The sequence below is a fragment of the Tenrec ecaudatus genome, chromosome 7 (genome assembly GCF_050624435.1).
Source record: "Tenrec ecaudatus isolate mTenEca1 chromosome 7, mTenEca1.hap1, whole genome shotgun sequence".
In the NCBI taxonomy this organism is placed as follows: Eukaryota; Metazoa; Chordata; class Mammalia; order Afrosoricida; family Tenrecidae; genus Tenrec; species Tenrec ecaudatus.
In genome coordinates, this window is record NC_134536.1 from 118,948,809 (window position 1) to 119,020,897 (window position 72,089).

Here is a 72,089-nt window from a genome sequence, read left to right on the forward strand (position 1 = left end):
AGTTCAAAGCCACCAGCTTTTCCATGGGAAAAATATGAGGTTTTCTAGTCCAGTAAAGAGTGAATATCTCAGAAATTCACAAGGGGCGTTCTATCTTATCCTATATGGTGGCTTTAGATTGGAATCAGCTCAATGACTCTGTGTGTGTGTGTGTGTGTGTGTGTGTGTGTGTGAGAGAGAGAGAGAGAGAGAGAGAGAGAGAGAGATTGTTCCAAGGAGCTCTGGTGGTGTTTAGGTTACAAGTTGGGCTTGACACAAGGCCAGTTTGAAACCACCAGCTGTTACAAGGGAGAAAGAGGAGACTGTGTGTCCCGATGTGTTAGTCTGGGGTACATTACAGAAACAAATCCATAGAAATTCATGTATAAGAAAGAGTTTTATATAAAGGTTAAGTGCACATCAAGAAAACATCCCAACCCAGTGCTGTCCAAACCCACAAGTCCGACATTAGCCCATATGTCCAACACCAATCCACAAAGTCCTCCTTCATCTCACAAAACACACACTATGACGCTGACTGCAGGAGGAAAGCTGAGTCAGTGAATGTGTAAGCATCTTGGCCCTGGCAGGGGACTCCACATGGCTGCTCCAGCACCCAGGGTTGCATCAGGGTAGGTCCATGTGGCTTCTCCTCAGGGATGTCTTGCAGGAAGTGAGCCTTGCCAGCTGAAGCAGGGAACTGGCTAAGGCAGCTGCACCCTGGTCCGACCATCAGAAAACAAGAGACCCAAGAACTTGAGAACTTGAAAGGCGAGGCTCACTGGGCCATTTTATGCCTCCACCCTTCAATTAACCCCACATGTGTTTATCGGCCAGGTTGGCACAATAAACTAACGACCTCACCCTGTAAAGATTTATAGTCTTAGAAACTCACAAGGGCAGTTCCAACCTATCCTACAGGGTTGCTATGAGTCAGAATTGACTCGATGGCAGTGAATTTCATTTTCTGTTTGAATGAATTTAGGGACTGGGATGTTGGTTCAGGTTTAATGTTGTGGGTTGATCCAGGGTGACCCATGATCCAATGAAGCATATCATCTCCAGCTGCCCTCTCTTGAGGGACTTTTACATCATCTTAAAATTGCCACTTTAATTCTTTGGCCACCCCTTACTGTAAACTCCTAGAGAGCAAGATTTGATTTTTAGGAATGGCTGTGCGTGCTTTCTTTGTCATACCCATGAGCCAGCACATGAGTTGTGCTAAATATGTGCGTGTGTTGAGAGAATCAACAACTACATGTGAATGCTTCGCCTATTCAGCCTCCAGGTAACCCAGGAGGTCATGATTGTTTACCCCAGAACTGTTTCTTCTGGAAATGGAGTAGAACCCAGAATGACCCTGCTCATTGCTTTCCCTTCTCTTTCTCTCCTCTCCAATGAGAAAAAGTGCTTCTCAGATGCCATTTCTTGTTCTCCTTGTCTCCATCCCAGAAAAGGTTCTGGTCCGGTCCATTTCCAGATTAAACAGTGCTGAGGTAAATAATCATACACTACTGAGTGAACTGGATTCTCAATATGCTAAGCATTCACATTTTGGCTTAGTGGATTATAAGTTGGGCTACAAACCACAAGGTTAGTAGTCTGAAACCACCAGTCACGGCAGGAGCAAGACAAGGCTTTCTTCTCCCATTAAGAGTTCTAGTCTGGGAGACCCACAGGGACAAATCCACCTTGTCCTCTAGGGCTGTTAGGAATCAGCTGTGAGTTTGTTTTTGTTTGAGCAGGGTAAGCTACAGCAATGGAGTACTCTGTCTTTCAAGTGTTGAAGTGAGTTGAAGTAAACGGAATGGCTTGTGCCATTCAGAAGGGACATTCTAGAGTCTAGACCCAAGTAAAATTCTTCTCTACCTTCATCCTTCCTCCCAATTGAATTCAATGTCTTGGGTTACTCTTCCTACCAGTCTGACTTCCTTGGAGCCTGAAGATACCCTGGGAGCTGCCAAGAGCTGCTCTAAGTGTGGTGGTGGCTATTGGATGCCACTCACTGAAAGTAGCACTGCCCTGTAGGATTTGGTTGGCTGAATCCTTACAGGAACACATCGCTAGATCTTTCTCCTACAGTGACCTTTTGGGGTGTGGGGTGGGGTTCTTTTGTAGACAGTGCACGATTAATCATTGCAGTACCTTATTAAGTACTTCTCCCAAGATGTTCTTTTGCGCCTCCGAGATGGGCCTAAAAACCTGGGGTGTTGGCCACAGCCTGTAAGTGCTGGCAATGCCAACTGCAAGTTCCATCAGGAAGCTTGCAAGGTGAGTGGCCCCTGTGATACGAGGAAAGGCCAAGGCCTGACTAACTCAACTAGAAGCCATACACAAGATGGAAAACACTGGAGACCAATTGCTGTCTGGTGGATTCCAACGCCTGAAAACTGTGTGCTCTATGGGGTTTTCAACGACTATTTTTTCAGAAGTAGATCATCAAACCTCCTCTGGGCCACCCTGGGTAGGCCTAACACCTCAGGCATTTGGTTAGCAGCTGGGCGGGCATGCTACACCAGTTGCACTCCCCAGGAATTCCCAGAACGCCCCATGAAAACGAGTTTGTGGAAAAATGAAATGAAAAGGTAATGGAGCTTTTCCATAAGCTTTTTGAAGCCCCCATATCTAATGTTCAAAAGACAAAAAAAAACCCATGTAGCCCATATAGCAGACAGAAAGATTCAGTCTCAGGTTCTGTGGTTTTCATCACACAGATGTTAAATACACATTACAAAAGCAAAGGAAATAAATGCTGTACCCTAACACACACCCCTCATCATTTCTTCTTTATAATCCTCGGTGATTTTCAAAAGGGACTTAATGAAATAAATACCTAAATGAATGGCTGTTGTCTTGTTGCTCAGTGTTTAAGTATCATGTAACCAACTGTAATTACTTTTAGATTATTACAGGACAGAAGTATAATGAAGTTACTTATGGCAATTGTGCTGGTGAAGTGCTGGGTGTTGGGTAAGTAAGTAGTGCCTGAGCTTTGGCTTGTGTAACAAGTTAGCACCTTTATCTGCCTTTCGAACTAGATGTAAAGGAGGTACCTTGCTTGGGGCAACCACAACCTTGGTCAGCATTACTCTCACGTTGGCAGGAAGGGCAGGAGTGCGCAGCAGGAAGGGCAGACCGAGCACGCTCAGCCTTCAGGGTCCTGAGGTCTCACTGGGGGTGCTGACTTGTAATAGGCAGTGTGCTCCCTTCTCTTAGCAGCTGCTAAAAGGCAGGACTGGCTGCTTCACCCTGGCTCTTTGGGTCTCCCTTCCCCCCACTCTTCTCTTGAATGGCACATTCACGTCTCCTGTCCTCTCCATTAAATCAGACATGAAGAGAACAGTGGCAGTGGATCCAGCTTTATTGAGAGTGAGCCCAGCGAACTCTGCAGTGGGCTGCATGGAGCCTGACTGCCTTCTCTGTCTCCTCCTCTTCCGTGAATCCAATTAGCCCTGACCCAGCTACTTTCCCGACAAAGGGGTCAGCCATCGCTTAGGTCCAAAGGAAAGCACCTCACTGGGACACTGCAGGCACCCTAGAGAAGGTTTCATCTGAGGCCAAAGGGACATGTGGCTGTTGTTTATTATTCAACAGACAATAATGCATTATTCATCTTTCATCTATTCAGAAGCTACTTACTGAAAACCTGCTAAGTACAAAGAGCCCTTTGCTGAGAGATGGACATCCAAAGGCAAACAAGGTGCCATTCTCACCCTCCTGATAAAGAGAGACTTATTCTAACAGATCCCTATATTGCAGAGCGAGTGCTAAGGGCTGTGAGGGAGGTACCCTGGGTGTGATGGAAGAATGAAAGAGGAGTACCTAGCTCTTTTGTGTTGAGGTTGTCAAGAAATAGGGTAATATTGGAGGTGAGCCACATAGGCAGAATTTAATAAGCATTCCAGGTAGAGAGACCAGCAGATGTTGACATCACAGCATCAGGGAACTTTCAGGAATGGCAGTGGCCGGCACGTAGGACAGATATAGGTGGAGCCACATCCCTTAAAATTGAGCTGCCATAGAGCTGATTCCATATGTGTGTCACCCCATGTGTAGCCAGAGAAGAACTATGCTCCACACAGTTTTCATTGGCTGCTTTTGGGGGAGTAGATTGCCAGGCCTTTCCTCTGAGGCACCTCAGGTTGGACTCAAACCATCATCAACCTCTCCATTAGCAGCTGAGCACATTAACAACCATTGGTCCCACCCAGGGTTTCTGCCACCTTTCTCACATCCCTTGGCTCAAGTGCCTGTGGCCACTGTAACGAATTACGACAAACTAGGTGGCTTAAGATATCAGAAATGTATTTTCCCACAGTTCTGGAAGCCACAAGGACAAAACCAAGGCAGACGTAGCCACATTCCTGAGACGCGCACAGAGAATCAGCCCTGGCCTCTTCCAGGGGTAGGCAGCATTCCTTGGCCGGTGGCATCATCCCTGCAATGTCTGTCTCCAACTTCACACAACCTTTTATTCTTCATTCTGTGTAGTTGTCCTCTGGTATACTATCATGAAGGATCCCTGTTGGAGTAGTGCTTGGGCATTGGGCTGCCAAGCTCAAGGTCTGCAGTTCAAAACCACCAGTAGCTCCTTTGGAGAAAGACAGGGCTTTCTACTCTCATAAACAGTTACAGTCTTAGAAACACACAGGGCAGTTCTCTCCTGTTCAATCCTGGTGGCACAATGGGTTATGTGTTGTACTGCAAGGTCAGCATACAAGGTCAACACTTCAAACCTACCAGCTACTCCATAGCACAATGATGAGGCTAACTGCTCTCATAAAGATTGACCGTCTCAGAATCCCAAAGAGGCAGCTGTCTTCTGCTCCACAGGTTTTCTTTTTTTTTTTTTCCATTTCTGAATCCAACTGGAATTTTATTTGACACAGAACACGATATGGTTGCATGAGCACGACAAACTGAAGACAAGGCAGCGAAGACATGGTTCTATCTAATTATAATTAAGTAACAGGAGGGCGAGGCAGCAAATGAATAACCAAACATTTAAGCTTGATAGAAGAATTCATTTTTTCTAATGCCCATACTTTTGGAATTCCCACTCTCTGTGTCCAGTGGACAAACCTGCCGTGTTTTGAGCCAGCGAGAGATGCAGTGGAAATGAAAAGCATGGTTACAGACTCCCCAGGCAACGGTACACTCTTCCGACGTGGCAGATGCCTGGTTAGCTTGACATTCTATGCAGAGATCCATAATGTGGTTCCTGCAGATGGCACAGTTATCAACCACAATATCCCAAGCCCAGAGGGCTACTGCATTCCACTTTTTCACTTCAAAGCGCTTCTTGCCCGCGCCGCTGTTGGTGCCGCTCGGGGTATCCACATCCATCGCTGCCGCCATTTTGGAAACACACGGTCCGCCGTCTGGCTGCTGCTCCACAGGTTTTCTATGAGTCAGAATTGACTCGTGGTAGTGGATGGTGGGGCACTGTTTCGAGGACTCATATAATTGGATTTAAGGTCATCTGGATCATTCAGGATGATATCTTCATTTCCAGATCCTTAACTTTTTGTCTGCAAAAATCCTCTTCCATATTAGGTCATATTCACAGATTCTACAAATTAACACAGCCATTTCGACACACCATACGCCTCAACATGAAAGAAAGATGGTAGAGTTCATAACCAATTTTACTGTTCGTCATCGGATATAAAGAGTGTAAAAACAGTCCTCTGATTTGCTTTGGCATGTTCTGACTCTTAAAATCTTCAGGAATTGATATTCATCTCTATCTAATTCACTCCACCAGTGAATTAATGGAAGGAGTCTCTGATTAGCTCATAGCCTCAGTAATAAATCTCACAGTGACCTCGAGGTCAGGAGAATCAGCGCTCTTCTTGGGGTGCTGTTTATATCCTTGGTTCTTTCCCACGTACTCTTTAATGCCCCCTATGCCCTGCTCAGCCCAGCGACCCTCTCTCCTTTGACTCAGCCCATGCTGGCTTGTCAGTCACTCGATCCACTTCTGAAGCTGTTCTGAGTCAGGGGCTTCAAGTCAATGGGTAGGTGGGGATACAGCCTGTGAACTGGGGTCAAATACCTAAAAAGATCATTCATCTGCTGACGTAGCACTTGTGAATTGTCACATTAAATGAAAGTCTGGAAATGTCTCTGCCCTTAACAGCATTTCCAGCTTCCTTATACGTAGTTCTCTCTATTGGCTGGAGAGAAGCTGTCAGGAAGAAAACTCCATCCCGCCACACTGGGTGAATGGAGACTGGATAGCTATGTGGGGGCCCACATTATGAAGGTCTTCCCAGGTGTTAGACAGAAACTTGAGAATACAATGATTTTCTACCAGAGTTAGGGGCATGGCACACCCTTTTCATGTCAATCACGGGTGTCTGGGCACTGTTTTGATGGGAGTATGTCATAACCCTGAAGTATATTGAGATTGAGACGGATGGATGGATGGATGGATGGATAGATAGATATTTAGATGCCATCAAGCTGGCTCTGGCATATGGCATGGCTCTGCATCATAATTATGCTTGCTGGTATGTTTGAGTCTATGGTTGGAGTGATTGTGATTTTATGGATCAGAACATACTACTGGAGCCCAAAATGTATCCCTCCCCCTCTTTGGCCTATGCTTCACCAAACCTCCTCCAGCGATGGATCATGCCTGAGGACAAGTCTAAAGCAAGCATATAGGACAATGTTCTCTCGTGATTCATAGAGTTTTCATTGGCTAATTTTCAGAAGCGCATCATCGGGCTGATCTTCCTAGTCTGTTCTTAGTCCGGAGGTTCCCCTGAGATCTGTCCGCTCTGGCTAACCCAGCCGGCATTAGAAATACAGGTGGCAGAAGCTGCAGCTGCACGGCAACACAAGCCACCAGAGGATGACCAACTAAAAGATGAGTGATGGTGGGGTTGCTTCCGGAGATTTTTTAAAAAGCTATACGCAAGGAAACATATGATGAAAAGTTTGGGTTTTGGGAGCTTTTGCTGCAGCGGTGTGGGAAAAGGACTTGAAAAAAGCAGGGGCGGAGGCAGGAGAGAGTGGACAAGGAGGTCAGGTCTGCAGGTGGGAGCCACGGAGAGCCTGTGAAGGAAGAGCCGGTGTCAGGTTCAAAACTACTGAAAGGGGAAATCAGTAGCATTGCGTGGCTGATGGGAAGCTGAGGGTGTGATCCTTGTGCTGCGCACAGTTCTTATTCTCATTGTGTTGGAATGACAGTGACCGCTCGGTTGTCAACGGCGCCCAGCTCTAACTTTCCACTACTGGAACAGCAAACGTTAGAAAAACACCTGCTCGGTATTTGAGAGTTGAGCTGAAAACCCGACTTGAAAAAACCTGCTCAGCTGAGAGTAAGTATGTCGTTCATCGCGTCTCACCTCCGACACAGCTTCAGTCTAAGCGCAGCTCTCGATCAGACACCATAGTGCTTGTGTTAGTGCGTGAAATCACTCGCCATCACGCTGAATTTTGCACTTTATTTTTTCCATAAATATCATAATTTATTGTGTTGTGTTTTTGTATCGAATGTACTGTATTTGCTCTCTTTTAGATGTTTGGCGGGGGTGGGTATTTCTAAAACCTGGTGCCTGGGGGGTAGGGATATATAAGTGTAGTTTCTGGAAGTCAGAGCCAATGATTTAGTTTCCCACTAGTCCTTATGGGGCAGAAACATTCAGCGCTGACCTTGCAGTGTTCAAACACGACTATGGAATGAATTGCGTTGGACAACCAAGGTGTCGCTGTATTTCCTTACAGTTCACTCTGTACCATCGGAAGCCACAGCCTCTTGCTGCCAGCCCAGACCATTGTGCCTGATATACATAGAAGGTCTTTGAGAAAGCTTGTGTGAATGGAAAAACAATAGGGTGAACGAATGAGGAAGAAAGAGAGCAACTCACTCATGGATGGCGTAAGGGGCAGGCTAATTGGAGGAGCTACCGACTACGGGAGGAAGTACAGAAGGAAATGCAGGTTTTCATCCACAGTTGCAGCTGTGTTTTCTTCATGTTGGGGGTGAGGGGCCTAGGGGCTCTCTAGGGGAAACATTTAGCTGCAACTCCAGCCCAGGAAAGAGGTGTCACCTGGGATACAGACTGAGTAACTATCGATGAGGAGTCCTGGTGGGGCAGTGAATAACCTGCTGAACTGTTCACAGGCACCGTCTCTAGAGATTGATCTATCCTGGATTTCATATGCAGAAATCATTTTTGAAATTAAAAACTAACACTAACAAAGTAAAACAGAAAACTCTCAATAGAAAAGACAGCAAAAAATTAAAAATGAGAACAAATGTAAATGGATCATAAGGGACATCAAAACTAACTGCATCTGCAACAATCCACTTTCCATGGATTCTGTATTAGCAAGGCTACCCCCATCCCTGGTCCATGATCAGAGAAGATTCACCGGGGGTTTAATCCATGTGTACTTCCCCTTCACTTAAAAAAATGTTTTTAACTGATAACAGCTTTAAATGGGTCAAAACGAAGATCAAATGATGAGAGATTACATTTTGATTAACCACGTCTACTAGCATCGACTTCACAAAGCTCTCTGACTGCTAACAGGGCTGTTCACTCTGTTCATTCAACTATGTTCAGAGGGGACCTACTGGAGACTTCATACATGTGCAGACCCTGCAATGCATTTTAGGCTTCTACTGTCACCCACAGCCTTCTGCATCCCAAGTTGAACAAAGATATTTTGGACAAAGAAGGCACAAGTTAGGAGACATTGGTGGCCATGTAAAGTCGGGAAGTAGATGAACCCTGTCTGAGGAGATGAGAGGAAGAGCAGGCACACAAGGCGGGCCTAGACTCCAGTCTCAATGGCATTTAAGCTTCTGGTACCACTTCATGGTTGCTCTGTCTCTGCCACTCAGTTCCAGTACATGCCCATGTATCTTTGTGCTCATGGATTGAGGTCACCATATTTTTTGTTTATTGATAGGGTCTGGTAGGAGCAAACAAGTAAAGAACTACTTGAACTTCATTCTTTTCCGTAAATTCGTTCCCCACTCCCCCCAACATTTCTCCAACTCCCAACACCTTTCGCCAGGGCTGGTTTGCAGCTGATACACACCGCAGAGAATGTGGTGATGACATATGTTGAATATCATCCATGCTTCTACACCTCCCACACCCACACATTCCTGTCAGCACACACGGGAGGAGGATCTGATGTTGCTTGAGTCAAAGAAGTTTACTAACATGCCACAGGTTAAGTTTCTAGTAAATGCCTTTTCTTCGCTTTGGTTAGCTCCCATGAGTTTCTGTATTCTGAATTAGAACCTATAAAGTTCTAATTCAGAGTACTTTTAATATGAAAGAAAGATTTTTTTAAAGCTGTTAAACAATTATTTTATCACTCCAAGTACACTGAGAGCCTGTGGATTATCCGTATTTCCAACTACGGGCATGGGGGCGCTCTCCTCATCTGATAGTGTAGAAGCAGTCGGTGAAGTTGGTGCTCCATCAGCATCAGGCAGAACTTAGCGTCCTTATCCTTTCTGTCCCAGTCAAAGTGCTTTTGGACAGCTACGACTTTCCAACTCAAATGGCAGAGACCCTCAGGAAGATGAGGAGCAAGTCTTCGAAACCAAACAATTCTCAAGATTGTATTGCCCGTCACAAAACATACTTGTGAACGCCTCTGAGAATCATACCAATTCGTGGGGTTGGTCCCCTTGACCAGCTTATAGATCTGCTCCTTCAGGTCATCAGATGTGAACGTAAGCCAGATGGGTGCACTGTGGCGATAGGACAGGCCCTTCCTTCCTGGGAGCATAAATGTGACCCGTGGTGGTGGGGGTCAAGCAGTTGGGAAAAAAGATGTGGAACCAGAGTCTGCAGAGTTAGAAATCACTCCATCATGTGACAGATGAGGACATGTAGATCCAGAAAACCAGAGAAACATGTTGGATTCCCTGCACATGTCTTGGTATGCCAACTTAGACCTCCTAATGCTAGTCCAAAGGTCTCTCCCCTTCAACATATGTCTCTCACATTCATTCAGCACCCCCCCCCCACACACACATACATCATACCAAAGTGGAAGGTGCGGGCACTAATTAATAGTGGAAAACATGCTTCTCTTCATGTTTGTGCTGGTTTTCCCCAACCATCCCTGTTGTCGGCAGTAGAAGTACATTTTAAGGAAGGTACGTGGTTAGTTTGAATTGATCCTTGTTGAATTACTAGAAAACTTTGACTGTGACTGGCAACCAGGCATCGATACACCTTATGAGATGGTGGTTTAATTCAGTAATTATTAAATAAAAAAACAACAGTGAATTTGCTAGGATGCCTTTAAAGGCTTCTCTGCCTTGCTTTGCTACCATGTTAGACAGGGTTCTCTACAGAAACAAAACCAGAATGCTAATAACTTTATATATATTTATACAGATAGATATATAACATAAGAAATTAAAAGTTAATTAAATTATAAATCAGTACAAATGGCTCAGTGAAACTCACTCCCGTGAGACACTGGCAGTCCTTCAAGTCTTGAGGGCCGCTGGGTAATCATCTCTAGAGCAATTCAGGTTATACGGACACAGGCAGCAAACAGCAAGGCAGGTCACCAACAGCCAGATGACAGGGTCTGACAGTTCCCAGATCAAGAGATGTAAAATTCAATGGTGTGGCGAAGCAGGTCTTGAAGGAACATCAAATTACAGTGACACAGTCCATGGGTTAGGTGTCCCACAGGTAGTGTAGCTTGCAAATTGAGGCACAGAACAAGCAAGGCAGCCACACACTGGTCTGATGATCAAAGAACAAGAGACAAGAAATGTAAATTCCAATGGTGTGGCAAAGCAGGTCTTAAAGGAATCTCAAATTACAGCGACACAGTCCACAAGTTAGGTGCCCCACAGGTAGTGTAGCTTGCGAATTGAGGCACAGAACAAGCAAGGCAGCTGCACACCGGTCCGATGATCAAAGAGTGAGAGACAAGAAAGGTGAGGCTCACCGAGCCATTTATCTCTCCACCCTTCAATTAATCCCACATGTGTTTATTGGCCAGGATAAACTACCTCAGCTACTATTAAGCCTCGATCTCCCTTTGTGATAAACCACCATATTATTATGCGCCCAGCAATTAGCTTCTCTTTTCATTATAGTTCCCACTGCCACTTTCCCCACCTTTGGCTGGGACTAACGTTGGCAAAGAAAACAGATGAGGCCAGGATGTCTTGTGTCATCTATTGTGTCATGGATTGTGAAACAGTTGTTTGACTGGCTGAATCCCAGCATGGCTTCAGGTATCATTTGCCCTGCAGGGCACTTGATACGGGTATGTCTAAAGTCTAGCCAGCTACTTGGAGTGTGCTAAGGTGAAACATGATCACCCATCAGAACTCATTGCCACCTCGTCGATTCCAATTCAGAGCATCCCTATAGACTACAGGAGAATGGCCCCCATGGGTTTTCTAATGCCATTATCTTCCAGGCAGGCGACTACCTCATCTTCCTCCTGCAGCGCAGCTGGTGCCTTTGAACTGCTGACTTTTCAGTTAGCAACCAAGCGCTGTCACCACTGTGTAATGAGGGCTCCTTGAAATAGGACCAGAGTAGAGAGGCATGCTCACATCTGCCAGGACAGATCTCAGGCATATTCTAAAAGTCCACCCTCGATGAACTCAGGTTTACTTGACCTTCCCACAGTAACGGCCCTGTATTCTGAACACCTTGGTTGCTAGAAGCTGCCTATCTGGAGTTTTCAGGAGGGAAGCCATATAACATGATACAAAAGAAGAATGGGTTGAGACATAAGAAAGCCTCCTGGTTAGGTAGTGGATCAGCTGAGGGAACTGCATGCTGGACATAGAGCGCACGTGTTGAGATTCTTGCAGTGCAAGTGTTGAAAATTCACGAGCAACAGGATTGGGGGAGGGGTCTAGGGGCTCACCCTAGCACCTGTCTACCACAGGGACCCCAAGTAACCAGGCTGGCATCACATGCCCAGCTCTGTTATTAGAAGGAGGGTGGATAAGAAGGTTTTGTGGGAAATTTTAAAAATAGCTTCTTCAGTTAACAACAAAATGAGAGACATTCTGAAAATAGAATTGCTGAGTGTGGCAGTTACATTATCTCTTATCAACTTGCGAAGGGGTGGAGTCTATCCTGTCAATAAGGCCATAGCCCAGGGGCCTCTGTCTGGGCATGGCCTTCTTCTGGGAATTCTGGGAACTCCTGTATTCCTCCCTGGAGGCAGGAGACACTCTCTGCTTTGTTTTCCTGCTGACAAAACACATGGATGGATCTACACTAGAGCCCTGGAGCTAGAGGAGCCACATGGAGACCCCAGCCAGCGCTGAGGTGCTTCCACCACCACTGGATCCACAAGACTTTCCATCAATTGGCCTGTGATCTTCCTGCATTTGGTGTCATTGCATGGCTGCATGAGTCTAAAGAGGAATTTATGGGCTCGCATCCACATATGAGCTAATATCAGAGTTATGGACTTGATCTGGATTGGACTGGAATGTTTCCTCAATGTACAATTGCTCTTTTATATAAAGCTCTTTCTTATACACATAAGAGTGCTTTTGGATTTGTTTCTCTAGTCAACCTGGGCTAACACACTGAGATTTGGTAAACCTTATGGATGGTGTCGGAAAAGAAGAGATGAAGATGAGTCAAGGCTTTAGAACCAGTTACTAGAAACAGAGCAGTGTTATGATCTGACTTTGAGAACTCTAGTCCAAAGGGAGAGAAGTCAGGAAGGTGAAGTCTACCAGGAATGTAGACTTGAAAGTAGGACATCAAGATATTAGAAGTACTTGCTTTGTTCACAGACCTCTCAATAGAAGCCTAGCCATAGACTTGGGAATCACCAACCTGTGGAAGTAGATGACACATTGTGTTTTTAATAGTAGGTAACTGCATCCTACACACACCTTTGCTAGAAGCCTGTCTGTCACATTTTTTCCTGCCCTGAGGGTGAAGTTCCAAGTCTTCAAAGTTACAGGATCCTCCGTGGATGAGTTTCTGCTCACCTTTCCAGACTTGATAGGCCTATCTAAAGAACTTTATTTAAAACAAAACATGTTTTAAACACGCACTAGTCTCCAAAAATGCCATGTGCTTTCTATTTTCTCTGAGCCTTTGTTCGTCATTTTTCCGCTGCATGAGACACCCTTCCACCACCCACCATCCATCATGCACTGTGTGGATCCTTTGGCTCCACATACATCACACCTTCTGGAAAATCTTCTCTGATATTCCAAGACCAGTTTAGGTGACCTTGATTTGTGCTTGCAGAACATCTTGTACCAACCATTCTGTGGCTCTCAGAGTGCTATATTGTCATTATTGATGGACTTGTCTGTTATCGCGCTACAGGCTTCTGGGAAGGAGACATGAGGGCTAAATGTTTCATGCGATAAACCATGTAGCAGTCTGCTTCCAGAAAGGGGTACCTTGGAAACACTTGAGGGTAGTTCTCCTCTACTTTATAGGGTGCTATGATTTGGAGTCAACACCATGGCAATGGGTTTGGTTTATTTCATTTGGATATTTCTTGGGGTTGGGACCGGTTCTAGCACACCATTGTATCCCTGGTTCTTGGCATAGTCTGTAGTATACAGAAGATGCTCAATAAGTACTTGTTGAATAAATGTTAACACATCTAAATGACCCACACAAAAAGGGGTTTAGTTGCTTACATTACCAAAGAAGTCCAGAAGTTATATTGGTTTCAGGTGTGCCCTGATGCAGGCTCCCAAATGATAACAGAATGACCCAGATTTTGGTTGTCCACCTGCCCAGCCCCCCTCCCCTCCAATCCCTTGGCTCTGTGTCTTCATGTTTAGCTCCATATAATTTAGCTGGGTCTCCATCATGGCAATAGGGTGACCACAGAAACTACTGGTCTGATAGCTTCACGCTTGCTTCGATCTCAGACATTTCAGACGTCTTCTGGAGTCTCAGTGACAATGAGAGTTATCTTGTGTTGACTCAGGAGCATGGCAGACTCTGGTGGGTCAGACCTGAGTCACATTCCAGCTCCATTCTGACATCCCACCAAAAGCCCTTCAGACTGTGGGTAGAGGATGGAAGTGGATGTTAGGAAGGGGTGGGCTTTAAATAAAAATCTGAAACTTTTTTTTGGCATGTTGGTGGTGGGATTCTGGATGACTCCAAAAAAGCAAGGTCCTGCAAAGCAACACCTACAATTCAGGTTTGTGGGAGAACAAATATTCAGTAAGGGGAGCCTAAGTAAAGCAGCCAAAATGTAAGACTACACAGTGTCATGAAAGATAGTTTGGCATATACCACATGACAGGAATGTTTCACATAATAGCTTCTTTCATCCTAACAATGCCCCCAGATGTCTCTGCCCATACTGATTGCTATCAAGTTGCTTATGACTTATGGTGACCCTATGTATTACAGAGTAGAACCGCTCCATAGGGCTTTTTCTGACTGTAATCTCTATAGATGATACAAAGATAGTGTTCTCATTTTACCAAGACTCAGAGTGGCTATGTGACTCATCTCCACCAAAGAGCTCAGGAAGAGTATAGCTGAGTATACACCTCTGCTTCTGAGTTCATTGCCCTCTCCATGGATCCATGTGTGACAAGGATTCAATAAGGCATCAAATCCAGTAAGAAGGCCAGGGCGGGTGAGAGCGAGGATGAGGCTTGGACATTTGGCAATTCAGAGTTGTATCTGATTTTCATGATGGCTATGTCAGAAGAGCAGGGGACAAGGGGGTTCTAGGAAACTTACCAAAGAAAAGATGGAGACACGTGGCATAGTACTGCATAGCTTTTCAACCACAAACTGAGCTTCTCAACAGTAAAGGCCCAAACGGGTTTGTTTGTTTTTATGTCTCTAGCCTGGAACAGGGCCTTGCCTATGGCTATCGAGTGCTTCTGTAGCATAAATAACCCAGGGAGATGATGCTAACAAACAGAAGTGCGTTTTCTAACATGAAAGGCTAGTATAAGTGCAGAACAATGACTCTGGTGAAAATTTTTCTCCCTATGTTTTATTTCCTTTTAGCATCTGCCACTTGGAGCTCGACATGTGCCATGACATCTATCTTCCCTTGGGTCAAGACCATAGATCCCCAAACTTATATATTTTTTTCTTATAAAAAAAATTACTCAGCATCCCACATGACAATGAAAGTTTTTGTCCTATGGCCCATCACCCAGGATAAAGTGTAGGTATCTGCTTTTGCATCTCCCTTAGCTAGTCCCAGTGCCCCCATAGGGTGATATCACCCACTTTGAGAAATACTGATTTATAAGCACAGAGATATTAGTTCCTAAGTACTCACTCTGCTCCTCCATCTTCTTTCTTGGTGGTAGTAGTCCCGTTGATTCCTGCTTGCTTGTTCAATTTCTTTGATATCTCAAAAGAAGTTGTCTCAAGATACAAGCTAATCCTGTAGATTGTATCCTGCCTCATTACCATTATAGACGTTAGGATTTAAAGCACACAGGACAGTTATATCAGATCCTAAGGTGGAGGATAGTTACATAATACTGAGAACCATGACCTAGCCAAGTTGACACATACTGGACAGGGCAGGGGGCAAAAAGTCAGTAAGAGTGGGATGAGGCTCTCCTCTGACTTCACAAAGGGGCAGGAGAATCAAACTCAGCGTCCATCAAGGCCAGTTCCTATGAGGCAGCGGTGAGCCTTGCCTCCATCCTGTAACCTTTTCTGACACCTGCTTCCTCTGGCGTCACTCCTTCCTTCTCTGCTGGGTTCAGTAATCTCTCACCGCGACCACACAGAGCTCATGAACCACGTTCATCCTTACAGGGCTTATAAGGGAAGTTAGCAGATAACAATTCAGGATCGGAGATACTTAGGATTTTATTTGGATGTTATGTGGTCAAGACAGGCTCTTCTTTCTTTGGTCCTCAGCTTCTCGGGCACTTAGCCTCTGCCCTGATAGAGCAACGTGGTACAGCTCTTTCAACTCTTAGTCAACAAATGGCGGAAAGGCACTCCCCTCCACCAGCAAGCCTCACCTCCAAGGTCCTCAGCACTAGCTCCATGGGTTAACAAGGTAGCTCCCCAGACAAATCCCTGAAGGCATTCCATTCCACAAGCAAGGGTCCTGCCTGAAGGCGCGCAGCATCCCCAGTCCATTGGCTGGGAGCCCTCACACTCCGTCTGTGCTCTTGCTTCTGCTTCCTTCACAGCTGTCACTTCTCTGCTCCTAGATCAGGGAAGTTCAGCGCAAGGACCTCAGGGCCCAAAGGACATGACCCACTCCGGCTCTTCTTTCGTGATGGTCATGAGATTCTTCTAAGATGGCTTATTTTAGACGCAGCGGGATGGCAAACCTGACCAATCTCCACATCAAAGTTCAACATTTGCATGTTCCCACCCCACGTGGGTGCTATGTACCTTATTTACATTAATAACAACCTATCCAACACACTTGATGGGTCCCAAACACCTTGCATTTGCATAGTCCTACCAGTTCATCAGGTGGGAGTTGTAAAGACGGACTAGAAGAATCATAGCAAGTAAGACACTGTACTGCAGCATAACAATGGGTTGTGTGAATGAAAGAAGAAAAGTAGCCTCTCAAGAGGACAGGAAGCTAGAGAGAGAACTAAAGAAGGGTTGGATTTGAACTTGCATCAAATGCACGTGGAAAGAGGTGACCGTGAAAAAGGGTTGCGGGTAGAGCAATGTCCTGTGAGAGATTCAAATCTAGCGGAGGAAAGCGCTTTAGATGGAGGTCTCCATGCTTCTTCCCCCAAAGCAAGAAGAATGCAGGAAGAGATGGAATAAAAGCTGGACTACTGTCTGTAGACAATCAGGGGCAAAGGGCAGGAAAGGCAAAGCCCTTTGTGCCTTCTCTCAGAAGTAGGAACGATTCTTATTTCTCCAGCTCTGTTGAATGCCCCTTTGAGGCAGTTCCAATATTTTAATTCATGCCTCCCCAGCACAGTGCCAGGCATAAAATTGACGCTAAAATAGATGCATAAACTCAGATGGTTGGATTTAATAAAATTATCATTTTTTAAATTTTAATTTGAGCACTGCTTCTAGAAAGGGTAGCCACAATGTGATCACGGTTATGCGGCCTTCAGGGACTTTGGCTGGGCACTGTGGGAAGGTGGTGGAAGGCAGTACAGTGTGTGCCTATTATCTGTTCTTCCAAAAGCATTTGTTGAGAAAATAGCCCCTTATCATTTTCTTTTTAAATATCAATTTATACCCCACTTGTCCAGAGCATGTCAGCTTGGAGCATGAGTGTTAAGCAAGTGTTTGTAACAACAAGTCTGGCTTGGGAAATTGTAGGCTGTGAGGTCGCTGCAGGTAGCACTCAGGGGAATTCACTAAGCCAGTCTCCTCTGGTTAGGATCCAAGACCATTCCTGTTAGTTGATGGACTGAACTAGCTGATGTGGAGCTAATCACACAGCCTCTGTCCACATGCCCCATTCTACACCCCCCCCCACCCCCAAGGGGCTGTAGTATCAGCCAAATCAGTCAAGGCCAGGGCTCCGCAGGACGCCTCAAGGAAGCCTTTAACTTCTTCAACTCAAAAAGTGAGGTAACAGGGAAGATCAATGGTTGCTGATAATAGAACTCTGAATTGCAAGGAGCCTAGACCTCTGTAGCCCCGGAGAGTCCATCTGCCCTGTGCTGGGATGTGGGAGAAATCCAAGAAAATGTGACAAAGGGAGCACCTCTTACGATGGCCTCTGCAATGGCTCCACCATTTTCATGTCAGAGTTCTGCTCCCCATGGTCTGCTCCCCGGCAATGGGTGAGCATGGTGTGGGTAATAACTTAGCCCCACCTCGGGCAATGCAGTACTCTCCTGAACAGCAGCTTGGACTCATGGATTCTCCAGCAGCCTGGCCATACCTTTTTAGGAACATCCTCTTCTTACCGAATCCTCCTCCCTTGCTTTTCCCCTTCACAGGTACCAGACCTGCATAGCAGTATGAAGGATCTCCTTTCTTTGGCTTCCTATCAATCATCCTTCACAGATGCTCCTCCCAAGTAATCACTTACAGGTCTAGTCCCATCCTGGCATCTGCTTCTCGGAGGACTTGAACTCAGACAGCAAGCGTTGTAAACCTTTAGCGCATCACACCCACTAAGATCTTGGACTTGTTCGTTAGAGAAGCTGTTCTGTCCTAAGATAACCATCAAGGATGACTAAATTTCTGGGGAGTGAAGGCAGCTAGCATCTTGGCTGTTCATCGAAAGGGCAGAGGTCCAGCCCACCCAGTGGTACCTCGGAAGAAAGACCTGGTGATTTCTTTCTGATAAATTAGCCATTGAAGAACAAAGAGATGGATAAAAAAACAAAAGTCTACCTGTGAAGGAATGGACAACAAAACTCAGCCACATCATACAATGGAATATTATGCATCTGTAAAAACCAATAATGAGACTGTCAAATAGCTCATGACTTGGATGGATTTGGAGGTTATTATGCTCAGGAAAGTCGGTCATTCTCTTAAAGACAAACCCTACATGACACCATGATTATAAAAGAAATAAATGAAGAAAAATTATTTTCACACCAAAAGGAACACACTTTGAAAGCTACTGTGAGAGTGGCAGGCAGGGGTGAGGACAGGTGAGCAGGGAAGGAAGATAGCAGGGGAGGGGAAACGGGATCACATCCATGATGGGTATTTTGGGAAACCATCGTGTTCTAATGAGTTGGGAAGTACAAGTGTGTCTTGCACACTGTTTTCAGTGTGTGTTCAACTCCTCCAGCACCAGAAAAGCCTCCAGTGTGTCTCCAGAAACAATCCACAAAAATGAATCATTGGAATCCTCATGGAGCCAAGTTTTCATCTGACACCCATGGGGTTGCCGTGAGTCAAAAAACTTCAAACTGAGACAAAGTGGGTGCATAAGCAAACGTGGTGAAGAAAGCTGATGGTGCCCGGCTATCAAAAGATAGAGCGTCTGGGGTCTTTAAGGCTTGAAGGTAAACAAGCGGCCATCTAGCTCAGAAGCAACAAAGCCCACATGGAAGGAACACACCAGCCTGTGTGATCACAAGGTGTTGAGGGATTAGGTATCAGGCATCAAGGAACAAAAAAAAAATCATATCATTGTGAATGAGGGAGAGTGCAGATCGGGGACCCAAAGCCCATCTGTAGGCAACTGAACATCCCCTTACAGAAGGATTGTGGGGAGGAGATGAGCCAGTCAGGGTGCAGTGTAGCAGCGATGAAATATACAACTTTCCTCTAGTTCCTAAATGCTTCCTCCCCACCCCGCTATCATGATCCCAATTCTACCTTGCAAGTCTGGCTAGACCAGAGGATGTACATTGGTACAGATAGGAACTGGAAACATGGAATCCTGGGCGGATGATCCCTTCAGGACCAGTGGTGAGAGTGGTGATACCGGGAGGGTGGAAGGAAGGTGGGGTGGAAAGGGGGAACCAATTACAGGGATCTACATATACCCTCTGCCCTGGGGGATAGACAACAGAAAAGTGGGTGAAAGGAGATGTCAGACACTGTAAGATATGATAAAATAATAATGTATAAATTATCGGAGGTTCATGAAGGAGGGGGGAGAAGAAAAAATGAGGAGCTGATACCAAGGGCTCAATAAGGAAGCAGATGTTTTGAGAACGATGAAGTCAACAAATGTACACATGTGCTTCACACATGGATGTATGGATGGATTGTAATAAGAATTTATGAGCCCCCCCCCCCAAAAAAAAGCCCACAAAAACTTCAAACTGAGCATTTCTGAGCATCAGCTTCTTTGCTCTTGGAAACTGTCTTAGGGTAGAACCTTCTGCATCTAGTCTTGATAAGCAAGCCGGCTTCAGGAACCACCTTCACAGTGCGTGTTGCAATATACAGGAGAAGTGGCATTGATATGTGTTATCTACTTCCTTGAATTAATGTAAGTCCTACTGTAACTTCCTAAAATTTAATGAGTGTATAAACAATAGGTCATGGACTACTTGGTAATGGGACATTATCTCATAAAAACATCTTATTAGCTAATGAGTAGTAAGTAAAGCACCCACTTAATGATATAGCTGTCCTGTGCATATTTCCTTCACATTCATTTACTCTCTTTTTAAATTTTAAAAAAATGTAGTCACTGGGGAAGAGAAAAAGAAAGTAGAATGAATGTAAAGTGAAGAACAGCACTACAATACTTTTATTTCCACTGGTATTAGCGGTTATATCAAGCAACTGGGACAAAGTTAAGCTGGCATATGCATTATGCATGCTATTCCCACAGCTCTGGTGGTAACTCCATTCAAAGTCAACACATTTAAAAGCAAGTGGCATTGAGTTCTGTTATTGAAGGCACAACATAGTACCCATTTCAATTTGTTTAAAGCAATTCATGTCTAGTTTCAATTTTCTGTGAGTTTTAATTTAGAATTTTCAGATTTTACATTTTCTACTTGTAAATGGATATGAGGTGGCTTAGTGGGTAACAAGGCTGGTTGCTAACCAAAAAATCAGCAGTTAGAACCCACGAGTCCATTCCTCTGGAGAAGGATGACACTCCCTGGTCCTGTGAAGATTTACAGTGGTACAAATATAGATGAAATCCATATTTGTACACATTCTATATTTGTGTCTACTCCATATTTGGATAGATCTCCTCTCCATATGGATCTCTTCCACATTTGTACCCATTCCAAAGAAAAGTACAACGATGCTCAGATTCCAGATGTCAGATGGATCTTGGCTAACAGAAGGAAATACTAGAAAAATGTTTACTTGTGTTTTATTGACTATGCAAAGCATTCAACTCTGTGGATCATTAAAAATATTCTGGATAGCTTTGAGAAAAATGAGAACACTACAGAGCCTGTGCATGAATTAAGAGGTAGTTGTGCGAATAGAACAAGGGAATACTACATGGTTTAAAATGAGAAAAGGTGTGTAACACAGTTGGATCCTCTCACCATACGTATTCAATCTGTAGATTGAGCAAGTCTTCAGAGAAGCTGGATTAAATGAAAAAGAGTAAAAGAGTGAAGCATCAGGACTGGAGGAAGGCTTATGCAAATGACACAGCCAGACTTGCTGACGGTGAGGACTTAAAGTCCTTGTTGATGAAGATCAAGGATTGCAGCCAACAGTATGGATTACAACTCAATGCAAAGAAAACCAAATCCTCACAACTGAACCAATAGGTAAAATCATGAAAAGCAGAGAAAAAGATTGAAGTTGTCAAGGATTTCATTTTGTGTAGATACACAATCAGTGTTCATGGAAGCAGTAGTCAAGAGATCAAATGGTACATTGTATTGGTAAATCTACTCCACAAAGACTCTTTAAATATTTCTTTAAAAAATCTTTCCAGACACCTTATTCCTCAAGCCTAAATATTGATTTGTGTGACTGGGGGGAAAAAAGGAGGAAAAGTAAAACTAAATGAATTTTAGCAACAAGCAAGTTCATTTCACACAAACAAAAAGATCTCTTGAAAGTGTTGAAAAGCAAGGATATTACTTTGAGGACTAAGGTTCATCTGACCCAAGCCATGGTCTTTTCAATTGCCTGATATGCATGTGAAATTTGGACACTGAATAAGGAAGACAGAAGAAGAATTCGTGTGTTTTAATTATGGTACCGGTGAAGAATACTAAAAGTACCATGGACTTCCCAAACACCACCAAACCTGTCTCAGAAGAAGTACAGCCAGAATGCTCCTTAGCGGCAAGGATGGCGAGACTTTGTCTCAGGTATGTTGGACATGTTGTCAGGTGAGGCCAGTCTCTGACGAAGGACGTCATGCTTGGTAAAGTAGCAAAGAAGAGGCAGACCCTTGACACGAAGGACTGACACAGTGGCTGCAGCAGTGGGCTCAAACACGAGAGCAGTTCTGAGGAGCGTGCAAGACTGGCAGTGCTTCGTTTTGCTGGTCTTGGGGTCCCTCTGAGTCAGAACTGACAAGCGAGCACCTGTGTTAGGCCAGGTTGACTAGAGAAACAAACCTGGGCCGGTGACACTCATTTATGTATAAGCAGGAGCTTTATATTGAGAAGTAGTTTTATATCAGGAAAGCATCCTAGCCAGGTCCAACTCAAGTCCATAAGTCTGATACTAGTCTCTCTTCAGACTCTCTCAGCCACATGTAATGAGTCGGAATGCAGGAAGATCACAGGCTGGTAGGTGCAAAGTCAGTGGGGTGGATCCAAGTCCGTGGAAACATGGCAGGTCTGTGGCAGCTCTTAGGGTGGTCAGCAAGCAGGAAGGTGAAGGATGAGCATGCAAGAGAAGGCCACACGTCCAAGGAGACAGCTGTGGCCTGATGGGTAGGTCTGAGTTCACCCCTACACTTTCATACATCTCCCAGTTGCCATGACACGATCTACCTACCATAGCACCAAACAGTTACAAAGATGTGTGGTCTCAGAAACCCAAAGCAGCTGTTATCCCCTGTCCTACAGAGTTGCTATCTATGAGTCCGAATCGACTCAGGGGCAGTGGTTTGAGTTTTTCAATTCCCATGTACAGCCGGATGCTCCCTTACATACAGATCAATCAGCCGGGAGTTAAAATGCAGGTTCTGATTCAGTACATCTGGAGTGCGAATGCAAATTCTCAGGAGGAGGTAGAACTGAAACGAACTACTTTGAAGCCATGATTAGATTAGTTATAATTTGAGGACAGAATTGCAAGCAAGAAAACCTAATGTAGGGGTTATCAACTGGGCCTTGAGCAGATCTGCCAGTGCAACGGGTTAAGCATTAGGCTGTTTGATGAGGGGCTCATGCTGACCAGCACCCTGGGAAACACATGAAGCCTCTGATCTTGTAAAGACTGACAACTAAGAGGAGCTGATACCAAGGGCTTAAGTAGAAAAAAATTGGGGAAATGATGGCAATATAGGTACAAATGTGCTTGCTATAATTGATGTGTGAATTGTTATAAGAGCTGTTAGAGCCCCCCAATAAAATGATTTATTAAAATTAATTTTAAAATGAATAAATAAAAAATATAGTTAGGGGAAATACAAGAAAAATATGGAACAACAACAAAGAAAGATTTCCAACTCCATAGGATTGCTATGAGCTGGAATTGGCTCTATGGCAGGGGTTTGTCTTTTCACTTACTCCATGATCTCAGGAGAGTTATATGCAGAATTGTGTTTGTGAAAATGCATAAACCTGCACCTTCCATGCATGCGCCCTCCCCTACCAGACAGGCTGACAAGTGTTTTCGCTAGGGACAAGTGGAACGCAGCAGGTCTCTTGTGGACAGAATACCATGGAAACGATCTAATGGACTCTGAGGAGGGGATGAGTGGTCATAAGAATAAAGTGATGGAAAATGTATCATGCTTATCAAATACCGCACTAAATAGTGTGAAAGCACCCAGCTTCACATTCACCCGCTCTGGTTAGGAGCAGTTGCCCTCGGTATGTGGTGGAGCGTAGCAGGGAGAGCAGTTGAGAAGTGCAGGAAAGTCTAAACATATATGCACAAAGCGTGGGTTTGCCTGTGTCCTAAACAACATTTGTGATGGCACTTCCTCAATACAATAGCACCTTGCCCAGCTAAATGGTCATTCCATGATACCCACCTTCCCGGCATGATCGCTGAAGACAGACATGTGCGTAAGCAAACGTGGTGAAGAAACCTGATGGTGCCCGGCTATCAAAAAGATATAGCATCTGGGGTCTTAAAGATTTGAAGGCAAACAAGCGGCCATCTAGCTCAGAAGCAACAAAGCCCACAGAGAAGAAGCACACAGCCTAAGCAAATACAAGGTGTTGAACGGACCAGGTAGCAGACACCAAGGAACAAAACCCATCAATGTGTGATCACCTTCCTCACATAAACGCTAAAGACGAATGTGTGCATAAGCAAGTGTGGTGAAGAAGGCTGATGGTGCCCGGCTATTGAGAGATATAGCATCCGGGGACTTAAAGACTTGAAAGTAAACAAGCGGCCATCCAGCTCAGAAGCAACAAAGCCCACATGGAAGCAGCACATCAACATGTATGATCGTGAAGAGTAGAGGGGACCAGGTTTCAAACAACAAAGGCAGGGGGGTAAAAATCACATCACCGTGAATGAGGGGGAGTGTGTGATGGGGACCCAATGCCCATCTGTAGACAGCTGGATATCCCTTGCAGAGGGGTATTGGGGAGGAGATGAGTCACGCAGGGTTCAGTGTAGCAACAAGGAAACTCAAAATCTTCCTCTAGTTCTTGAACGCTTCCTCCCCTCCCAATTATCATGATCCCAATTCTACCTTGCGGACCTGGTTAGGCCAGAGGATGCACAGCGGTGCAGTAGGGATCTGGAAATACAGGGAACCTAGGACGGATGAACCCCTCAGGACCAGCAGTGAGAGTGGCGACACCGGGAGGGAAGGGGGTGCAGAAAGGGAGAACCAATCTTGGAGATCTATGTGTAACCTCCTCTCTGGGGGATAGGCAATGGGAAGGTGGGTGAGGGGAGACGCCAGGCAGTGTAAGATAAGATAAAATAATAATTTATAAACTATTAAGGGTTCAGCGGGGAGGGGGACCAGGGAGGGAGGGGGAGGGAAAAAAAGGAAAATGAGCTGATTCCAAGAACCCAAGTGGAAGGCGAATTTTGAGAATGACGAGGGCAACGAATGTATAAGGGTGCTTTGCTCAATTGATTTATGTATGGATTGTGATGAGTTTTGTGAGCCCCAATAAAAAGATTTATTCAATTAAAAAAAAGAACGTTTGTGAAAGGATTTCCTCATCTTTCAATTCCAGTTGTAGAAGACCCCTTGTTCTTATGACAAAAAGGTGGGGTGGGGGTGTTGGGGGGCAGGGTGGGGGCATGTTTCTGAGGTTTGGCCAGCCATAGAAATAAGACTCTCAGGAGGATGTTCTTTTAAGGCCTTCACACACTTCCAGAGAGCCATTTCCCAGCGCGGCCCTATGCGACGGGGTCGAGCTATCCCTGGTTTCTGTACCGTGATCGCTATGGGCTCCGTGGGAAGGCTGGTGGTTTCTAACAGCTGAACTTGTGGCACAGCTGATCCAATTTGTAACCACCCACTGCACCACCAGGGCCCTGTATATTAGGCAGTGTGCTACACTGCCTTTGCCACCAGGCTTCAGAGAAGACATGAATTACTTTTCAATGTCATGGGAGCTAGATTTCTGTTTCCTTTTTGTGAGGGATCGTATGGCAACAGATCTCAAAGCAGAAGCAAAGAGGCCCTGGTTTGTTTGTTCAAGTTTCACCAATTTCCCAGCTTGCTCTCTGGCACGGCCTTCAGTCCACACCCAAACACACCTCTTTGGGGTCTGGGTCGGGTAGGCTGGGTAGGTTGGGAGAAGATGAGTCATAAGAGGCTAATTGACCCCTGTCAGCAGTTTCACTGACCAAGCCACACCTGGGTTTTATTAGTTTTGTGGGAGGCTTGGTTCACTCTTTAGGGAAGAACCAGTTTGGCAAAGCAAGTCACCCCATCCTTGGACGGAAGAACCCAAAGGTGCCGCCATTTTCTCCTGAGTGATTTTCTTTTTCCTACTGGACAATTTATTAGAATTGCTTTCCTCATTGCTTCTAAGTCATGCTGAACAACTTTTTAAAAACCCAGTTACTGTGACAAACTGCCTATGCCATAACACCTGTGTTTGGTATTTTAACCATTTTTAAAATTTATTTTTTCCCATCTTATTGGGAGTTCTAGAGATATTATAACAATTAGATCAAGCATGATTGTACAATTGTTGCCACCATGATTTGCAAGCATTCTCTTTCTTCTTGCATTCTTTGGTTTCAGCTCCCCTTTATCCCTGCCCTCCCCGATCCTCCCCACCAAGAGCCCCTGTTATTATATTAAATGTTATTATTGTTGTTGTTATTCCTCATTCCCCTCCCAAACACACATCTGTATCTTACACCATCCAATGTAGCTATTCACCGACCATTCTGTCAGTCATTCCCCTCGAGTGGGGTTGTTATCTAGTCATCATTGCTACCAGTTCCCTCCCCTCACTCCTCTCTCTCTGTACCCTCGGAATCATTACCCCCATTACAATTCCTGAAGGGTTCATCTATCTTGGATTTCATGAATTGAATGATCTTAATTAGACCCATGAACAAATGCAGGTCTAACAGGATTAATGAGGTAAAACAGAGACCATAATAATGGGGGAGGAAATATTATAGAACTAGAGCAAAGTTATGTGTCTCAACAGTGCTATACTGCACCCTGGATGTATCATCCCTTCTGTGTGGCCCTTCTGTGAGGGACTGTCCCATTATCTCACAGGTGGTCTTTGAGTCTACACTTTGTCTATCCTCCTTCATGTCAATTTGGTTGCTTATTTTTGAACTTCTGATACCTATTCCCATTGCCACCTCCTGATCACACAGGCTGGTTGGCTTCTTCCATATGGACTTTGTTGCTTTCCTGATAGATGGCCACTTATTTAACTACAAACCTTTAAGACCCCAGACACTATATCTTATGTACTCATTTTGTCTTCAGCAATCTCACCGAGAAGGTGTCATACAATGCCACATTATTGGAACAAATTGTTCTTGGACTGAGATAAGACTAAAGTAGAGCAGATAAACCCCTCGGGACCAATAATGAGAGTAGTGATACCAGGAGGATAAGGGAAAGGTGGGGGAGCGGGGCTGATCACAATGATCTACATATAACCCCCTCCCTGGGGGGTGGACAACAGAAAAGTGGGTCAAGGGAGACATCAATCAGTCTTAGACATGAAAAAATAATAATAATTTATAAATTATCAAGGGTTCGTGAAGAAGGAAGGGTGGGGGAGGGAGGAGAAAATGACGAGCTGATACCAAGGGCTCAAGTAGAAAGCAAATATTCTGAGAATGATGATGGCAACAAATGTACCAATGTGCTTGACACAATGGGTGGATGGATAGCTTGTGATAAGTGTTGTACAAACCCCCAATAAAATGATTTTTAAAAACCGATTAAAGTAGAGGCCCAAAGTCCATTTGTTTCCTTGTTGTATTTACATATATATATTTATGTAGACATACACCTATCTTTATATATGTTTACATATATGCATATCAATATTTATACCTATATATAATTTTTACTTTCTTATTCTTTCCTCTATTTCTTTTCCATTTTAACCACTTTTAAGTGTAAAAACCTCTGGCATGAATTATATTTCCAAAGGTGGTGGAGCCATCAGCAAGACCCCAAACCTCTTCACCACCCCAAACAGATGCTTTGCACTCACGAACGTAAGTCCCTGTTCCCTTTTCCCCCAAACCAATAACCTTTAGTCTACTTATTTAGTCGGAAACTAGTCTACATATTTAATTATTCTGCACATTTAATACATAATTGGGATCATGTAATATCCTTTGTGTCTGGCATATTTAACTTAGCATGTTTTTTAAATCCACCAATGTTGTCCCATGTATTAGAGCTGCTTTTATTTTATGGTCTAACAATTATATATACATATATATGTTGCTGATCTTGTTGATAGGTGCCATTGAGTCTGATCCAACTCATAGCAACCTTACATCAACACTGCCAGGACCTATGCTTGAGCCCATGGTTGCAACCGCTGTGTCAATCTGTCTTATTGAGGCCCTTCCCCCTTTCTGCTGCCCCTCCACTTTACCAAGCATGCTGTCCATCTCCAGGGACTGGTCTCTCCTGACAACACGTTCAAAGTCCGTGAGACAACATGTTGCCATTCTTGCCTCTAGGGAGCATTCTGGTTGTGTAATTCTTCCAAGACAGAGCAGTTTGTTCTTTTGATAGTTCATGGTACTTTTAATATTCTTCACCAGCTCCCTAATTCAAATTCATTGATGCTGTCTCATCACAGATAGCATTGTACTTCAAGACAGATCTGAAAAGGTCCTTTTTGATGATGAATGTGACACCATTCTTCTGGAATCTGTCATTCCTGGCATGGTAAACCATAGAATTTTCTGACTCAAAATGGATGGTCAACACCAGCCCATTCCAGCTTACTAACACCTAGACTTTCCATGTATATTTATTCCATTTCATTTTTTACAACTTCCAATTTTCCCAGATTCATAGTTTTGTACATTCCAAGTTCTGATGACTAATTCATGTTTGAAGCTGTGTCTTCTCACATTGAGTCATGCTCCCATCAGCAAATGATGGTGCCGAAGGTGTTACTCCCACAGGCTTTCCTTCATCCACATCATTATGGTCAACTCTACGTTGAGGAGGCAGCTCTTCCTCAGTCATATTTTGAGTGCTTTTCTACCTGAGCAGCTGAACTTCTGACACTATTTCTGAAAATGTTCTGCTTCTCTTCATGAAGTTCTCAGTATCTGACAATGTTTTTATGCTATTCTTAAAGTTATCAGTGACTAATTCCTTTGAAGTGAATAGCCTATTCCTTCTTGGTAATCTGTTCTTACGTCTGAAAGCTCTGCTGATATCTGTTCACTTTGGGTACTGAGTGACATAGCTTCCAGCATCACAGCAACACACAAACCACCACAATGTGATAACATGACAGGCAAAACGTGGTGTAGTAGATACATAATTTCATGTCAACTTGATAGAGAGAAGGGGTGGAGTTTAGCCTGTCAATCATGTCACAGTCTGATGATCCCTTCTGTAAGCGTGATTTTCACATGAGGATTCTGGGAACTTGCTCTCTCTCCCTGGAGGTGGGCCACATTCTCTCTCTGCCTTGGTTTTCCTGTTGACAGCCATGCCGATGTCAGCCAGAACCCTGGAGATGAATCCACTATCATTGGATCTACAAGACTTTTCACCCACCACCCTGTCATCTTCCTGCATTCAGCATCATTGCATGTGCTGTGGGACTCTAAAGAGGCGTTTATAGACTAGCATTGGACATATGGGCTAATATCAGCCTTAGGGACTTAATCTGGACTTGGCTGGGATGTTTCTTCAATAGACAATAAGTTTTTGATGTAAAGCTCTCTCTCACACACATAGGAGTGTTTCTGGATTTGCTTTTCTACTCAGCCTGGTCTAACACAGGTGGAAACACACACACACACACACACACACACACACACACACACACACTAGAATAGTACCAGCCACAGAAGAGGTGACTGTAAAGCCCGTAATAGGAGCTCTGACTGTGTAGTGGGTTACAAGCTGAGCTGATAACCTCAAGGTCAGTGATTAGAAACCACCAGATGCTCCATGAGAGAAAGATGAGGCTTAAAGAATTATAGTCTCAGAAACCCACAGTGCCAGCTGTACCTTGCCCTATAGGATCATTATGAGTCACAATCAACTCAAGGCCTGTGAGATAAAATTCATAAAGCCTAACTAAAACTTTGGAAGTATTTATTTTCAGGCTCTCACTCACTGCCGTTGAGTCAGTCCTTTGTGACTCATAGTGACCCTATAGGCCAGTCCCTGATTGACACAAATCGTTTGCCCTTAACTACAGATTGCAAAGTTGGCAGCTCCAACCGAAAGCACCATGGAAGAAAGGCTTGGCTATTTGCTTCCGTAAAGATTTACAGTGAAGAAACCCCTATGTAGCAGTTCTGTTATCTGTAACACATGGGTCATCGTGAGGGTTTAATTTTTTAATTTATTTTATTTTTATAAATATAAGGAATCCCTGATGACATAGTGAGATATGAGCGGGGCTGCTAGCCACCGGTTAGCAGTTCAAAGCCAGTCATTTTATTGGAGAGATGAGCCTTTCTACATCTGTAAAACCTCAGAAGCCCAGAGGGGCTATTCTACTCTATCCTATAGAGCCCCTATGAGTCAGAATTGACTCAATGGCAGTGAACTGTTTATGTTTTTTCAATGTAAATATATGTGTGTACACATGGGCATGTATATATATGGATACATCTATATGAAGGTGGAAATATATGATATATGTGATAGCTATCCAGCACCTGCTGATGGTCATTTATGTGAGTTATTTACAACTTTTAGCTCTTGTGAACAGTGTCAACATTGATGTCTGATTGGTGTACTCTCTAGTTTTTGGACTGAGCAATTTTTAATTTGTTCAGTGTCTTGATTTCTTTTACTATTAGAATACAATGATAGCAACTTTGATAGTTTGTAGTTGACACTGCACTTTACTACCCTGAAAGAGCCTAAGTGGCACCTAAATGATGCTCACCTCAAGGTCAGAGATTCAAAGCCACCAGCCTCTCCTCAGGAGAAAGTTGAGTTGACCGGTAAAGGCTTCCATGCCTGAAAACTCTATATAGGGTCCCTGTGAGTCAGCATCTCCTCTATGGCTGTGGGGTTTTGTCCTGCCCTGATCCCGCCCCTCCTTTAGTACTGAGACACTAATCCCCCATCTGCTGGAAATGCTGACGGCTGACAGTGTGCAGTTGAAGAGAGCTGTTTCATCCAAGACCAGGATGGTTCTCTGGAGATGCCCAATGTCCAGTTAATGTTCCCAAATTAGGGACAAGCTTCCAGGCCATCTCGGAGCAAGAGCTCCTTGTGGTCTCTGCAGATGTCTTTGTGCGATAGTGCCAAGTTAAACTTTTCTCTCTGCTCAATGCTGCCTCTTCTCTCGCCTAGGGAACGCTGACCGGAGAGCACTGTATATGCAGCTCCACCACAAGAAACCCAACTTGCGACGGTTGATGCCAGGTTGCTAAGTGACAGCAGGTGCTAAAGCTGGATCGACAAGGTACTGGAAGCATAGTGAGTGGAACATGGATTAAATTTGGGCATCCAGTAGCAGTGCCATTGTTAATACTTTCTGAGATGGAATACCTATGGTTGAGAATGTGCTAGTTAGGACATTGGAGTCAAACCTGAGAAACAAACAAAAATTCATTGCCATTCAATTGATTCCAGTTGACCCCAAATCAAATCCACTACCATCATGTCGCTTCTGACCCACAGTGATCCTATATAGGATTTCCTGGATGGTAAGGCGAAATGAGAGTAGGTAACCTCATCTTTCTTCCGTGGAGCAGATGGTGGGCTTGAACCACCAATCTTGCAATTGGTAGCCAGTGCTTGTCCTACTGTACCAACAGGGCTTCTTAATATTAGAGAAGCATGAAGGAAATACAGTGGGCCCTGTGGAAATAAAAAGTGGATGGGACTGCCTTGTTTTCTGGGTCTCCCAAGTCTTGTGCCATTGGCAAGATACAGTGTTATTACCCTTGATCTTGATGAAGTGGTTGGAGTAAAGCTTTCGGGGTCCTCATTTATGGATGGGGCATGACTTAAATGAGAAAACACATCTGCAAATATCCATTCATCATCAAAACAGTACAGCTAGAATGCTCTTTAAAAGCAAGGATAGTGAGACTTCATCTCACGTACATGTTATCAGGAGGGACATGATGCTTGGTAGAGTATCCGCGGAGAAGAGGAATACCATCGATGAGATGGATCAACACAGTGGCTGCAACAATGGGCTCAAACATAGGAATGACTGTGAGGAGAAGGAGGAAAGGCGAGGCGGTGTTTCTTTCTGTCGCACATAGGGTTGCTGTGAGTTGAACGAATTTGATGGCACCTAACATCGCCAATATCAATCTTACCACTTTTGTATCGCTCTCTATTAGTGGGAAATGTTTGAGTTTTCCTTCTCTGCCAGGTTTCAGCCTGATATATGTTTCAACGTTTGTAGTAACTAGAAGGATACTGGATTCAGATAGGTGAGATAGGCATTGTGGGTGGGGGAAGGGAGAGATGTTGAAGAGAAAAATTGGGAAAGGTAAAAAGCCTACCCGGAGGGCGTGTGGCAGCACACACAGAGTCTCCCCCTGTGTGTGCCTGGAGGTCAGCCAAAGTGGAAGATCAGGAAAAGCTGAAGATCAGACTGGTTGACTGGCTTTTTCTGGGTGACCCCAGATGCAGAGCACGATGGCTTCACTGGACTTTCAAGGCTACCGCCTAGCTGAGGCAGATTGCCAAGTCTATAATCCGAGGTGCACCTGCGTATGTTCCAGCCACAGCCTGTCAGTAGGCAGTGGAGCAGTGAACCATTCGAAGCCCCCAGGTTCAAGACTTGCCGGTAAATATAACAGAGCTCCAGGGAAGGTGGGATTCTCAGAGGTGGGCCAGCCACATGAAGGTCTCTGTCCTGAGGAGCCCTGGTAGTGTAGTGGTGATGTGGTAGCCTCCCACCAGCAAGGTCAGCAAATGAAACCACCAGCCAGCCATTCCTTGAGAGGAAGAGAAGGCTGTCTACTCCCGTGAAGAGTTACAGTCTTTGAAGCCCACAGGGCCAGTTCTGTCCTGTCCTATAGGGTCGCTATGAGTTGGAATTGACTCTGTGGTAGTGAGTGAGTGAGTGAGTGAGTGAGTGAGTGAGTGAGTGAGTGAGTGAGTGAGTGAGTGAGTGAGCCTGATTGGGAAATCATGGGAACCTGATAAGTGCAATGGGGAAGTTTGAATCTCTATACTGAAAATCCTGAACCTCCATATTCCCCCAGCGCCTCTGCACCCACTGAAGTGACCTTGCTGAAGAGCAGCCCTTTGCCTCGCTACCACCTTTCCAACCTGCCAGCAAGCGAGGCCAGCAGTGTCATCAAGAAGACATCAGCCTCCTGGGAGACCTGCCAGCGAGACAAGTTGGACCTCTTCCACGGAGAAGGCACAATCACTCATCTTGATGGAAATTTTAAAAATAGGCCTGCTTGGAGTTGGCCATGGCCATAGGGCCCCAGACAGTACCACTCTCCAAAGATTTACTGAGTGCTGAGCCACTCTGAGGGGTTGCTACATAAGATCTCATACTTCACAGCACATGAGTTTTAGCAAGGGTCCCTGATCATGGAGTCCTGTGTCACCTGCCACATCATGTAGATAGAGGGATGGAATGGGATGACCAGTTGAAGCACAGCTGAGAAGCCAGCTTGGAGGGAATACGTTAGAGCAGATATCCAAAATCAATAACTACTATCTGGTATGTGTCCCCTATAGGGAAAATACATAGGTCCAAGAAACAAAGGGTGAAAGTAGGAGTGGCCCTGCTTACTCCAGAAGGCCCCCTTGGAGAATTTGTGGGTTGTGTTGAGCTGTTAACCACTAGGGTCAGCAGTTCAAACCTACCAGTGGCTCAGAAGGTCAAAGATGAAGCAGTCTGCTTCATCTGCAGTCTCAGAAACCAAAAGGAGCAGTTCTACTCGGTCTTAAGAGGTGGCTTTGAGTGCGAATCCACTTGATGGCAGTAGGGTCTGGGGGTTTGTCCCTGCAGCTCTGAGGTCCATGCGTTTAGAGATCACTGCTTGCAGACTACTCGCCAAGGTACACAACAAGTTTACCGTGTCACACGGTCACGTCAGGCTCTTCCTGTCAAGAAAGCAATAGGTATTGGAAGAAGTCCATAGCCTGAAGGGGTAATTGATCCAAGTTTTCTAGAGTAGGTAGGGATGTTGTTACAGATAGCAGCAGGGAATAACATGCTTGGCCTCAGGTGATCCACTGGTTGGGGAGGCAAAGATCTGTCCTTCAAACTCAAGCTGCTCCTAGGGAGAAGGATATAGCAATCTGCTCCCAGAAAGATCCCAGCTTTGGCTATTGTCTAACGGTTAACACCTAACCATGGGTTTGGGACAATTGTGTGAGCTATTTCTTTGAAGTAAATTACTCCCTATCTTTATGTATATAATGAGGATAAATAAGAACATATTACTACAAAATCATTCAGACCTTTATCAAACAAAAATATTAAAACGTGGTGGGGGGGGCATGGAATTACAGCATTGTAAACTCTGTGGGGACAGTTCTATTCTGTCCGACAGAGATTCTAGGAGTCAGAAGCAATTCAACAGCAGTGGATTTGAGATCTGCTTGTAGCTAATTCTTTGTAGCAACCTCTTGGGAAAAGAAGAGGGATAAGTGTGGGTCACCTCACTGGAAAAATTTCCAACTCTAGCCAAAGTGGAAGGTGAAAATGAGAGGAAACTATGACAGCAGAAGATGGGGTTGATGAGTATTAGGTAGGGCCTTGCTAGTGAGTATTAGGTAGGGTCTGCGCCAGTGGGGATTGCAAAGAAGCTATGCCATTTTGAAAGTGTCTGTTGTTAACTGTCATCTCCATGGTCAGTTATGGATGAAACTGGGTTTCCATTCGTTGATTTTCAGAAGTAGTTTGTCAAGCCTTACTTTTTAGTCCATCTTAGTCTGGAGGGAACTTGTTCTGCATCATACAACAGCACACAGACTTCCTCTGCTAGGCCAGCGGTGGCTCTGCATAGGCTGAAAGATGAACCTGGGTCTCCCAAATCGAAGACTAGAATCCAACCATGGAAGCACCAGTGTTCCTAGTTAGAAGGTTTTAGACCACCCAATTTTGGAGAAACCTGCACTCTTAGGCCCTGGCTTTACTTTGATTTCTTTTGGTCAAGTAAAGTTGGAAATAAGAGAACAGTAAAAGATAAGAAACTATTTCAGTCTTTTTCTTCTGTACAAACCATTATCCCAAGCAAGCAATACATGCAAAGTGCCCACATTCCTTCTATCTTCTGCTGAGAGTCTTCAACTATCCATGTTGTTCAGGGCACCAGAGCTGGTGGATACTGTTAAATTAGTCTTGAGGGACTAACTTTGTGATGGAGACCTTGCTGGGTTTCTGAAGTGGGCACTGGTTTGGTAGGACAAAGAAATCAAACCAATCAATCAAATCAAGTCACATCTGACCTCAAAGACAGCATTTATGCCCCAGGCTCCTAAAAAGGTTAAGAATAATGAGACTAGCTGACGTGAATGCCAATGGACATTAGAAGTGCTATGTTCTTAGCCCTACTGTGTTGTCAGCGGTGGATGCTGTCGAGCTGATTTGAACTCATAGAGAGCCATGTAACAGAGTAGAACTGCCCCATTGGACAGCAATCCTTTTGGAGCTCTTTTTCTCATGGAGCTCTTTTTCCGATGGGTGGGTTCAAACCACAAACCTCATGGTTGGCAGGTGAGTGTTGATCCATCGTGCCACCGTTTAGGGTTGGATTATTGGTCATTTTAAATTTCTTTTGATGAGGCTTTTCTCATTTCTTTAAGATTACTTTCTTATTATTTTCTTCCTAGATTTAATATAGTCTGTTCTCTTTTGCTAACTACTCGTCTTTCTTTTTTATTAAATATTTTCTTGGGGGCTCTTACAAATCTTATGACAACCCATCATTGAATTGTATTAAGCACACTTGTATACGTATGTTGCATCAACATTTCCAAAACATTTTGTTTCTACTTGAGCTCCTCTTTTCCCCCTCCCTCCCCCATACTTGTCTTTCTTTCCATTCAGATGTTCTGTAGCTACACCATTCCCTTTATTTTCTTTGTATTTTTCCTTTTTAGAAAAAATTCCTGGTTCCAAATTTTCATTCTTTTAATATTGTTTTATTATGAATACTACTCTAAGTGGACCAATTTCTGGGTGGTAATTTCTTGTATGGTTAACTCAGGTTTACGTCTGCTCTTGCTAATTCTCTGTGTCAAAGACTCCCCTTAGTATTTTGTATAAAGCTAATCTTAGCTTTATTTCTAACTCATATTTGAAGGATAATTTTGTTGGATTTAAGATTATTGGTTGGCAATTTTTTTTCTTCAGGGTTTTACATATGTAATTTTATTGTCTTCTTGCTTGCATAGTTTCTAATGGAAAAAAAAGTCAAGCTTACTCTTATTGGATTTTCTTTGTAAGTAACTCCTCTTTTTTCCCCAAACCACTCTCAGGATTCTATCATCTTTGGTATTGGAAGGTCTGACTATGACGTATCATGATGACTTTCTTTGGGGGTCTATCCTTTATGGAGTTCCCTCAGCTCTTTCAATAGTTATTTTCTCCTCTTTTATGCTGTTAGACAAGTTCCCCCCCTTCGGTTTCATGTACTATTTTCTCTCTGTGTGGATGTTTTTGGATTCTGCTTGTTCCACAATCCCAATGAGACCTAGTTGTTCCTCTCGATAGTGTCCACATGAGTCTTAGGATTTCTCCAGACTCTTTTGCTCTTTTTGTTGATCATTCTTTTCATACATTGGCGTTTAAAGATTTGTCTTCTAGATCACTTATTTGACTTTCCATTGTTTCAGTTCTATTACCTTGCATATATATATGACTACCTAAGAACTGATACATTGGAATGATGGTGTTAGCAAAGAATATTGAAGTTATCATGGACTGCCAGAAGAACGAACAAACAAACGTGTCTTGGAAAAAGTACAGCCGGAATGCTTCTTGGAAGCGAGAATGCAGAAACGTCATCTCCTGTGCACTGCGCATGTTATCAGGAGATACCAGTACCTGGAAAAGGACATCGTGCTTAGTAAAGTAGAGAGCAAAAAAAAGAGGAAGGTTTTTGCCAAGATGGATTGACACTGTGGCTCTAGAAATGGGCTCAAACTTAACGATGCTTGTGAGGATGATGCAGGGCTAGACGGTGCTTCATTCTGTTGCTCATAAGGTCACTATGAGTTTGAACAGACTCGATGGTACCTAAGCAACTACTATTACTACAAATAGAGGAACAAATAGATCAGAGGAACAGAATAGAGAAATCTAAAATGGATCCAAATTTGTATTAAGACTTGTATACCTTACAGGCGGTCACGAGATGCATGCATCATGGTGTTAGGAAAACAATACAGTGGATGCTGTGGTGTGTGTGTACATTTCCCCCTCAGGACCAAGGCACTGATTCTGCAAGCTCCCTGGAGAGTTGTTTGCGGAGTCCCTCCCCAAGAATCCCAAGGGTATTGTTTCACCCAGTTATGTACCCTCCATAGGGGCAGCATACATCTAAGGACTGGTCGAAAGGAGGGGGGTACATATTTTCAGCTTCTATCTTCATTTTTAGACAATTCTGAAGGTTCACTCCAGGGACAGAGGCATTGAATTGACCAAGACTTTGTTGTCACTGCATTTCATTGTATCTTCCTCTGCTGGGTTTTGCTTCCTTCATTATTTTATAGGTGTGATTTCTGAGACGACCCTCCAACCAATTCTTCATGCCCTTTCTGAGTCTAAATCTTTATGGAAGCAGACAGCCTCAACTTTCTTTTGGAGAGCAGCTGGGAGATTTGAACTGGTGACCATGTAGTTAGCAAGTCAAACCTTCCATGACACTGTCACCAGGGCTCCTTATTAAAAAGGCAATTGATTCTGAGAATTTCCAGTAATCTTCACAAAGACTTACAGACCAATGTGCATCACGATCTTATACACAGTAGGCCCTAAATGCTCAACCACCAGTGAATGGACAGATACATTCTGGGATACCTTGGGACTACTTCTCATCAATGAAAAGGAGAATGAATGAATCTAAAAAACAAAACATCATGCCAGTGAACGTAGCTAGACACAAGAGACTGCATTTGTATGAAATGGTAGGGTTGTATTTGTATGAAATATCAGAAAATATAAAGCTATGGAAAGCATCCTCTAGGTTTCTGGTGGTGATTCTAGGGGAGCGAGAGCCAGAATGCACAGTAAATGCAGACGAGGGCTCTTATTATCCAGTGAGGAGAGTGCTCTGGAGCAGCTTCATGGTGGTAGTCACGTCACTTGATAATTTTCCTTTAAAAATCATTGAATTTGCTTGGAAAAAGTAAGTGAAAGTGGAAAATGAGTCCACTCATATATGTGTGGGGCAGAATCCCGATCGCTTGATAAATGCTAGATTCTTTTAATTTAATTACTGTTCTCTCCATACTTAAACTAGTAAGATGGTGCAACGAAGGTGACATCAGGAGGGCGCTTCCCCATCCACCAGCAGCAGGCGATGTTTAAGCTGCACCTCCGAGTGGTGCATCTGTTCCGCGAGGGTCCTGAGAAACTGCCAAGTAGAGGTGAGGGGCGTGGCTAAAGCCGAGGAGCTGGTTTTGAGAGACCTTCTATTGCTTCTCAATTTGCAAAGATAATATTCCTTTGCATTGCGGTAAAACCTTTCAGAGGGTTTGCACAGTTGGGGCTCCCAGTCAACAATTTCTGCACAACTTGTTCAGGATATTGGTTACTTTTTTTCACAATGCGTGAACATTCGCATTATTTCTGTTCCAGTTGTTCTGTCTGAAAAGCCTTCTATTTCTCACCCGGTCTCGTTAACCTTGAAACCAGCCAAAGTTAAGGCCATCTGCAGAGGGGACAAAGGTGCTTTCTGCTCTGGCCAGAGGAACACATAATGAGCTGTTTTGTGTTACAGACTTCTCAGTCAGAATGGTCGGCCTACTTGCCTTATGTCTGAGCAGTTGCCAGTTCTCCATTTTAACCCATTTTAGAATTCAGGTGGTGGGAGGGAGGGGGTGAGCCTTAAATGGGTGCTAGTGAATCAGATGAGTATTCAATATGGGCATTTTAACCTGCATTTGGAACCCAATCAATGGGATCTGTGAATTATTTAAAAGGTCCTGTAGCTTTAGATTTGTGAGATTTATGAGATAGTGGATGTGTTTGTTCTTGAATTTGATTAAAAATATTGGTCATCATCTATCATGTAAACTTAATTTAGGCCATAAGATGATAATTTCCCATTTCTGTAGCCAAGTATGACTTTATTCTTCAAGATCATGCCAAGGTTGCTAACTTGAACCCTTAATTTCTCAGCCAGCAAGTTCTGTTTCTATTTGTTGGTTCCTTTTGGAAAGCAACTGAACCCAAACTGCCTCAGAAATGTCAGTTTTGTATAGTGGCCTCTAAGCTCAGTTTTCTCACTCTGGAAAACTAGATGATTTCCCTAATATTTCTAAAATAAAACATGTTTGTGGTAAAATTAGCCATCAGTTTTGCTGCTTCTGTTGTTTGCTGAGTGATATGTACTTCTCATATAACCATTTCCTTGTGTACAATGTGGGCATTGTTAATGATAGATTACTAACACCAAATGTAAGGAGCTCTGCTGCATAGTGGGTTATGTATTGGGCTGCTAACAGCAAGGTCAGCAGTTCAAACCCACTAATTACTATGAGGCTATTAAACAGAGTAATCGTCTTGGAAACCCACAGGGGCAGTTCTAATCTGGCCGTTAGGGTTCCTATGAATCAGAATCAGCTTGGTGGGATATGCAGATGACTTGCTAAAAATCAAAGAGAATTTGAAGCACGTAACGATAAAGATCAAAGACTGCAGCCTCCAGTAGGGACTACAACTCCATGTAAAGACAAGGAAAGTCCTCACAACTGAAGCCACGGACAACCTCATGACAAACAGAGAAAAGATCCAAGTTGTCAGCGATTTCACCTTCCTGGGATCCACATTCAATGCTCATGGAAGCAGCGGTCAGGAGATCAAGTGACATATTGCATTAGACAAATCTGCTGCACAAGTGCTAGCATGTCACTTTGAGGACCTAGTGCACCTAGCTTGTGCCCCGGTTTTCAATCGCCTCACACGTGTGTGAGAGCTGGACAGGAATTGGAATCACGGTGCTGGCAAAGACTGTTGAAAGTACTGTCAGAAGAACCAACAAATCTGTCTTGGAAGAAGTTCAGCCCGAAGGCTTCTTAGGAGCAAGGACTTTTCCTCACATAATCTGGACATGTTGTCAGGATAAACCAGTCTGAAAAAGAATACCATGCTTGGTAAAGCGAAGGGTCAGCAAGAAGGAGATGGGTTGACATGGTGATTAAGACAATGGGATTGGACATGACAATTGCTAGGGCGACGGAGCCTGGGTGGTGTTTCATTCTGGTGTCCACAGGGATGCTCTGAGTCACAACCAACGCAATGACACCTACCAACAATAGCAACCAGCTCCCCGCTGGGAGAAAGACTTGGCTTTATCCTCCAGTAAAGAGTTGCAGTCTCAGAAACCCACAGGTCAGATAAATCCATCACAAAACACCCCTTGTGTACGATCCCACGTATTTAAAGAGTTGAGACAAGTCAAGTGTATTGGTTAACAGAAGTAGCAGACACATTTGGACAAATCCGTAGCAAAAGATTTTTTCAGCATGTTAAAATGTAAAGATGCCACTTTGATGACTAAAGTGATCCTGATCCACGTCAGGGTCTTTTCCGTTGCCTCCTAGCCATGTAAAAGTTGAACAATGAAAAGGGAAGAAAGGAAAATAATCGACATATTCAAACTGTGATGTTGGCAAAGAATATTGAATATACCCCAGACTACCAGAGAAAGACCAAATCTGTCCTGACGGACATACACTCAGAAGAAAGGATGGTGAGGCTGTCTCTGGACACGTCAGGAGAGACCAGTCCCTGGAAAAGGGACTCGTGCTTGTAAAGCACAGGGTCAGTGGCAGAGAAAGAGACTCACGTGAGACGGAGTAACAAAGTGGCTACAACAATGGTCTCCAACTTAGCAGTCAATGTGAGGATCGTGCACAACCAGGCGATCGTTTGTTCCGCTTTCCTATGAGTTCTATGAGGAGGAGCCAACTTCATGGCACCTGCCACCTGCAGAGACCTGACTCCTTAGCGACGACCAAAGGCAGGAGGGAGGGACAAAGGGAGAATTATTGCTGAAAGGCCACTGAGCTTCTAGGAAGGTTGATGGAACATTTTAGAAATGGATATAATGGCGATGGTTTAATAACATGATGCCATATTGTACATGCACAAAAGGTTGACGTGGAAAATTTTAAATACTGCATATACTTTTATCACAATGAAAAAATAGGTAAAACTTATATCTTTAAGTGGGTTCAAAATGATTTTAAAATCAGGTTTGGTTTTGGAACTTTTGTAATAGAAATGCTATAATTTCTATAATCTTGGACTCTGAGAGCACTGAAACCATGCTTAATGAAAGGGGTGTTATTTCTGACAACACGTTTAAAAAGCCTTGACCTTCTGGTGGGGAAAAGCTGTTTGTTCCGTAGACCAACGGGACAGGACCACCACCTGTCATGGCTCAAGGTTATGGAAGCATGTTGATAGCTCTACAGAGGGAGTTAATGATGCAGCTGTTGCCTGTCTTTCCGTCTGAGATAAACAGACACTTTGCCTGGCAGGCTAAAGAAAGCAATGAAGATATTGTTACTTCATTTCCCCAAGCCTCAACTTCCCCTCTCTCTTTGAACAACCTGGCCTAATGAGTGAATGCTTCTTTGTAGGCCTCAAAAATTGTAAACTGCCCTCTATGTAATCCTGGCCCAAGCTTGCTGGCTACGTGACCTAGACTATATAACCCCGGAGTGTCTGGTACACCCACGCCTCAACAGCATCTTTTTCTTAACGATAAGTTTTCTCATTGCAGATTGTACCCCTCTCAAGCCCATTCCATTTGTACGGTAAGAGTCGGTCACTCGTGATCTCACTCCTTCTTAAGCGCCCTAATGGTGCACTGGTCGACCTCTCCGCTGTGAACCAAAAGGTAGGTGGTTTGCATCCCCCAGCTGCTTCCCGAAGATGACAGCCTTGCCACCCTGTAGGGCAGTTCTATTTGTCCTTCCTATGGGATTGCTATGAGTCAGTAATCATTTCATTCAAGAAAAAAGAGGAAAGAAAGGGGCCCTTGTGGAGCAATGGGTTAAGTGTTGGGCCGCTAACTGAAAGGTCAGTGGTTAGAGTCCACCAACTGCTCGGTAGGAAAGAGATGAGGCTCCTGCTTCTGTGAAGCTTTACAGCCTGGGAGACACTGTGAAGCCACTCTGCTCTGTCTTATGGGGTGCCTGGGAGTTGGGGTCAACATGATGGCAGTGAGGGATTTTTGCTTATTAGTTTTGGGGGGAAAGATATGAAAAACACAAGATAGTCTAACTTAACGTGTCTTATAATAAGCATATACAGGAATTATTAGACACATATCCATACTCAACTACAGCAAAGAGAAGGAGGCATATTCTTTGTCCCAGGGGGTTATAGAGTCAGTAATCATTAGGTTTTCTGTTGTATGAACAAAGAGAAGAATGAAAACTGGGGGACAGTCCCTACAAGGGTTTCTTCCATTTCAACAAGGAGAGCATTGCCATTTTTAACAAAGGCATAGAAGAGTTCACATTCCTTTTTTTTAGCGTTAGTTTAACTTTATTTTTCACATTCCTTTTTCATTCAATGTCTGTATCAGCTTTTAATTCAATCTTAGAGTACATTTAGTATCAGTTTTATGTTGGTCTTAATTACCTAGAACTTTTGTAACAGAAATGGAAGTGCATAACCAACAGAAATTTATTTTCTCACATTCCTATCTTTCACCAATGCAATAGGATAATTATTTCTTGATGTAAAGTTGTGCTTGAAATACCTCGGATACTTGAGGACAAATCATGAACCAAAGTAAACTCACAGTTCAAATTGTTCCGAGATGCCAAACTATTAGGTAGCGGGATAGAGGTGTTGTCCCTCCCCATGCCTGAAGGCTCTTATAGTCATAGAGGAAGTTGGAAGAGAACCAGGCAAGCCTCAGCCATCCATAAAGACTTTAACTGGGCATGTTCCAATTCAGGCCCCCCAGGGCAGGTGGGCGATACACCTGGGCGGCCCAAACTAGGCCCAGGTGGGCTTGATCTAATGAGGTCAGTCAGTACCTTCAACCACGCCTTCCCAGCCAGAGGTTTAAATACCTTGGCTGTGGCCTGCTGGCCCTTTGGCCCTTCAGCCCCTCTACGGTCTCCCTTTGACCTTGCTCCTGTGCCTGCTCGATTGTGCGAGGTCTCTCTCTGGCCTCAGGCCACCGCGTGTGGCTGACCACTGAGGTTGCCCATGTTCAGTGGAGAGCCCCAGCTAGCTTATGCGCAGTTTGGCATGCTTCCCTGAAAAAAATATGTACTATTTTGAGACGGTAAAACCTGAAACTTCTTCGGTCCTTTCTAAAACCCACTTGGATCACAAACCAGGCATTGTCGTGAATTCTTCCTCATGCAAAGCCAGGAACAGAGGTATTTCCCACCTGAGAGATCTAACAAAAGGAATTTTATCTTTGTGTTTTCACATTTTTCCCCAAATAACGATGGATTCAGTGTATTCCTATTTAATGATCTCTTTTCATCTGTAACAGCTTTGATTCACACCTTACAACACTTCAGTTTTAATTCGGTGTAGGGACGGATATGAAAGAATAAAAACTAGGATTTCTGCCTACAAAGGGCCTTCAAAATCTCAACCACAGACTAAATACAAGAGTCTATGAGTTTGTCTCCTTTAACAGTGCTGCTTCTTGGTTCACCAGCTCCCCTCAGGTTTAGGGTGTCCCAACACTACAATCTCAGAAGCCCACAGGGGCAGTTCTACTCTGCTCTACACGGGCCATAGGAGTCAGCATGGACTCAATCGCATTGTCATCAGTGGCTTGCTATCACTTGAGAATGACTTCCAAGACCTTCCACAATTAAGCCTGAACCTACCAGTCTGTTTTGGTCTTTCACCATTTCCAGAAGGAAATCAAGCAGTTAATAAAGAGAAAGAACTGCCATTGAGAGATGCCAACTCATAGTGCGCCTATAGGATAGAGTAGACCCCACTGCCCCTTTTGGTTTCCAAGAATTTACATATTTACAGGAGTAGACCGTCTCATCTTTCTCCCTGGGATCCCCCGTGGGTTCAAACAGCTGACCTTGTGGTTAGCAGTTCAATTCATAAACCACTACACCACCAGGGCTCCCATCAAACAGCCAGAATTCCAGTATTCTAGTATTCCTCCTTCAGCAGACCTGTCTTCACAGCATGGGCCCCTCTTCTTGCTGGGGCCGAAGGTCTAGCCCATTCCTTTCCTCTCTGCAAACCCGGTCCTTCCTCTAGTCCTCCTTCACCTGAGCATATTTCTTTGGACTTCCTAAACCACTTACCAGCCACACCATTCCTTTTGATGTTTACTTGTAGGCATTTTTGCATTTCTATTTAACTACTTAAGGAATGTTGGCCAAAAACGTTTTAATAGTAAAAATTTAAAATAAATAAATCAAAGAATGCTGGCCATTTCGTCTCTTATTTATTAAACAGCTGCTCAATGAACTCTTTCCGTCTTTCAGACGGATCTGCAGCAATGGAACAGAACAGACCTAAGGCAAGATGGACGATGCAAATAAAGGGGCATAAAAAGCATTCCAAGCAACAAGTGTTACAAGTGCCAGCTGACAAGAAAACCTCCGGAAGTTATTAGGAATGAGAGAAGGGACCCGTATTAGGTGGTGGGAGAGCAGGTTGTGGTCAGGAACTGTGTGTGAGGAAGTGACATTTGAACAGTTATTGGGAGAGTACATAGGAGATCAGTGGGCAGAAAAGAAGGTGACAGGAGGCTTTCCCAGGGAATGGTATCCAATAAGGCACCGTGATTAGAAGGAAGGAGTTCAAGGCGTTCAGTAAGACCAAAGAAGCAGGCCAAGGGAGACGAGGCAAGGTGGGGAAATCAAGCCCCTGCTCCATTAAGTGGTCCTTGAACCCCTTAAGTGCAAGGCTCTTATTGTATCCGTTGAATTGCCGCCTGCATTGCCATCCTGCATCTTCTCCCATCCTGAGCATGGAGCTCAGAGGTCCGGCAACACATTAAAGATCAGACTCCCCATTGATTCACACCCCAGCCTCACTAAGACAGCTGGAGTAACATGCAATAAACTTAAAAAGAATGTGAAATGACATACCATCCAGTAGAGCTGGTTCTACGTTTTCTTTTGAACGTTTTTTGAGTTGGGTGAGGGACCACAGGGCAGGCCAGCAGCTTTACATGAAACTGTCCACATGCATTTTATTTCCTGTTGTTCACTGTAATTCCCGCAAGGCGGCATCAATTGTCTCACTGTCCTTTGCTGGCCTGTGTTTCCTGCTTCTCCTCCACCTTTTTCCCTCGCCCTTCTGAAATTTGTCCTTGGGTAGATGCTGCCCTTGTGATCGTAAATGGTTGGTTATTTTAAGAGTGTCTTCCTCACCAGTGTCGCGATTGCCTTTCGACTGTTTGCCAGAAAATGGAGTTCATTTCCACACCTGAAGGTTGACGAAGGGTCGTAGTCTTGGGGGTTCTGCCAGTCTCTGTACTATTAGCAAGCCTGCTCTACTTCATGATACTGACTTTGGTTCACATTTTTATCCAGTTTATCCAGGGCCTTTTCATAGGATCCCTTTCAGCACAGTTGGTAATGCTAGATGGACACCAACCAGATCTTCTCGTTTCAGGACTACAGAGACTGGTGTTTCTGGGGTCCACTGGTGTTTGTGGGATCCAGACCACACGTGTTTGTGGGATCCAATCGTCCATTGGCCAAACGTTTTCATGTGTCTTTGATTTTCAGCACTCTACTTTCCTCTGGACCAGAAGAGACCAATAGTTGCACCTTAGATGGCCACTGGCAGCTTTTAAAGGGTGCAGAATGTAGAATATTGTCTCTGTGGACTATGCTTTGCTGTTGGCATTGGCGTTCCCTGAGGCTGTGTTCCTGGGCCCCAAGGAGAGGTACTTAAGACTATGAGAAGTTCTGTCATGTAGCAAGGATAGGGATAGAGGGGGTTGTCCCTCCCATGCCTGCACAGGCCCACAAAGGGGGTTGGGACGGAATCAGGGTAGTACTAGCCACCCATAAAGACCCCTGAACTGGGCATGCTCCAATTCAGGCCCCAAATCAGATGGGGGTTACATCTGGGTGGGCCCAAAGTAGGCCCAGGCTCATGACCCCACCCAGGTGGGCTTAATTCAACCAATCCCTTCGAACACACCTCCCCAGCCAGAGGTTTAAAATACCCTGGCAGCAGGAAAGCAGCATCTTTTTATTTAATGGGCCCCCAGGTGCTCCCTTGTGCCATGCCAGTCTCTGTCTGGCCTCAGTCTACCACGTGTGGGTGCGCAGTCCCATGAGGTGGCTGTGTTCAGTTGTGGCCACAGCTGGGCTTCCGCGTGGTGGCATGCTTCCCTGAAATAGCATGTACTCTTCAGAGGGTAAAACTTGAAACTTCTCCTGTCCTTCATGAAAATGCCTTTGGATTACAAAGCAGGCTTCTGCATGAATTCTTTCTCGTGTGAAGCCCCAAACCGAGGTATTACTCACTTGAGAAACCTAACAGTTCCAATCACTCATACTAAAACACTTCATATTAGACATGTTAAAATAAATCTGCAAAAAATCGGTGAATCAAAAAAAATTTAAACTAAATTAAATTTTAAAATAGGTGAATAAAAAAATAAAATTTTTAAATCGGTGAATCTGGCTGTGGTACGTAAGGAGTTTCATTTAACAAATTTTTTGTAGCTCTAAAATGATACTAAATGAAGTTTATTTTTAAAAGTAAGCCCATGTTGAATCAAACATTACTTTTATGTCACCACAAGAGAGTCGAATTGCATTCGAAGAAACGCACAGGAGCTTTTATTTTGCGGGTTTCTTTTTAAAGTCTATGTTTTCTAGCTCTGAAACATCTTGCAGGCCTCAAACATAGACTTCATTGTGATGAGGTGTGGGAACTGGCAGGGCATTCTGTATGCACATAGGGTTTCTATGAGTCAGGACCAACCCAAAGACACGTAATAAGAACAACAGAAAGACCTGTGAGTGTTTTGCCTCTTGAGTCTAAGGTCCCGTAGTTACGGGCTTCACTGAGCAGAACAAACAACAAATGTTGGGCGGGGAACGGCGGTCTCAGTCCCAGCAGGAAGGTTTGTTTGCTGAAACTGGTAACTTGCTGGCTGGCAATGGCCAGCCAACGGCAGCTCCTCGGCATGAAGGGAAATTGGAGGGTGGTACAAGGAGGGACATAAGTGGAACCCCGAAGCAGGAATTATGAGTTTAAACTGAATCTTGATAGAAGGGGTTATTTATTGTTTTTTTTAATGTTGAGTACCAAAGAATAGACACAGTCAGATTGTAAACAGGAAAGCTTCAAACCATTTGGGAAAAGCCCGAGGTCTGATGGCAGGACCTAAGACACTAGACAGATGACTGTCTCTCGAAGAGAAAGGCAGGCGCACAACCAGATGGGGGGAGACGATGAGCAACAGGGGTGACGAGAAACAGGGTGACAGAGGCAGGCTGACTGAAAGGTAAGCTCACCCCGGACCCTGGGTTTAACCAAGGGCATGCTGGGAAAGGAGGGCACAGCTACAGTGAAGAGCACGCTAAGAAGAAGAAAGGAACTTTCAGCACAATTGTTGTAATAAGTAAAGCCAAGAATGAGTAGGCTGTCAAAAAACGAAAAAACACCTTTAAAAAGAATAAGGCATGTCATGAGAAGAGCTTGCTTCTGCTTCCAAGCTTGGAAAAGAGCAATGGCTTTGGAGTCAATGGCTTTGCTTCTTTCATTCACTCACCCAGTGACTTTGGAAGAGATGCTTAACATCTCTGAGCATCAGTTTCCACAGCTGTAAAATGGACATACAAATGCCTATATCATCTCACATCCAACCAGCCAAGTGCCAAAAGGAAAGGAGGCCAAGGGCAGGAACACGGTCCCGGCACCGATGGTCATCCAGAAGCCGGAGGCCAAGAATGTGGTGAACCCCTGTTTGAAAAGAGGCCCGAGAGCTTTGGCATCAGGCAGAACGTCCAGCTCAAGAGGGTCCTCATACACTTTGTCAGATGGCCCCACTCCATCTGGCTGCAGAAGCCACAACAGTGGGCAGTTCTCTACAAGCATCTAAAGTACCACCTGCCATCAGCCAGGTCACCCAGGCCTGGACTGCTGCGGAATTTGGCCCACAGGGATAGTCCACTGACATAGCAAGACAAGAAGCAGAGGCTCTGGCCCAGTAGCAGCCGAAGACTACTGTCAGAGAAGGTCCCCCAATGACCTGTGAACTGGGGTTGAACCTGTCACCACCCTGGTGGAAAGCAAGAAGGCTCAGCTGGTGGTGGCGCGCACTAGCTGGTTGTCTTCCTGCTGGCCTTGTGTGCTAAAATGGGATCCCATAGTGTAGCATGGGGGGAGCCCTGGGATGAAGTGGTTGCGTGTTAGGCTGTGAACTGCATGGTCAGCAGTTTGAAACCCCCAACATCTCTGTGAAAGAAAGACTATGCTTTCTACTCCTGTGAACAGTACGGTCTTGGAAACTCACTGCGGGTTGCTCTGAATCCGCATGGACTCGATGACTGAGTTTGGTTGTATTACATCATCAATAGGAAAGCCTGGCTGGGGCGACTGGTCCACAGGAAGACCTGCAAGCCTATCGCCTTCACACAGATGAACTCAGAAGACAAAGGTGCCCTGGCTAAGCTGGTAAATACAGGTGTGCAGCTCAGAGACAGATGTGCTGGTAATCGCTGACCAAAGCCGTACCATGGTGGAACATGCTGTTTTATGAATACTGTGCTCCGTGAAACCATCCTGGTGCACCAGATTAAGAAATCCCACATATCCACGTATATATGGATATATATGTATATATGGATATATATGTATATATACATCTGTTCATTTAGCTTCGAACCCAGTGGTTTGAACCCTCCAGCCACTTTGTGGGAGGAAGATGAGGCAGTCTGCTTCCATAAAGATCTACAGCCTGGGAAACCCACAGGGCCAGCTCTACAGGGCCTCTATGAGCCAGCCTTGACTCCAAAGGTGTAGACTTGGGGACTCAATGGGTATGAGGCACTGAGAACCCAGAAATACAACCAAGTAGCTTTAGACACCTAATTTTTGAGAAGGGACTAAAACACAAAAGGCAGGAGGTGAGGGGTGGGGGAAGAAATAACCTTTTCCACAAATGGTGCTGAAAAACTGTATCTTCACCTGCAAAAGAATGAACTAGGTCCCATACCTCACATCATGCACAAAAACAGATGCAAGATGGATCAAAGACCTAAATATAAACCACACAATTATTAAGACCATCAGTAAAAAAAATAGGGACAAACTTACGGACCCTAATACAAGGCATGAAGCCACTACTGAACATAATGAAAAATATCCATACTACAGAAGACAAAATAAAGAATTGAGACCTTCTAAAAATGCGCCATTTATGCACATCAAGACTTCATCAAGAGTTAAAAGGGTAGCCACTAACTGGGGAGAAATATTTAGTTATGATACTTCAAATAAAGGTCTCATCTCTGAAATCTAAAGAAAACTTCAACATCTTATCCAGAGATAGACAAATAATCCAATAAAAAATGGGCGCCAGACGTGAATAGGCAATTTACCAAAGATATCATCCAGGCAGCCAACAACCACACGAAAAAAGTTTTCTATTCATTTTTTTCAATAAGAGAAATACAAATTAAAACAACAATGAGACCCCACCTCACACGGACACTTTTAGCAAAATTTAATAAAACAAAATAATAAATGTTGGGGAGGATGTGGAGAGATTGGAACCTCCTTATATTGCTGGTGAGACTTAGAACTGTACAAACACTATGGAAATCAGTATGGCCCTTCTTTAAGCGAATGCAAATACAAATACGTTATGATCCAGCAACCCCTCTACTGGGTATATACCCTAAAGAAATAAAGAATACAACAGGAACAGACATGCATACCTATGTTAATTACGGAAGCACTTTCCATAATAGCTAAAGCACAGAAGCAACCAAAATCTCCAATTATAGAGGAATGTATGAAAAAACTCTGGTACATTCATACAATGGAATATTATGCATCCACAAAAAACAATGACAGTTTTTAAAATTATTGCCAGACAAGGACAAAACTAGAGAATGTTATGTTTTAGCAAACTTAGTCAATCTTTGAAACCTCAACTCTCACTGCCATAGAGTCAACGCTGACTAATAGTGACTCCTTGTGGGATTCTGAAACTGCTTATGGGCAGTTTAGAAAGCCCAGGCTTTCCCACGGAGCTGCTGGGAGTTTTGAATTGCCGATCAAGTAGATAGCGGTCCAACGTAAAGGTACTACACTGCCAGGGGTATCCTATAAAGATAATTGTTTAATAAGACCACTGCTGTAAGTAAAAATAAAGAAAAAGAAACGTGATCTTTACACCAAAAGATAAGACGTTGAAAACTGTAAGTAGGCCAGGGGAAGGAATTCGGAGAGGGGGGGGATGGGAAAGTATAGAGGGAGGCATGAAGGCTAGCAGGGGAGAGAAAAGAACCACATTTGTGGAGAGTTTAGCTGCATACTATTACTGATTGTATTTGCTGAGATCGGCTATATGACTATATAGGATTTGTTTCTTAAAAAAATAAATTTTAAATGAAAAATAAACAAGAATGTTCACAGTCTTAAAACAACAGCAAAACCCTCCAAATTTCTTTACTCCGCAGAACTCAACACTGGTTGAATTGACTAAAGAAAAAGGAGGAAAAGTAAAAAGAACGGGGCTTGGATATGCAAGCTCATTTCAAACAGATGAAAAAAGATGTGTGGGAGGCAGGAACAGGAGACTTCCCCACTGTCTTCTCACCCGAAACCCCACATATACACGGAGATAGGAGGAAATACATGTATTGGTTTCATTTGCTTTCTTGACATTATGAATCAGTTCTTGGGTGGTGCTGTGAAAACATGACCATATCCATATCTCTACTACAACCTGGCAACCTAATCACAGCAATGATGATAACACATTACTATTATTCTCACCTGACAGCTGAGTGCACTGCAGCTCAAGTGACTGGGTGACTGATCCCAAACTTGCACACTGCAGGGAAAGGAAGAATCTGGATTTGCATCCAGAACTTCCTGGCTCCCACCTTAGCACAACAGCTTCTCAGCCTCAACTTTTGTGAAGTTGCACACTATTCATATAAACATCAGTAGGGAGACCTTGGAGCTCAAAATAAGTGGGTCATTGTTTAAGTGTACGCCTACTTTTGAATGAGCTTATGTCCCCAAGCTTGGACAGATTCCGGTTGGGATACCAATAGAATTTATATGAGAAGACTCTTGGCAGTGTTTCGGGGCCTGTGGAGCCTGGGAGATATGCCAGAGGCTGCAGCGATGGGTCCTCACTGTTCCAGTTTGGGCAGAGGGAAAGAGAGTTCATTCTGAAAAAGCCTGGGTGTAGGTCCTCACAAGTTCTGGAAGGGCAGTTATGGAGGGTGGGGGGAGAAAGAGAGAGAGAGAGAGAAATCGCTAGGTTCCGACAAATTTCCACCAAGAGAGTATTGCAGATGAGCCTCACCTCCCTCTTTAATGAAGTAGAGGAATGGGTATGTTTTATTTAGATAGTTAGTTCAGCACATTATCATGAACAAATTGGAAATGGGTAGGATGCATGATGAACAGGAAGATTCATAACAAGTTGAAGAATCTTCCTGTTTTACAAATTAATTCTGTAAACAATTTAATTTCATTGTTGTTATGGAAAGCATTATTTTTAGTTATTCATTTGTTTCATTAATTATAGATCTGTATCACTTGTAAGACATAATGCAGCAAGTTCCTTAGTCACCTGGTCCAGTCCCTCCCAATGGTAATGTTGTACGGAACCCTGGTGGCATAGTGGTTGCGTGTTAGACTGCTAGCCAGAAGGTCCCTGGATCAAAACCACTAGTCACTCCTCAGAAGACAGACAAAGCTTTCCACTCTCATAAAGAGTAACAGTCTCAGAAACCTCCAGGGGCAGTTCTACCTTTTCCTCTGGGGTCACTATGAGTCGGAATTGACTCAATGGCAATAATTGTAGTATAACATATATTATCACAATCAAGATACTGACATGGATACTGCTTCTATTGAAATTTCCCTAGGTTTACTTGCGCTCCTGTGTGTGTATTAACTTCTGTACAGTCTATCCCTGGTACAGTTTCATGTAGCTGCCACTGCAGTCAAGACATCGAACTGTTCCCATTGAAGCATCTTTTTTAAGGACAAAGGAGAAGAAAACATTCCACGTGAGAGAGACCCCAAAAGAAGATCAGAAGCCTGCGTGGACATAGGATGGAGAGGGCACGGCCCTACGGAAGAGGGAGATTGTTAAATTATAAAGGACGGTAATTAGGTCAGATAGGTAGGATGTATAACCACGTGGCAAGTGGTCTTGAGCATTAGGGACCCTGTCGTTTACGATAAAAATAGCATTCCACATGACTCTTGGGCTTAGAAGTCATTCAGCTAATGGTGCAAAGAGGCATTGAGCTATGGGTTTGCACTTGCTCTCTCCTCAGCCTGGACACCTTTCTCCATGTAGTTGTAGACCGGCCTTCTGCTCGCTATTCAGGGCTCCGCGTGCAGGTCATTTCTGCAGGAAGCCGCCCTGTGCTCTCCCACCCTAGCATGCCCTTCCTGCCCCACTGGTGCTCTTTGACTCCGTCCTCTGCTCCTTGTCTTCCATAGCACTTGACATTCTCTTTTTTAACATCTTATATAGGTGATTGTTTATTTGTTTGTTATGTCTCCTCCACTAGCATATCAATTTCACAAGGAAAGTCTTGTCTGTTTTGCCTACTCCTGTACCCCAGCGTCACACAGCACCGTTCCACAGGAGATTCTTAGGCGCTGCTGCGCGAATAAACAAGCTTCCTATCATAGTTGTGGCTTATTCCAGTTTGATGTTTCCTTGGTCTTGTGCCCTATTCCTTATCCTTCTTGACCTTGTGGGTTCAGAATGAATAACTCTATAATGAGGGTGATCCCTTTACTCCTCTGCACCCACTGCCAGGGGGTTTCTCAGGCTATACATCTTTATGAGAGCAGACAGTCTCATCTTTCTCCCATGGAGCAGTTGGTTGGTTTGAACTGCTAACCTTGTGGTTAACAGTCCAATGCTTACCCAAAGCACCACCAGGGCTCCTTATTACCATACTCCCTTGTGGGCTTCCCAAGTTTCACTTCAGATCTTGCATAAAAGCAAGTTCAGGGGAGTGAAAAGTTACTCTATCAAGGTGGCTCTAACTCACGGCGACCCCACGGGCAGAAGAGTGAAACTACCTGATCCTGCGCCACCGTCACAACCACCGTCTGCTTCCATCGGTTCACTGTGCAGACGACACAGTGGCTGCACCAGTGGGCTTAAGCAAACAATGGTTGTGTCTATAGTAAGTGCCCAATAACTGTAAGACAAACCAAACTCACTGCCCTCGAGTTGATGCTGACTCATAGTGACCCCAGATGGCAGGATTGTACTGCCCTTGTGGGTTTCTGAAATACTGTCTACGGGAATAGAAAACCCGGCCTTTCTCCCAAGGAGGGGCTGGTGGTTTTGAGGATTGCAGCCCAACTTATTACCACTACACTACCAGGGTTCCCTCACTAAATACAGCTGTTACTATTATTGCTAGATTGCCCATAAACGACTTACAGGTACGGCACTGTAGGAGAGGCATCGGATCTCAGTGCTAATTGCAATCAAGTCTTTCCACAGGTCATTTGGGATTCTTCAATTAGCTCAGTTACTTGATTTTTCTTCATCATTATTGTCATGGGAACTTCCTTCTATGTACTGATGAAGGTATTTACTTACGTGACTTTTTTAGGCCAAATTGACTTCATTTTCTGGTCACTTCATGTCTGTGGGTTTGATATCAATTGGGAGCTTCAACTTAGCTTCTCAAAATAGTTCCTTTGGCTTGAGAAAGGAAGACGAAGACCCTGAAGTGTGCTCATCAGGTGGGAGACTGGACACCATGGAGAATCTGTAGGTCAGCCCTGGAAGAATACTCCAGTGGAGCAGACCTAGGGTAGAGCGCATGCCCCCCTCAGATGCTCACAGAATCTGGTTTGGTAATTCACCATCATAGAGTTAATACCTACTCATAGCGACAACCACAAGCCAAACTTCCATTGAATCGATTTCAACTCGACGTAGCAGCCCTACAGGACAGGGAGGAACTGCCCCTTAGGGTTTCTGAGACTTCAAATCTTTATGGGGTAGGCAGCTGTGATAGCCCGGGTTAACTAGAAAAACAAATTCATAGACACTCAAATGTGTAGAAGAACGAGCTTTATATCAAAGAGTAATTGTGTATTAAGAAAGCATCCCAGCTCAGTCCAGTTCAAGGTCAAGTTCATAAGTCTGAGACCCGTCTATAAATTCCTCTTCAGACTCATGCAACACATGCAATGATGACGAATGCAGGAAGATCACAGGCCAGTGGGTGGAAAGTCTTGTGGATTCAGTGGCAGTGGAAGCATCTCAACACTGGTGTAGTGCTCCTGTAGCTCCATGTGACTTGTCAATAGGAACACGAAGAAGAGAGCTTGTATGTCCCACCTTCAGGGAGGAAGACAGAAGTTCCCAGAATCCTCAGGAGAAGGCCATTCCCACATAGAGGTCTCATTGGCTAGGACCTGATTAACAGGCTAGACTCCACGCCTTTGAAAGTTGACAGGAGATTATGTAACTGCCCCAGCAGCCTCATCTTTCTCCTGCAGCAGAGCAGGTGGGTTTGAACTGCAGACATTGTTCTTAGCAGTGCTACAAAGGGGCTCCAAGGCTGTGTATCTTTCCAGGAAGAGACTGCCTCATCTTTCTCTCTTGAAGAAGCTGGTGGGTTTGGACCCCTGATCTTTTGGCTAGCAATCCAGAGCTTAATTCCCAGGACTACTGAGGCGCCTTCTGGTCTGGTAAGGACTATCTTTAACAAGGGTCTTGATACAAGGGTCTTGTATTTTGTTGTTTTTTTCATTTGTTTCAAAAACAGTTGGAAATTCAGATTTTCTAAAATGAGAAATCTCCTAATATTTTATTGTTAGCAACTAGAGTAATAAAGAAAAAAAGAAGATAAGTTCCTGGGCCGGGGCCTGCAGTCTCTGAGAACTGTTTAATGCTCTGATGCTTATGGCTTCACGGAGAGCTAGTCCACGCCCTCCCTCTAGAGTTGCTGAAGGCCACCCAGATGGTTACAGAAGCAACAGGACTCCAACCCAGGCCTGTGCTAGAGCCATTTTATTGCAGGTGGAATTTGAATGTCATTTCCCTATCCTTGGCAGCCAACTCAAACCAAGGACTCCCTCCGGGGAATTCTGTTTTGTCATCACTCAGGGAAATCTTTGCTGCAAAGGGATGAAGTACACAGTCGGGAGTCGCAGGACATGCTTCTTTTTGTCACTTTGGGAAGCTTCCCCAGCAACTTCTCTTTCCCCTCTGTGTCATCCCGCCTTTCCCTTGGTGACTACCAAAATCCACACTACAGAATCCAACTCAGTGGCCCTTGCCAGGTGACACTAGCTGATCTCCTTTCAGCTAGTCCTTGGAAGAAGTTTGACCCACTTATTCACTTTAAGGTTAATAGCAACAAGATCCATGGCACAAGTATCCAAGGCCAGAGAACTGTACCTCACAGAGGTGTTATCTTCTGGAGGGCACGCCAAATGGAATGTGATTCAGCTCCAAAGTCAAATCCTCCCACCCTTGGAAGTGCAGGATCTTCTAGAGGAGTTTGGAGAGGTACTTTGGGGTGGATTGGGGAGTGGACTCGGGGTCCTGTCTCTGAGGTTGAAAACACTAATATGGCTCCAAAGTAAACAGTCTATGAATTTGGATGAAGGGTAGACCTTAATTCCTCACACTCTTAAAATTTTCTTTGATGAGGTATCTTACTTTTAGGTATTTTAAAATTTCACCATTGTATTGACATATAATCACATATCAAACAAAAAACACAATAATAACAAAATAAAACAGAAAAAACATCAACTGAAAAGAACATAATAAATACTAGAACAAATTTTAAATGCATCAAAAGGAAGAACAAATGATAAAGCATTAAATTTTATCCTGGCTACGTCCACTTTCCAATGCTCTCTGTCTGAGAGCAAGACTATTCATATTCCTAGTCCAAGTTCACAGGGCATTTATTGGAGGCTTAACCTACATGGGAACCCTGCAAATGGATTTTGTGCTTTCCCGTCATCCATAGCCTTCTGCAAACCGGGTACTCAGAATTTAAGCTGTAATACCATTCCCTCCTCTGGTCTTGAATGTTATTATTAACAATCCTCAGATCACACGGGCTAATGTGCTTCTTCCGTGTGAATTTAGCTGACACCTCACTTAGATGGCTGTTTAAGACTCGATTTGACTTAACCTGTTGTTAGGTGCCAATTCGGTTATGACTCACAGTGAGCCTGTGCACAACAGAATGAAACACTGCCTGGTCCCGGGTCATCCTCACAACTGTTCTTATGTTTGAGCCCATCGATGTGGCCACTGTGTCAATCCATCTTGTAGAAGGGCTACCTCTTTTTCGCTGCCCAGCTCCTTTACCAAGCATGATGCCCATCTCCAGGGACTGGCCGCTCCTAATAACATATCATCAAGTCTAGACTCATGTTTGTCCCCGCGGGCAGAGCAGAGTTGCCCCTGCGGGCTTCCAAAGCTGTCTTTGGGGGAAGCAGGACATCTTTCTCCAAGTGCCGGCCCCCCAGGTGAGCCGCAACAAGGTGTAACTCAGGGCGCCCGCAGGGTGATGAAGCCAACGGTGAGATGAAGGAGGCGCGCGCTTGGCAGGGCGCTGGGACCCCAGGCTCCTCCTCCCTGCCTGCCAGTCGGTGCGTCCGTGCGGCAGGGCAGTCCACGAGGCTGGGTGTGCGCAGGGGTGCGGTGGACTGCGGCGGCCTCCGAGGCGGGAGGGAAAGGGGCGGCGGGTTCTGAACCCGCCCTTCAAGTGCGCTGAGCAGCGGGAGCCGGGCAGCCAGGTAAGCGGGTCGCCGCAGGGCAAGTCCCCGGGCAGCTGGGCGCTGCCAGCGAGCAGTGCAGACAGGTTTTCCAGTTTACGGAAACCACTTTTCTTCCGGAGACACTGCGGGGCTGGCGAGGGGAGGGGGGAGCAAACCCGAGGGAATGGAGAGATTAGAACATTAATAAAGGTCACCTGGAGCGGTCTCTGCGAGAGAACATCGAATCTACCTGGGCGGTGACCAGACGTCCCGCTGTGGCCGGGGCAGTCCCGATTTTAAACAATTTGTCGCGCGTCCCGCGGCGTTTTTAAAAAGTCCCGATTTTTGGAAAGAATGCACGACAAGCTGGGGTGTATGGTTTTCGGCTGCCATGTGGCTATTTCTCCAGGATATGAGTTTTATCAATGGTGTCCCGCTGGTGTCCCGCTTTACCAATGGCTTCATGTCTCTGTTTGTCTCTGAAAGAGGAGGAGGTGTTTGGAGGCTAGGAGCCCTAATTTTTATTCTCCCTCCCCCCGCGCCCCCCAATCAATCAATCAGTAGCTTATTAGCAGCAGGTGAATTGCTCATAGGTAGGCATTGAGGGGAGACAACCAGCTGGAAGCTTTCCTTCCTTGCCGAACTGGCCTCCTCCCTAAGGCTGTCTAGAACAGTAAAAAACAACTTTAAGTGGCTGTGGGAAAAGACCTAACGGAAGATGGTAACTTGAGTTAAGCCGTAAACTCATGTGGCTTGGACCAAGGAGGCGTTTAGGAGGAGGAATTACTGCAGCTAGATGGTGGCTTTTTACTTCAAAGGGTATCAGGACAAAGCAAACACAACTCGATGTTTTTTTAATCTGTGGGGAGTGGCGAACGGGTCATTTCCAAACAGAAGAGATCAGAAGTACTAGAGTAATTTTCCAACGAGGAGGACAGGGCATAGACTATTTGCAGTCAGATTACAATAAATCCTAAGGTTGTGTCAGTGACTCATGCCTTATTGTCATCCACCCAGATGTTAGAGATTTAGGAAGTATATTTAATTGTTACTTGAAAGGATTACTCTAAATAATTTAAAAGCCTAAATGTCAGATGAATCAGTCCTGCCCAAGTCAAGAATCTGCTACCAACAGCAACCATAGAACTTTTCAGGTACAAATCGCTACCTAGAAAGGGTTGTCTACATGCCACGTCCTTTCTCCAAACTGCTGACCCCAGTAGCCAGGATGAGCTTGAGTCCCAATAATGATTGCCTCACTGGACGCCCCCCACTCCCATGCCTGTCATAATTCCTAGCACATAGTAAGGCCTCAGTGGATATTTGTGGGATGCATAGTGGTGCTCGCAAAGTCTACTGCAGTGTAATCAGGAGTCAAGAAAGAAGTTCTGTCTGAGGTACAGAGTTCGTTACGGCCATCTTGTTAGGGGACATCCCATAGGAGCTGGTCTTTTTAACTTCGTTGCTCTAGGCTGGGGGTGGGGTGGGGGGAGGGTGTAGCAAGGGACTTTAGGATGAGGTGAGCCAACCTGCCTGTTCTACAGGAATAATACGTGAGACACAGAAAGGGCAGGTAACCTTCTAAGGTCACTCAGCCTATAGAGCTAGGGTATAAATGAGTCTCTGACCCTTAGCCCTACAAAAATGCAACCCAAAGGTCTCACTGTTGGGTCAGAGAAGTAGATTTTCACGAGGAAAGGAATGACAGAAAAAGCCCCCAAGTATGGAGGAAGAGAGCATTACGGTCGCATGTCGGGCTGCCTCTTGGTGCCAGCATTAGGGCAGGTCAGAAGGGCAGTCCAAGTGGCTAAGTAAATCCAGAACTCCTTGGTCTGGAAATACATACACTACTGTTACAGGCTGTTTTCTCCTGTGGTTACTCACCCTGAACACTCATAAGGAATCACTGGACTCTCCTGTCTCTCCATTCTAATAAACAGGTCTTTTATCATAATGAAGAAGCTGAGATCCAGAGTGAAGTTTTCAACTAAAAGCTAAGCGGGAAAAGAACCTTGTCTTTTTGCCCCCCAAATCTGACTCAGCATCTTGTAGATGGCCGTGGCAAGTGAAACTGCCTAGTGAAGTGGTTTGGGTCTTCGGGGTACACCGTGAATTCAGGGATCTCTTGTAGACTTTTACCACATGGTATCAGTGTGTCTGCATTAAAGGTCCCTTTTAAAGGAGTCATTGAGGAGAGGAAGTCTGGCTAGAAAAGAAGGCAAACCAATATCCACACTGGAGACCAGACTTATTTGCTCCGGATTATTTTATTCCGGCACTTGGACCATTGACTATCTGGATTGAAGATGCTGATGTGTGTGTGTGTGTGTGTGTGTGTGTGAATAAAAGACAAAAATAAAACCCCACTGTTGTGGAGGAGAACAGACTCACTGTTACCCTATGGGGCAAAATAAGACTGCCCCTTATAGTTTTCAAGGCTGCAATCTATCTGGAAGCCGACTGTCTCATCCTGCCCAGTGGCTGGTGGGTTCAAACTGCCCATTCTTCAGTCTGCAGCCAACCACGTGAACTGCCAGGGCTTCGAGATGTGTAGCGCGGTGGCGGTAATGACATCCCAGGCCCTTAGCTAGTTCATAATGGAAGGCCTGCTATTTCTCAGCTAACTCAACCCTGAGCTTCCTGGGGCCAAAACTTCCCTGGGAGAAAAATAATTTCACTGGCCACCATTGGGAAATACTGATCCTCTTGCACAATGGTCTACCCAGCTCAGCTCCATGGTGCCCCAAGCCCCCAACACATACTCTGCAGATCATGCCCAAGAGGGACTACAGCTCCTTGCCCATGCTGCCTTGCAAATGGGAACCGTGGCTGCTATGCTCGTGGCCGAGAGTGAGGAGGCTGAGCCGAATGGAAGGTGAGCATAATAGTGGGATAGGAGGAAGGTGAAAGGAAATAGAGGAAAGAAATAGGAGGCAAAAGCTATTTATAGAAGTATAGTTATAGTCATGTAAATATGTAAATATATTAATTTATTATGAAAGGGATAGAGGCCAATGTACATACATTTATATGTTAAGTATTAAGATAGCAGATGGACTTTGGGTCTCTACTCAAGGTCCCCTTAACACAAGAACACTTTGTTCTAATAAACTGGCATCTTTGATATTCACCTTTCCTACATGCTGAAGACAAAATGGGTGCATAAGCAAATGTGGTGAAGAGAGCAGATGGTGCCCGGCTATCAAAAAATATTGTATCTAGGGTCTTTAAATGCTTGAAGTTAAACAAGCAACCATTGAGCAGGGAAGCAAATAAGCCCACATGGAAGAAGCACACCAGTCTGATCATAAGGTGTCCGATGGGATCAGGTGTCAAGTATCAAAAGATCCAAAACAAACTATATCCATGTAAACCCATCTGTAGACAACTGGATATCCCTTCACAGAAGGGTTATAAGGAAGGGATGGTTCAACCAAGGTGAAGTATAGCACTGACAAAGCACACTTCATTCCTCTAGTTCCTGAATGCTTCTTCTCCCCCACTACCATGACCCAATTCTACCTTACAAATCTGGCTAGACCGGAGAACACACTTTAGTACAGATAAGAGTTCTCGACACACGGAATTCAGGAACAGTAGTGGGAGTAGCAACATCATGAGGGTAGGGGAATGGTAGGGGAGGGGGAGGGGGAGAAAGGGAGCACCCATCAGAAAATTGGATATATAGCCACCCCCTGAAGGATGAATAACAGAAATGTGGATGAAAGGAGACAACAGTGTAAGATATGAAATAATAATAACAATACATAATTCATCAAGGGTTCATGAGGGTGGGAGAGGTGGGGGGGAAAGAGGAGCTTATACCAAGGGCTCAAGTAGAAAATGTTTTGAACATGATGAGGGCAACATATGTACAAATATGCTTGATACACTTGATGTATGGAATCTTGTAAGAGCCCCCAGTAAAAATGATTTAAAAGAAGCAGCACCTGTCAAGTGGACTAGGAGTCATGGCAACCCCATGTGGGTGAGTGGAATTGCTCTATAGCATTTTAAAGGGCAGAGCCCTCATGGCCTCATGGTTACCCATTGGGCTGCTTACCAACCAATCAGCCATTGGAAGCCACCATCCCCTCTGAGGGGCAAAGATGGGGCTTTGTACAGAATTACAGTCACCAGGTCTGTCTAAATAAGATAGGCTGAATGAACAATTTGGAGGAGAAAACAACAGGACCGACAGTTCCAGGGAGACATGGGGGCGGGGGGGGGGGGTGGGGGAGGGGGGGCAAGGAAGTGGTGTTAACAAACCCAGGGACAAGGGAACAACAAGTGATCCAAATTGGTGGTGAGGAGAATGTGGGAGGCCTGGTAGACCTGGTAGGGCATGATCAAGGGTAATGTAACTAAGAGGAATTGCTGAAACCCAGGTGGGGGCGGAGCATGATAGTGGGATAGGAGGAAAATCAAGGGAAATAGAGGAAAGAGCTGGGAGGCAAAGCACATTTATAGAGGTCTAGATAAAGACATGTACATATGCAAATATATTTATGTATAAGGATAGGGAAATAGATCTATGTACCTATATTTATAGGTTTAGTTTTAAGGTAGCAGAAGGATATTGAGCCTCCACACAAGTACTCCCTCAATGCAAGAATACTTTCTTCTATTAAATTGGCATTCTATGATGATCACCTTCCCCATACAACTGCTGAAGACAAAGCGGGTGAATAAGCAAATACTGTGAAGAAACCTGATGGTGCCCGGCTATCAAAAGATATATAGTGTCTGGGATCTTAAAAGCTTCAAGGTAAACAAGTGGTCATCTAGCTCAGAAGCAACAAAGCCCACCTGGAAGAAGCACACCAGCCTGTGTGATCACAAGGGGTCAAAGGGATGAGATATAAGGCATCATCAGAACAAAAAATTTTACCATAGTGAATGAGGGGGGGGAGTGTGGAGTGGAGACCCAAAGCCCATTTGTAGGCCACTGGAGATCCCCTTGCAGAGGGGCAGGAGGAGGAGACGAGGCAGTCAGGGTGTGATGTAGCAACAATGACAAATACAACTTTCCTCTAGTTCCTAAATGCGTCTCCCGCCCCCATCCCCCAGTATCATGATCTGAATTCTCCCTTGCAAGTCTGGCTAGACCAGAGGATTTACACTGGTACTGATAGGAACTGGAAACATAGGGAATCCAGGGTGGATGATCCCTTTAGGACCAGTGATGTGAGTGGCGATACTGGGAGGGTAGAAGGAGGGTGGGTTGGAAAGGGGGAACCGATTATAAGGACATACATGTGACCTCCTCCCTGGGAGATGGACAACAGAAAAATGGGTGAAGGGAGATGTTGGACAGGGCAAAATATGACAAAGTAATACTTTATAAATTATCAAGGATTCATGAGGAGGGGGAGCGTGAAGGGAGGGGAAAAATGAGAAGCTGATGCCAGGGGCTTAGGTGGAGAGCAAATGCTTTGATAATGATGAGGGAAATGAATGTACAAATGTGCTTTACACAATTGATGTGTGTATGGATTGTGATAAGAGTTGTATGAGCCCCTAATAAAATGTAAAAAAAAATGTCCTAGTGATGTCAGGAAAAAAAAAAAGAGTTGTATGAGCCCCTAATAAAACGATTTATAAAAAAGAATTCCAGTCACGTTAAACTTGCAGGAACAGTTCTACCCTGTCCTATAGAGTCTCGACGAGTTGCATCAACTCGATGTGACTTTGGTTTTTGTTTGGAATTTTTTTCAAGTGGATTAACAAGCCTTTCTTTCTAGGTGTCTCTGGGTAGACTTGAATTTCCAACCTTTCGGTCGGCTGACAAACACATGAATCATTGTTTTTACCCCTCAGAGAAGCCAAAGGTGCTCTCTGTTCTCCTGGAAAGGGCAGGCAGCTGGTCATCCAGCAGGAGGGGAACGTAGTAGCTGAGCTTCATCTCCAAGGGACCTGTGAGAAACTTTCTACAGGTGTGTGGTGCCGTCAGAGATGCAGGTAGTGGCAGGTCGCTTATGCGGGTCCTACTCTAAGTTTTCCTTTTATCATCCGTGAAAGCACAGACATGTACATATACATTCATATTTGCAGACATAGTGAACTGACCCTGCTCATAACCAACTTTGTTCAAATAATCATAGCCTTTATAATCATCTATTCATTTCCTACTGCTGAGCTAACAAATTTAGTGACTTAAATTGGAACAGGTGTATTGCCTGCCAGTTCTGGAGACCAGAAGTTCAAATTCAGTCCCCTTGGGCTAAAGTTACAGTGTAAGAAGGTTGTGTTGTTTCTGAAGGCACTACAGAAGGATCTACTTACTCCTTGAGGTTTCCAAATTTTAGAGGCTACCTACATTCTTTGGCTCATGGCCTCTACTTCCATGCTCACTTCTTCTACTCTATCCTGCTTCCCTTCAGTGCTGAGATCCCTTCCAGCCCTGACATTCTAAGATTCTGAGTTCTGAAGCCTAAAATAAAGAGGGAAGCCACATGGATGCTGAAGCTGCCCAGGAATCTTTCAAAGCATGACATCATCTCCCAGCCTCGCCTTCCTTGACTCAGACCCAGACTCTGCTACTTTATGGGGCAGAGTAGACCTGGCCATGTAGCTTTTTACAGGAGTAGGAAGTCCTTTCTGTTTCCCACGGAGCAGCTGGTGGTTTCAAACTGCTGGCCTGGCAGTTAATAACCCAATGTGAAAACACTACACCACGAGGGCTGCTCCAAAATGATAGAAAACTTTTTATCACCTTCCTCACATAAACGCTGAAGATGAAGGTGTGCATAAGCAAGTGTGGTGAAGAAGGCTGATGGTGCCCGGCTACTGAGAGATATAGAGTCTGGGGACTTAAAAGGCTTGAAAGCAAACAAGCGGCCATCTAGCCCAGAAGCAACAAAGCCCACATGGAAGCAGCACACCAACATGGGTGATCGTGAAGGGCAGAGGAGACCAGGTCTCAAACAACAAAGGTGGGATCACATCATCGTAAATGAGAGGGAGTGCGTGATGGGGACCCAATGCCCATCTGTAGACAGCTGGACATCCCTTGCAGAGGGGTTGTGGGGAGGAGATGAGTTACTCAGGGTTCAGTGTAGCAACAATGAAACTCAAAACCTTCCTCTAGTTCTTGAACGCGTCCTCCCCTCCCAATTATCATGACCCCAATTCTACCTTGCGGACCTGGTTAGACCAGAGGATGCACAGCGGTGCAGTAGGGATCTGTAAACACAGGGAATCTAGGACAGACGAACCCCTCAACACCAGCGGTGGGAGTGGCGACACCGGGAGGGAAGGGGGTGTAGAAAGGGAGAACCGATCTTGGAGATCTATGTGTAACCTCCTCTCGGGGGGGGGGGGGGGTGGGCAATGGGAAGGTGGGTGAGGGGAGACGCCTGGCAGTGTAAGATAAGATAAAATAATTATTTATAAACTATTAAGGGAGCAGGGGGAAGGGGGGAGCGGGGAGGGGAGGGGTAAAAAGGGAAGGGGCAGGCAACTATGGAGCGAAGGAGGGTGGGAAAAGAAAAAAAAGCTGCCAGAACTCCGATTTCAACTCCCCAGGAAAGTCTTTATTTGGTTAGGACACAGCGTTGGGTTAAGGCAGGTGCTTAGTTATTTGCTAATTTGAGGGTGAGAGGGAAGTGGAATCACTCATTGGGTGGCTATACATCAAAATTGACTCGATGCCAGTGCGCAGCTGCTTCAAGGAACCCTGGTGGTGCTGTGGTTAGATATTGGGTTTCTAATCACAGGAAAGGCAGTTCAAACCCACCTATCTGTCCACGAGAAAGATGAGGCTGTCTGCTCCTATTAAGATTAGAACTCTTAAGAAGCAATTCTACTCCGTTCTCTAGGGTTGCTGTGAATTGGAATCGACTAGATGGAAGTGGATCAGCTGTTTGAAGCTCCTCTGAAGAACTGGGATCAGCTGCAGTGGCCAATAGAGAGGGAGTGACATTCGAACCATGGATCAGAAGAGTAAACTCACACCTTGACCCAGCCCTCACTAGTCTCAGCATTCTTTCGAGAAGTAACAGGGCTGTGAAGATCATGCCCACAGGCCTGTTGAGCTTAACAAAAGTTTTGGGTGAACCCTAAATTGGACAGGGTAGGACACCAAGGACACGGGACTTATCTAGGCCCTAGCTTCTTCCTAAGTATGAGAACCTGGCTGCCACCACCTAGGTTGCTTCCAGCTCTGCCACTGCATGGCTCCCAGGGAGAGAGTGGTGCTATCACACTTGCTCATCCCACACCTAGCAGGATTCTCTGAGTCTGACACTCAAGTTTGACCTCGCACGTCCTGGGTGGGCACTTCTCAACTGGGTGGCAGTAGAAGGGGAAAGAGAAGGGAATGTTTATTGAGTCCCCTACCATTCTTAACTAGGAACCAAGGGAAAACTTTGGCCACCATGAGGCTGGGGTGAAGGAGAATTGAAGTGGTTGAGCAGAAGTTCAGAAAGCCAAGGGTACAAAGTGACAGAAGCCACACCAATGGCGTCACCATCTTTGGGAGAGCATCAAAGATAATCCTCTTTCCTCCGGGAGGAAGAATATGCTCTTGCAGAAGTTAAAAACATCAACCTAGTCCCTGCCCTGCAAGATTAGTTGAGATCCCTGAAGGTTAAGAGGCTTGGTTGCTATCCAAGAGGCCAGAGGCTTCGGTTCATGTAGAGATAGCACAGAAGAGAGGCTTGCAATCTACTTAAAAAATTAAAAATCAGCCATTGAAACCCATTTTGAGTATTGTTCTGCTTTCAATGGAAATGGGATAGCCATGACCTAAAATCAATTCAATGGGAACTAGTTAAAGCTTAGTTGAACGTGAGCATTTATGAGTGATGGGTGAAGCATGTAGCTCCTGTTCTTTTTCCAGCCTGAATGAGATAGGAAGGCTGCTTTGAGACCCTATGACGCAAGATAGGTGGGATGCACTCTTACAAAGACTAAAACAATTCATACCCCCAAAATAATGTTCACCACAAAATGGAAACATGCTTCCATCCTGGGGCAGACAACTGTTACTCTGAGCGCAATCTGTGCTTCAGGGATGCCAGAGCGGCAAAGAAGGTGGCAGCAGTGGTGGAGGGCCTGTCCCCATGGAGTGTTAGGTACTGGTGCTTGGTTGGTCCATCTCTTGCATTGTGTTTGCTAGTAGTAGGAGACGACCCCTGAATGCCTAATTACTGCAGGGCCCAGAACAGGGCTGTGATTGAACACATCCTAAGATGCTCTAAGAGCATCTACATTTCTAGGGCCACTCTACATTTGAAGAAGGGCCAGGCAACATGACTTCCTCTGAGAAGCCTTCAGATACCTCTGGAAGGCCCTCAGCGTCCCTCATCTAGGCCATAGTGAGCGAGGCCTTCCTAGATCACATCCTGGAGATCTGATCCCTACTCTCACACCACTCCTCTTCCTGTTAACTGTCTTTAGAACGCTAACCATTTATCTGTAGATTTCTCTAATGACCGTCTTCCTCATGGAAGCAGAGGCTGCAGGAGGAGGGCAGTCACGATGTGTATTTCTGGTCACTCATAAATATTCTGCACCCTAATATATAATTCCTGGGCATAAAGTAGATAGATCCTCAAATCTTTCTGGAATGGATACATGATCACAGAGGGGACTTGGGATAATGAGAAGGTAGATCTAGGCATCTCCACCAAAGCCTCTCCTAGCCTTGGCTACACTTATTCGAAGACTTGGACCAGAAATCTGTTCACGCTTTGCTTCTGGGCTCAGACAAAATGAAACAAAAAGAAGAAGACCAATCTCAAATATTAGCCACAACTCTCACATCAAGATCTTTTTTATTAAAATTCTAAGATAAGCCTTTTGTTCACCGTGTTGCCCACTATTTTCAGATTGTTCTGAAGAGGAAAATGAGCGGAGAGGAGTGATGGGGATCTGCATATCAAGGGGAAAGTCTCCCCCAAAGTCCCGACAGAGCAAGGCATGGCTGAGGCTCTGATCTTTGAGTCTTATTCCTGGCCCAGGCCGCCTACAGATGACCGTAGGAGGGCCACCCCCTCATGGATGTCATCAGCAACGTCCTGAAGAATAGCTACCACCTCTTGGCGTTGGGCATAACTGTCTCGGGCCACCTGAACCAAGGCTGCCATGTGGGCATCATGTTGGTCTAGATGGCGCTGCACCTGGACAGCTGATTCTCGAGCCAGTTTGCTGGCCAGGCACCGGTTCTTCACCATCTCAAAGGAAATCGTGGCAACAGCGGGTTGGTGGCGATGCAGTCTCGGGGCCCTGGCCTGCAGCTGGCAGACTTGGCTGGCTCGTGCTCTGGGGTGGACTGTAGACACACTTACAACCCTTGGGACTGGTGACAGGGTCTCATTTCGAAGCTGGTTTCTTCCTGGAGACTCAGGCCTCTTCCGAACTTCCTTTGGAGGCAAGAGTAGAAGCTTAGCTGCTCTCTTTATCCTGCTCTTTCCAGCTCCTGGTTTTAAGGTGGGAAAAAGAGGGCCATGTGACCAGTTATAAACAACAATTAAAGCAAGAGCCACTTACAAGCCCCTGGAACGCCTCCAGGACCTGTGTCACCTGGTGCAAGGGACTTGCTTCGGTCCTAGTTGCCTCATCTGCAAAACGCCAGGGTTGGCGATGGCCTCCGCTATTCCTTTCCAATTTAATGTGCTGCCTGTCACATCCTTAAGGAGTCTTCTAAGCATGGGGCCAAGTCAGTGGTTCAAATCCACCAGCTGCTCTGCAGGAGAAAGATGAGGCTTCCTTCTCCCATAAAGATTTACAGCCCGGACACTCTGGAAGGCCACTATGAGTGAGCGCCATCGAGTGCCTGTCACTGGGTATTCTAACACCCATAGTGAAATCAGGCTTTTAATATGCCCCAGAGCGGCAGTTCCTTTGAGGGGTTTGACCCCCCCCCCACCAGTTTTTGGCTTTACGACTTCCCACTCCACTCACCCCCACCGCCTCGGGACATTGGTAGAGCCCAGTTGCCCACTCACCTGCTTTGGTCCCTTGGGCAGCATGGCTCACCTCACTTGCACTCGTCTGGTTGGCCTGAGCACCAGCTGGACTTTCAGGACTGAGCACACGGCGTGACTTGAACACTTCCACTCCCAGCTAACACGGATCCTCTGCCTCCATCTCGAGAACTTCCTGTGGAGCTTGCGGTTGAGAGCCACCTTTGTGCCCATCCTCCCGTTCTCTCCTTTGGGTTAGCCAAGGGTGGGGGTCAGGATCCCCTGGCTTGATCTGCTTCCTGAGATGGTCCGGGCTGTTGCTGCCCTGGGCCTGTAGCCCCCAACTCATCTCTTCATAAAACGGGCAGCTCTGAGGGGCTGCCCCAGAGCTCAAGATGGCCATGTGGGCCTTCCTGTAGGCCACTTTGAGGGCTTTGAACTTGGTACGGCACTCGTGTGGGAACTGGGCATACCCATGCTCTTGAAGGCGGCTGGCCACATCCTCATAGACGGAAGTGTTGCGGTGAACCGTTTTTTTAGCCGCCTCTTGATGGTAGGCTCCTCCATGATGGCTAGCAGAAGCCGGATCTCGACTGGGGCCCAGTGCACCCCAGCTGAATTTTGCTGCAGACCCTGGGACAGCCCTGCCAGCTCATGGCCTGGGGGTGTGAGGGCTGATGCCATTGTTGGACATTCTAGATGGGCCCCTTCTTAGCTCATGGTCTTTCTCTTGGAGCAGTCAGTTGGCTGGGGATGTAGATGGGAGGATTTTCTTCCTTTCTTCCGACTCTTGACAGGTGCTGGGCGGGGCAGGGTGGATCACCACTAAGCCAGGTCAACACGTCAAGCCTCTCTTCGGTTTCTATTTGTATTGAGAGTTTTTGTTTGGTGATTGGTCTGGCAAAGGGGGGAGGGATATTGAAAAAGAGCATCTAGGAAAAGACCCCCAGCGCTGCCAACCATGCCATGTCTGCTGGTTTAATTTCTCCTCTAGCACCAATCGTGAAAGATCTCCCTGGTACAGGAGGTCTTGCCGTGGAGGCTCCAAGATCGTGGAACTTCCTACTGCCCTACGTCCTTGTGTCTAGCACCGCTTCACTTAAGATAGAGCCGGTGACCGGGCGAGATGGACTGAGAGTTGTTTCCTGGCTTCTGGTCACCCAGGCAGACCCATCCAAGAGGTTCCAGTCTTTTTCTGGATTAAGCAAGACGAGCTGTCAAGGAGAGCATCTCCTTGTCCGGCTGTCATGACCCCAGTCTGTTGACAAGGAGAGGTAAAGTACAGACCCGTTTCTCTTGTCCCCATTGGACGCAGGCAGCAGCCTACCTCTCAGTAAGCCAGGAGAGGTGGCGGTAGCCACCCATGTGTCTGCCTCATCCGAGTGCACAGAGGGCCTCTGATAACGTCTCAGCTACATTCAGCTTTCCAGGTACTCGCCTTCACTTCGATATGGCTCCTGGGAGGTTCACAGTGGATAAGCCTGCGGGTCAGCCAGTGAGGAAGCGGGCTCAAGGGAGGGGTTGGGCAGTTGCACTCCAACCGACCTACATTTGCACTGTTTGCATTCCTGTTATCCAAACAAACGTCTTTGTTGGAAAATCCCTTGAGCTGAAACCGAACAGACTGGTTCTCACAGCACAGTGGACAGAAATAGCTTGCCATCAGAACTGGTTTCTCTGTTGAGACAGTACTACCCACAGCTGTAAGCATCAGCTGATTCCTCCTGAAAAGTGAGGATTATTGTCATAAAGATCGCGGCTGGCTTTGGGAGGAGAGGGTCAAGCTTGGACCGGGTGCTCTTGGGGCCCCACACTTCAGCCCAGGATGCAGGGGAGGAAGAATGTGAAAACTAGGTGTCAGGAACGGCCACACCCACTACTGCTCCTCCAGCTCATAGCTAAGAGCCTTGGCTCTCACAGAGTAAAAGCAATCTATGGTAAGTAAATAGTCAGGCTCCATGAACTTGTCACTCCCACACACTTGCCCCCAGTCCATCTCCCGTTTTCCTGGCAAAGCACCCTGTGCACACCGCCTGGGCGCCGGTGCGAGAATTCCAGCTTAAAGGTGGAGAGAGCGAGCATAAATGGTGTCGCGTGTGCAGGTCCTGGAATAGGGATCTAAGTGTGGTGGGGAGAGATGTGGTGGGGTGAGGAGGAAGGAGGGAGGGAGAGCGAGAGCAAGGAGGAGGAGAAGAAGACGAAGAAGGAGGAGGAGGAGGAGGAGGAGGAGGAGAAAAGAGAAGAGAGCTTACAGAGAGCACTACATCAATGGGAAGTCAAGGTAATGTTGGTAAGTTCTACTACCTAGTTTACCCACCCCTCATTGGTCATTATTATTAGCATTGGTTTCTCTAGCTAGTGCTTTCTATTTTTTTTAGACTTAGCTTCATGTTTACCAATTTTTGCTCACCATTTCCCCCCTCCCATTCCTTACTTCTACAACCCATTTCTTTCTTGCCAGATCATATCCTATAGAGAGCCCTTCCAAGAAAGGTCTGCAGTGTCTTGCTGAGAGTGCTCATTTTAGCCGGATTCCTGAGGAATAGTGACGCTAATGGCAGAACTCTTGGTCTGTTACAAGCCATTGGAAAGCCTCCAGGACTTGTGTCACCTGGGGCAAGGGACTTTCTTCGGTCCTAGTTGCCTCATCTGCAAAACGCCAGGGTTGGCAATGGCCTCCACTCTTCTAATTTAATGTGCTGCCTGTCACATCCTTAAAAAGTCTTCTAAACATGGGACCAAGTTGGTGGTTCAAATCCACCAGCTGCTCTGCAGGAGAAAGATGAGGCTGCCTTCTCCTGTAAAGATTTACAGCCCGGACACTGTCAAAGGCCACTATGAGTCAGAATAGAGTGCCTGTCCCTGGGTTTTCTAACACCCATAGTGAAATCAGACCTCCATTTTCATAGTGGATAAATAACCTATACATCTCAATGTTATTCCATGGTCTGTAATCTCCCCCCCCCCAGCCCCCAACTTTTTTGGGTGTGTGCCTTTAGTATTTTTCCAACTGAAGTTTCATTACAGTGGGTCTGAGGTTTTGATTTTATGTTCCTTCTTAAGATCCATTGTGGTTTTTTAATTTGAGTATTCCTGTCTCTGATCAATTCTGAAAAATCCTCAACCATTATTTATTTATTTTCTCTACTTTTCCCCCTGGAATTCCCAGTAGGTGCACTTGGACCTTTCATTCTGTCGTTCATTTTTTGTAGCCTCTCTTTGTGCTTCCCATCTCCCCTACTTTGCTGTGTCATGAGCAATTTCCCCAGCATTGAACCCTGATCCTCATGGTCAGCGGTTCAAAACCACTAGCAGCTCTGCAGGAAAAAGACAGAGCTTTCCACTCCCATAAACAGTCGCAGTCTTGGAACCCCTCAGGGGGCCGCTATGAGTCAGCAGTGACTTGATGGCAGCAAGTTTGGTTTTGGTTTGGTCTTCTAGTTTACTAACTCTCTTTCATACGTGTCTAATCTGCATTTATTGTTTTTTTTAATTGTAGTGAATAACATACATATACAACAAAATATTCATAAGTTCAGCAATTTCTATGTTGCTTTCAACCCATCCATTAATTTATTGTTTTCGTTATTGTATTTTTTTTTCAATTCTAAAAGTCTGATTCTCTCTATTCTACTGTTATCTCCTCTCTTTCTAGACCTTACTCTGACCTGAGAATTTCTACACCGTAAAAATGCCCTCTATGCCAGGTATAAGGCATCATGCAAAAAAAAAAAAAAAAGAATATGTGTGTGTGTGTGTGTATATATACACCACATTGAATGAAGGGGGAAGTGCAGAGTGGAGACCCAAGGCCCAAGTGTCGGCCACTGGAGATCCCCTCATAGAGGGGTTTAGGGGAGGAGATGGGTCAGTCAGGGTGCGAGGTAGTACCGATGAAGAGCACAGCTTTCCTCCAGATCCCGGATGCTTCCTCCCCGCAACTACCGTGATCCGAATTCTACCTTGCAGGGCTGGATAGGGCAGAGGTTGTACACGGGTACATATGAGCGCTGGAGGCACAGGGAATCCAGGGTGGATGATACCTTCAGGACCAAGGGTGTGAGGGGCGATGCTGGGAGAGTGTAGGGTGAGTGGGTTGGAAAGGGGGAACTGATTACAGGGATACACATGTGACCTCCTCCCTGGGAGAGGGACGGCAGAGAAGGGGGGGAAGGGAGACTCCGGATAGAGCAAGATATGACAAAATAACGATGTAAAAATTACCAAGGGCACATGAGGGAGGGGGGAGCGGGGAGGGAGGGGAAAAAAAGAGGACCTGATGCAAAAGGCTTAAGTGGAGAGCAAATGCTTTGAGAATGATTGGGGCGGGGAATGTATGGATGTGCTTTATACAATTGATGTATGTATATGTATGGATTGTGATAAGAGTTGTATGAGTCCCTAATAAAATGTAAAAAAAGAAAAGAGGAGAAAAAAAGAAAGAAAGAAAGAAAGAAAATGATTAGGGCAAAGAATGTACAGATGTGCTTTATACAATTGATGTATGTATATGTATGGACTGTGATAAGAGTTGTATGAGCCCCTAATAAAACGTTTTAAAAAAATGCCCTCTATGAATGAGGGCATGAGAGTGAGGTAGAAGGAAAGAAAAAAGAAAAGGAAAGAAGAAGAAGAAACCAAAAATGTACATACATAGGTATAAATAGAGATGTATAAATATGTAAATATATAATTATATAAAGCTGGGTGTATTTGTCTATACATGTACATGCATGTAAATACAACAAGGAAGCAGATGGACATTGGGCTTCTACTAAAACCTCACCTAAGTACAAGAAGGGTTCAGTCTAATAATGTGGCACTGTATGATACTCACCTACCCTACAAGATCGCTGAAGACAAAATGGGTGCATAAGCACATGTAGTGAAGAAAGCTGATGGTGCCCAGCTATTAGACAATATCGTGCTAGGGTCTTAAAGGCTTGTAGTCAAAGAAGCAGCCATTAAGCAAG

The 72,089-nt window shown here is 45.1% G+C and overlaps 2 pseudogenes; both read right to left on the reverse strand.

The window, feature by feature from the left end:
* Positions 1–4,833: 4,833 nt before the first annotated feature.
* On the reverse strand, positions 4,834–5,363 carry LOC142452908 (E3 ubiquitin-protein ligase RBX1 pseudogene; annotated as a pseudogene).
* A 60,793-nt stretch (positions 5,364–66,156) lies between these two features.
* On the reverse strand, positions 66,157–67,800 carry LOC142453141 (uncharacterized; annotated as a pseudogene).
* Positions 67,801–72,089: the final 4,289 nt, after the last annotated feature.